This window comes from Watersipora subatra, unplaced genomic scaffold (genome assembly GCF_963576615.1).
Source record: "Watersipora subatra unplaced genomic scaffold, tzWatSuba1.1 SCAFFOLD_49_1, whole genome shotgun sequence".
NCBI classification, from domain to species: domain Eukaryota; kingdom Metazoa; phylum Bryozoa; class Gymnolaemata; order Cheilostomatida; family Watersiporidae; genus Watersipora; species Watersipora subatra.
In genome coordinates, this window is record NW_027045308.1 from 204,161 (window position 1) to 276,249 (window position 72,089).

Here is a 72,089-nt window from a genome sequence, read left to right on the forward strand (position 1 = left end):
GGTTGTACATAGCCAACTGAATTAATATAAATAGTAAATAAATCAATAAAATTAAAGAAAACTTTTTACTCATAAATTAGATTAATGAGTAGTTAATTAATAGTTACTGTTAACGGAAGGTTCTGTGAACGTTTGTTTTTTCAGCCACCCAGACAACCATTTTGCTTTGAAAATTACCTACTAAATGGCCACTTCCAAAAGATAAGTACTTATCATTCAGTGTTGTATTGTCTATAAAATGCCACTTCTCAACTACTTACAAACGTTGCATCTGCCACTGTTGGTGACCGTAAACATGTTTATTTTCTTCCGCGGCTGAGTTACTTTTATTTTTTTAGCTACGAGTACTACAGCTACTACAGAACTTCCATGATTACTCCGAGCATTGCAATGGGTGACGTTGAGAAGAAAGAGAGCAGCTGGTATCGACTTACTGTCACCCTGCTTTAGCTATGGCCAGCTGTGTGTTGCCTGCTCAAAAGTAGGCATAAGCAGAAAACTGTGTGTTCATACACCCGGCAGAAAAACAAAAACTGTTGTCTACCCACAAATGTTGCATTGGATTAACAATGTGCTATTTTAATGTCATGCTTGCATTGAAATAACATTATGTCATTGCTATGTCATGCCATGTTCTTCATGTTCTGCTATACATAAATATTGTCTACATGCAGCACTTCTAACATACTTTTCAACATATATTTATACTTTCATGCATTTGTTTTTTATGGCATCTCATTAAAAGGCTATCGTGTTGACCTTGGTTTATTATTTTAAGGTGCTAATGCTGTATATGCCTTGATGTCATACTGTCTGTGCTGTTATACATGTGAATTTTATCAACACAACCACATTACTGTGCACTGTTTGAATATACCATGTCAAATCACAGGCTATAGACAGAGAACTGGTGAGCCATGATTAGGGTTTCAAGCCTGAAGAAGTCTCTATTCAATAAATGCTGGTGACAGAAAAATATTTTGTAGAATTTCTTGATAAATTCAAAATTTTCCATACTGCCAGTTTGACAACTTCAGTTTGCCTAGCAATGTCAATTTCATTATCAGTTCTCTGTACAAAGATAAGGCCACTCCAATTTGAATGGTTTGAGACTGATGCAATGTAAACTAGCTGTAGAACACATTGCAGATTTCCATTGTTCTCCCCAAATGTATTGACATGTATGACTGCATATGTGTATGCATACTCTGATCAAGGCAACAATCTCAGTAGAATGCATATTTGGAGTTATTTTACAGCATGAAAGACAACTTTCAATAAACATCTTGTAGCGTAGACGAGTAATGCAGCTAGTTAATAATAAAAAATAGACAATTAGCATGCTCAATCACCAAAAAATACATTAGGTATTTGGTAAAAGAGATGGAAATACTAAAAAAAAATTAGTCTTGCGCTTGTGTTTCTGCTCACACACTACTGGTTGCAGTTCTTATGAGTTCAAAACCAATGTGTGGTGCATTTTGCATTCTTAAACATTTTTGGTTAAAGCTTGACAGGCGACAGACAAAAAACGAACAATGACAACCGAAGGACGACCGGTGATTGACTGAAAACCGACAGACGACTGATGTATGACCGACAAATTACCTACAAACGATGGATGGATGACGGACAGCCGACTGATGACATATGACGAGTGACAGATGACTGGCACAAAAAATGAATGGTGGGCAGACGATGAACAATCAACTGAAGTACGGCAGATGATCGACAGTCCGCTGACTAATGACCAACAGATGACTGACAGGCAATTGACGGATGAGCGATCGACGAAGAATTGACGAACTACCAACAAATGGTGGATGGAAGATGAACAAACGACTGATGGATCAGCAATAAATGACTGACAGACGCCCAATTGAAGACAGACTGACGACCTAATGATGACAGATGAATGACAAATAAGGGACAAACAATGGTCTACCAACGGTTGGTTGGTAGACGACGAACAACTGACAGACGACTGACGGATGACCGATGAATGACAGATGAATGTCTAATGGGCGATCGACAACCAAGCGATGGTCAACCAAAGATGGCCAAAAGATTGATCTTGAAACTTATATGTCAAGGTCATCGGCCGGTCATCTTTGGTTGTACATCGCTTGTTCGTCGATTGCCCATTAGTCGTTCATCGGTCATTCGTCAGTTGTTCGTGGCCGTTTATTGTCTACTGTTAGTAAACTATAGTAAACTATCGAGCATATACTCTCAATTTTATATAAGTGTTCAACTAATAGCGTAAAGCTCTACCTCTTTAATCGAGTAATGCTCATGGTTTCTATAAAATTACGTTTGCGATTGTCAACTATCTGAGTGCACAAATCTAGCAAAGACTTGAATCAAACTTTTCCCTGATCCAGCACACCAGTGAGCAAGCATTGAAATCTACGCAGATTTTGTTTGTAGTGAATACTCATTGAAAACAAAACAAAGTTTTTATTAAAACTGGCAAGCTTTGCAAAACGCTTGTTTAAATTGATACAAAAAGTTCTCTTCATATTGACAAACTACAAACAGAGTAACTAGTGAATACCTGCACTAAACTATGGAGAAAGTGGAAAAAAGTTTGAAGAAAAATAAATGAAAGAGAATGATCATAACTCCAGCTAAAAAGGTAAATCAAGTGAAGGCATTTTTGGTTTCTGTAGAAACCCAACTAACAAAAATGACGCTAGCAACATATTATCCACATATATGAAATACAAACAATGATTGTTAAACACACAAAAACAGTCAGACTGATGATCTTAGTTACCATGAATTTCTATTTCATAAAGGTTTACAGACTTGTGAATCATGAACCGGATCTGTACAAATTGACCTCTAACCCTTGTCACACAACTAATAAGGGTGTAATATCTCTGTGAGTCTAGGTAAGGGGACATAACAATTGAAAACATGTTTTTCCATTGTAATATTCTGTTTTCAGGTCATCTTTTTTGTAGTATGGGAACAGATTAATTTGTATTTAGTTATTCTATAAAAAATACTGCTTTGAGATACAAGCACATTGACATGCGAGTTTGTACATCAAATTGTCACTGTACTTGAAAGCATTTTCATGCTTGTATTAGCTAGCATTGCTTTCAAATTTTCTCTGGTTCAATGCATCCAAATGCTTACGGCATAGTTTTAATTGCATACACAGGTGTAAGGAATTGTATGTCAGCACTGTGACTTGAGACTAATAAGGCCAACGAGAGAGCAGACGACTTACAAAAAGATGTGACTGATTTGAGGCAGAAGTTATATGAAACCGAGAAGGAAAGAGACAGCTATCACAGGTTTGTGACTTATACAATTATTTATTAATAGTAATATCATATATTTATTATTCAGTTATTGGTACTATGCAAGGCTACTAACACACAACAGGACATATTAAATGTTTCTAGCTTTCTGTATTGGATTAAAAATAAACTTGAAAACTTTTTTTATAAGTTTTATCAGACAGTATGGGTATTTTTCTGTTGTTTGCAATTTTTTGAGGTGATCTGACTATCACGATATTTCAAGATTAATATCGATAAAATTTGGTTGCAGTTGAAATGCTGAGCAAAAAATACGTTCAAAACGACGTGAATAGTCGCTATCGTTAATATAGGTGATATCTGTGTTCAAGTTGCAGCATTGCGAGTTTCTATTATAACGGTCTCATGGCAACTATAGACTTCATGATTGCACTTTGGTTTTATATAAGCGTTTTAACCACGATCTATCTTTGTTAATCTTAAAACATCTGGCCACTCAAATCACCTTAAACATTAAAAACAATAGCAAATGATAGAAAAATACTGATACTTACTGAAAGTATCTACTAAAATTTTGTGTAAGTTCTCCTGCAAGGCTGGTTCACACAATATTGCCATATGTTGGCATAATTGTCACCAAAGATGATCACCAAAGTATTTTGGTATAATCCCACAATACTTTGGTGATAATCTAAGATAACATTGTTCACTCTATCCCAAAGCCATCCCCGTTTACATCTGTCAATAGTTAGTGGCATACCATTCTCATTATAAAATGCGCTCGTAGAAATGACAAAATACCACATCCTTAAATAAAAATATAGATCAAACAATCTCTGACAGCCAAACACCATCACTGAAGTGGTACACCTTGGACAGGCTTTCGTGTATGTTCTGTGAACCATTGGGAATGTTTGACAACTGCAATATTCTTCAAAGTATCTGCGTTGCTTTGATGATGCCATCAGTTTACGATGCACATAATCGACAAATAATTGTAGCGAGGAAAATGCTGACATTCGACGATGTAGTGTGAACCTTTAGTTACAGAAAGGCCATAAGGGGAGGTAAACGAAATTACTATTAAGTCCTGACTTGCAGTTTTCAATTGAGCTACACATACATTCGGTACTTCCATCACAGATATTTGTTCTAGCTTTTATGACTGTTTTCAGCATTTAATTCAAACCATCTTAACGATTTTTAAGATCGAGTTCAAAAAGTTGGAGTTATCTTCCACTTTTTGGCTGCAGTAATAAATGACTAAAGCAAGATATGTAGACAATTGAACTGAAAGCATTGTAGCAATAACTAAACACACCTGTTTTTGCTGAGTGATCATCTATGGTTTTTAAAAATTTACAAAGAACTAAAGCTAGGTTGTTCAATGATCTGGTGAGTGGCATACTTATATGTATTAAGGGCTCTGAGGCTCAGTGTCACATACCATTATACTGTACTTCACCAATTTAACTGCAATTCTACTTCAAGTTTGAGAGGTGTTTGATTATAATCCAAATTCTATTAATGTATCTCATTGGATGATGCCATAAATGTGAGGGATAAAAACAAACCGTAGTTAAACTTTTAAAAAATGGTGCTATGTTATACTGAAAACTGTTTTATTAATAAATGCTGAGAAAGTTTTGAATTTTTTAACAGAACATTGAAATAGTGTTCTTTTGTCAAAATTGATATGATATTCAGCAAAGATTTTTTATAGCAATTGTTGCATCTAACAGTTTTGTTTTAAAATTTTATTGAACATGAACAGAATTAGGTCATGCTTAATTAAAGGAATCTACTGAATCTTATGAGAGAATTGCTATTTGGCAAGCTAGAGAAAGACCTTAAAATATACAGGTAAATGTTTGATAGTGTAGACAACTCCTTATTAAAATTTTCACTAAAACCATTAACCATTATGAATACTTGCAGTAAGTCCAGCGTTGCAGAGGATTTAATTTATTTTCAGTCAGAAAGCCAACAAAATTTGTGCAAATTTTCAACGTAAATTGCTACACTGCTTTCATGACAACAGCCCATGAACGTGTTCGTTGATGGTAATTGTCATTAATGCACGCAAAAACACCTTCTTGAGTTCTTAGCAGATGGGTGTTTAAAGATTTGGTTCTAAAATTAAGACAGAGCTTAAAAATAAATATTTTATTAACCTGAAGCATACATATGTGAAGTTCAAATGAAATTTGTCAAAAAATATTGAATTATGGACTAACAGACAGACACACCACATTACAAATTTATTAATGATTTATTAATGAGAATTAAAAACCTGCCAACTAAATTATCCAAAATATTGTGTGTGAGTAGAAACTGAGTAGAAATCATAAAATTTACAGACAAAAGGATGAATTGGAGGATAAAGCGTTTGATCTTGACAAACAACTAAGGGAGTTGGCTGAGAGACTCACCGATTCTGACAGGAGTCAAACCAACCTCTCTAATGATGTATGCTTTAGGACTATTAATTCTATAGTTGTAACCCCGATGGTTCTAGTTTTTGTGACATTAAAAACTAGATTTTGAGTAGGGCTAGCTTGTTTAATATTTTAGAAATGAGACAGAAAAGGATAAAACAGGGAAACGATGGAGTTGTGTGACCATGTGTGCAAACATTGAAAAGTTTTACTATGATAAGAGCCATGTCCATCTGTCCAAAGCCACTGTTAAAAAAAGATTGCGTCGGGATTTGAACCTGTTTACTATAAAAGTACTGAATTTGCTAGAATGTTTGTTATGGAGCGAAAAGCTACAATTTACAACTTCATATAAAGTGGTGCTGTTGAAAGAGTATCACTTCTAACTTTTGAAATTTAATATTTGGATAATACCGATGGTTAAGATAATGCTTGTTTATTTTGTTTCTATTGTAGTCCACAAACCTGTAACACTTCTTTTAGAATGATAATGAAGGAACCAGTATCTTTCAATGTGTACCATACAAAAAACTATCTTGATAAAATGTTTTTAAATTATGAAATAGCGTACTTTGAAAAAAGCCTAAAAAACAGAAAATGAAATGGATGAGTAAATAGATACAATACCCTTTCAAAATTTTTTAATGGTTTGAAAAAGTATATCTTTTGGTTCATATATCATTTTAAAAATCCATCTTCTTGAACAGACCAAATATTTGTTAGTCTTAGAGCTAAGGTGATCAGTAATAATATGATTTCTAATGCAGAAACATTTTGTGAACTTTTCACTCAATAACTGCTCAAACGTTTACTTGCAACAAAATTCACATTACAGTTATTTGGTATCAAAAGGTTCACCATGTCGTACTCTGATGTGTTGTAGGTGCAAAATATGTGGAAACATAATTACAAGCTCTTAGAAACTCAAAAACAAACAATCAATCGCAGCCATCACAAAAACGCCATAGGTTAGAATCCTTCTCAAAATGGCTCAAATGTGACATAGTTAAACACGGCGTACTTCTGTTTACAATTTCATGCAACCACAATCGTCGAAATATTTTTCCAAATATACACTACTTTAAGCATTCAATAAAACCATGTCTATTGTCCTTACGTGTCTATTTCATGATCATTGTAGAGCTGTCCCTTTGAGCACTGACATCTCAAAACATAGCCTCAAAATCAGTTTACATTTTTAACCTTATCTTGAAGGGGTGCATATCATCTTTTGATAAACATGAGGAGCCTGTTGGTCGCTTGTGATGGTAAAAAATTACTGCAGAAATTGTTAGCGCTATTTAGTGGAAACATGGGTCACATGATCAGATTACGACTAGATGATTAGACCAAGCTGAAACAAAACTGTAAAGTAGCGAGCATCTATATTTTATATAGACTTTCCGGTAGAACCCGAAGTGTTTGTTATAAACTATGCACCTCAAAGTACGCGATCAAAATAAAAGGATTTCAACTTTTGGCCGTTGTTTAATTGGTTGTGTTTGAGCTTTCAAGAGCTTGTAATCACATTTCCACATACTTTGCAGTTACAACACAGCAGAGTAAGACATGGTAAACCTTTTGATACCAAACAACTGTGATGTGAATATTGTTGCGAGTCAACCTTTAAACATTTCAAATGTGTTGAAACATTGAGACATGTTGAGCTCTCATTTAGTTACAAAAAACTGTGTGTATAAATTTGCTGACTTGATGTCATTGTTATAGCGCAAAAGCTATCATAGCTTGAGTACTTTAAAGAAACACAGAATAGAAATGTTTAAAAAATTTGTAAATATTTAAAAAATATGGTTCACGACAAGATTTCAACAGTTATTTAAGGGTTATCTTTTTTGACAGAATTTCGTTCTTCAATACAGGACCTATGCTAAAATATCAGATAAGGACAACTTATTTTAATAAACACAACAATTTTTTCGATGTAAGGAGGATAAAAAATCTTTTTAAATGTTGTAGTCTTTTACACTTCATATTTTCGAGAATTATCGCTAGTTCTGTAACATAAAGTCGTTGTGTCTGATGCCGTTATATCTCTGATTGATCAGCCACAATTGTCCTATGTGTGGTGCAGGTGAAAGCTATGAGTGAGAGGATGACTTTTATGGAGACCTCTGAAGAAAGATACAAACAGGAAGTGCATGAGGCTAAAGACTTAGCTGCTAAGGTACGCAATGATATTTCAAACAATTTTGATATCTTTTGCTAAATGTGACCCAGGCAGTCAGAATGTACAATCGTGCTAAAACCACATTTTTGAGTTATTTAAAGATTTAAAATCAGCAAATTCTGAGGATTTTAATGCATTTTAAATTTTTTAAATTGGGTTATTTATGCCCAGGTTATGCAAGATTTAGTAGAGAAGGTCTCGTGATGAACTAAAACTGTTGTTTTGAGTTTAAGCAGGATAAAGTTGCTGATTCATGAACTGTAAATCATGGTATTTGTTTACAAATCAAAATGCCATAGCAACCAACTACTTAATCTCAACCTATATTAATGAAACCTGGCATTCTCTACAATAAAACCCTGAAAAACATGATTGTTGCATTTTTATTCCAATTCGATTGACGGTTGACCTCCCAAAGGTCATAGAAAAGGTTAACAATATATGTGGCTAAAAACTCACCGTCCTGGATATATTAATTAAAAGGGTATGCTTCAAACTGGGCACTTCTCATCAAGCTATATTGCTGTGACTGCATATAATGACAGTCCAACAACTTAACAAAGAGTTGAAAGTGTATTCAGAATTGTCCACCTTTACAGAAGGTCGTGGTAAGGTCAACGAAAAGTGACAACAGAAGGCATCAGGATGCGGAAATATCAACCCAACTCATCAAGTGACCATTCAATCTAGAGCTCTTTTTATGTAGTTTAACACTCACGCAGTGTAGCACGAGTATGCTGCAGAGATTTATTGTAGCGCATTAGAGGGGTTTCTTTGTTATGCTAGTGGCAATTTGTCCCAACACAACCGTATCCAACGTTTCCTTCGGTAATCCTTGATACACAGTTCTAATGAGGCCTAATTGTTTAGATGATATAAAACTAGCGCATAATTCTTTACATTTGCACCCACTTACCAGTTTGATGTCAACAGCTAGAATGGGAATGCTATCAGCAGTGATAGGCTGATCGTTATTCTCTGTAATTTGATTTAATTCATTCGCATTATCGTTAGCAGCCACATATTGCGTAAGCAGCTGCATTTCTAAGGTTGCCCTATTATCACAATCCTCATCATCGCTTTCACTATGATCTGAGGCAGCTGACTCAGATTCTAAGTAAAAATACTCATCTAACATCAACTAGCCGTAATTTTTGCGATGGTTTTATTTTGTTCTAGCCTGAAGCATTAAAACCGGAAATAGCCAAATACACGCGCGGACCCGCAGTTAAAGCCTATATTTATGATCTTGGGTTACGAAAAATTCCATAGCAACCACCGATATGGGTATAGTTAAATGGCAATTCTGGCTTTATGATTGGTCAGACACAAAAATAAACAAGACCACGTGAAAGAGCAGGGTTGAATGCACTATAAACCACTGTTTACTAAAATGGTGACGGTGAGTCATATAATAGCGTAAAGCATGCTTAGCGCGCTATTGTGAACAATGCAATTACCGCACGATTGTACATTCTGACGGCCGGGGTCACAAATGTCTATCGTAAGCTGATACTTTTAGAGGTTAAAGTTGTTGCCAGAAATATTATATAAAAAAATTCCTTGAAGAAAATTTGTTTTGAGTTTTTTGTTCCAGAAATACAAATCCTTCACTGGTTTTTCTAATTAATAAGATTCATACCGAGTATTAATTTTCTTAAATGTAGCGTCTAAATAATAACACTACAAACCTTTATTGATGAAATGGCATTTTCTTTTACAAAATAGTAGATTTTATAATCATTTCAATATTATTTGTTGGTATATTATTGGTAAAAAGTAAAACATGTCCAAAAAAGTTTTGGCTTTGAACAAACTTTGCCAACAAAAATAATTCGTTTGAGAAATCAACAAAAATGGGACCTAAATTTATTCCTTTTCCTTTTATAAAATTAACCAAATGAGATTGAAACTTAAAATGTGTCCTTGTTTCCAGCTATGCCAATCACTTTAAAGTTAGTAATTATGGTTGTAGATAGACCAAAACTAAGAAAAAATAGCCTTAGTTCCTGAGCAACCTAGGCAATTAGTGACATAGCAGCATAACTAATTAAAAAAAAAATTCTGTAGTTTGATCAGATGGCACAAGACTACAAGCGATCTCTTGCCAAGCTACAACTGGACAACGACAAGTTGGATCAAGAACTCAACAGTTTTTCTGAAAAAGAAAGACAACTCTTGCATCAGCTCAAGGAAACAGAGGACAGGGTAAGTACATGAGGCAGCTAAAAATCTGTTGAAACCATATGCTGCTATTGAAAGTATACATGTTGTGTACAGCACTAATGCTTACTCAAAATTGTACACTGTGGCAGAAAGTTTAGTACCAAATTGGCTATCATACGATTAAAGGTTGGTTGTACGCAGAATTTGTTCTAAAAGCTTGCTGCTTTTTCTGCGGTTTATGAAACAACTAATTGAGACTTCTGACTTGAGGCAGGTTTTTTACACAATTCTTAATGATAAACATACATAAAACTTCAGTAAACTTTATCAGATATTACTGATAGATTTTTTATTATCTGCGGTTGGTTTATTTTTGAGATGATCTGGTTGCCAGAATGTTTTAAGACTTAAGTTGACAAAACTTGATCACGATTAAAATGCTCATAAGAAAAATAAGTGCGAAATGACATCACTAGTTGTTATCGGTTATCGGTTATTGTTAGTTGATATCAGCTATTGCGTTCAAGTTGCAGCGTTACTTGTCTCTATTCCATTGGTCTATTTGCAACTATATATGTTATAATCACCTTTTCGCTTGAACATTTCTTGCACAATCAAGTTTTATCTATTTTAATTTTGAAACATCCTGGCATTCAGATTACATCAAAAATTATAGTAAATCGCAAATGATAGAAAAAAAAACTGGTACATTCCAGTAGAATGGACTGAAATTTTATTCAACTTCATCTTCAGCTATTAAATTAAACTTCAGCTATTAAATTACAAACACAATAAAGTGTTCTGCAGTCGTAAACATCACTTTATCTGAAGCTGCTGCATTTTCAAAGTTGTTAGCAGTATCTGTATTTTCCTAAGTAACAAAACAATTCAGTGTACATATTATTGAAACAGTTTTAAAAAATGGTAAAATGCCTGTTTGTATAAACCGCAATTAACAAAATAAAATGTTTTTCTAAATATTTGGCTTTAGTTTAAGATGCTGCAAAACTAATTTGAAAATTTTTTTTTTAAAGTTATTGTTGATAAAATTTCAACTGTGAATAAAAAAAATTAATTACATTTATTTTGAAACAAGTTATAAAAAATTTTTTGGCCAATTAGTGAGCATAGCGGTAAGGCATTTTATTTTGATTGGTCAGATCTACATTTGTCTCTTGCACCGCTAAAAGAAACGCTAACATAAAAATAACTAAAAAAAGCAAAAACTAAAAATTGTTTCAGATCTGGTAACATATTTGTAAATTAAGAATTCTTTTTATAAAGTTTTAATTTTTTGAACAATTTTTATTCTAAATTGAATAGACTCACATTTGATAACAGAAACACTTGTCAACAAAGAGGTAAATATTTTGAGTAGTTTGAACAGGTGAGTAGATAACATTGACCTATGACAATAAACACCTACAAGTACCAAGAAATATAATAGCTATTTGGAGTTGTGCTCTATTGCATACATACATCAAACTTATTCAAATAATTGGAGTTTTGTCAATGCTTTACTTATTTTTACACTGGTAAAATGCTTCGCTGTTTATTTTAAAACTCTGTATCTGTTCGCATACACTGATCCCTATTGTACTAGTCAATGTATATGCATATGATGTCTATGTATACAAGTATTCGCAAAATTTCCCTCTCTTTGGTTTATTTGTGAATGATGGTTGACTAAAACACAAGTCGGAAGAATTTGAATCAAACTTCTACTAACTAAAAATGGCCAGAACAATAAATAGTTTATATACAAAAAAACTTCTTTAACAAACTTATTATTATTTGATTACCTGTGAATCTGTATACAGATATATGGTAATAGGAGAGATGGAAATACCAAGTGCACAAAAAGGTATAGAATAATATTAAAGTAATATGTGGAATTTAACATAACTTGCTTTCCTACTTTTTTCTTAACAAAAAACCTGTAAAGCCAAAAAGTGTTGCAGATATCACAATTTTTGCCGCAAAATGTTTCGTTGTCAAAATTATCTAACACTTTTAAAAGCTCTTTTGCATCTCCAGATGTCAGAGATATTAGTCATTTGGGACCACTTAGTAGGACCTTTTCTCTATTTTCCAATCAACTTTGTTGTTATTTGCAAGTACCTGCTAACACTTGCTATGCTCTGACAAGGTGGTTGAGCTGAAAAGCACCATCGCTAGAATGCAGACAGAGAACACCCAGCTAGAACGTCAAGTTAGCGACTCAAAGAGGATGAAAGACAAGTTGGGGATGGTGGAGAAAAAGGCTGCGGACTACCACCGCCACTCCAACCTCATGCAACAGGAGGCTCAAATAGTCAGCCAAGAACTAAAGGCTGTCAGTGAAAAAGAGAGGTAGTTAGAATGCTGTCTTACGTTTCTACAAGACAGGAAATAATGGTTGATATTGCATGATTGGTGTAGCTGATTGATGTGGAAGCTGTGTTTTATTTAAAAGGAACTCATTGTCTTTCGATTATTCTCTATCTGTTGGCTTTTTTCAATGTTATTTTTTGACGTAAATGGTTAGTGTAACTGCAAAAGAATGGTAAAAGCTTTAAATCTCATTCAATAGCTAGTCTTCTCTTTAAAGTAATTATTCTAACTTTAAAATCAGTTTTTGTTAATTTTCAATAAACAATAAACGCTTGTACTCCAAGAGGGCATCAATAATACAACTGACATATTTTTAGTGACGCTTTATAAAAATTAATTAGAAATTACATAAGAATTAAATAGAAGACAAGAACAAAAACTACTGAAACTGTTTTAACAAACTATTTGACTTGAGCAAAGAAACAGCAGTTACATAAAACTTTGTATATTCTACAGATATTTGAATGAGAAGCTTGTGGAGGTTGAATCAAAGACCCAGCAATTGGCAAGGCAGGAAGAGCGAATTGATGAACTGGAAAAAGAAGTGACAGTGTACTCAGCCAATCACAGCAGCCTTAGTGAACAGCTTCGAGTGTCGGAGATGAACAAACGAGAACTTGAACAGCGCGTAAGTGCAAAAATTATGACTGGTACTTAGTAAAATGACTTACCTGGTACATATGAATGAACCACAATAACCATGCAAGTTTCCTGAAAGAATCTTTTTGCTTATTCACATGAAGCTGATACTCATATCAATCTTCAAGCTTGTTGTTTACTACATACATTATGCTTTCAGTTCTAATATTATTATATGTAAGTTAGAGCACTCATTAGTCTTTTTTTATTTTGGACTCTGCTGTTTAGTTTACTTGTTGTGGTACTTTTTGGAGGCATATTGTAAAATATGACTATTGATTACCGCAATAAAGATTACCCATAATAATACTAATAACCATGATAGTTTTTTATAGTAATACTAATAACCAATAATAATAATAATACTAATAATCATGATAATAATAGTAATACTAATAATCATGATAATAATAGTAATACTAATAATCATGATAATAATAGTAATACTAATAATCATGATAATAATAGTAATACTAATAACCATGATAATAATAGTAATATTAATAATCATGATAATAATAGTAATACAAATAATCATGATAATAATAGTAATACTAATAATCATGATATTAATAGTAATACTAATAATCATGATAGTAATAGTAATACTAATAATCATGATAATAATAGTAATAGTAATAATCATTATAATAATAGTAATAGTAATAATAATAGTAATAGTAATAATAATACTAATAATCATGATAATAATAGTAATACTAATAATCATGATAATAATAGTAATACTAATAATCATGATAACAATAGTAATACTAATAGTCATGATAATAATAGAAATACTAATAATAATAATAATAATACTAATAATCATGATAATAATAGTAATACTAATAATCATGGTAATAATAGTAATAGTAATAATCATGATAATAATAGTAATAATAATAATCATGATAATAATAGTAATACTAATAATTATGATAATAATGGTGATAATAATCATGATAATAATAATACTAATAATCATGATAAAAATAATAAGCTGAATATTTATCTGTCCGGTCAAAAACTTTCGGAAAAATCATACTAGTTGAATCACCATAACAATCATGAGAACCATGTGAGAATTATGTTGGAGTATTGTAGTAGTCAGCTTAACTTCATATATGCTTGCACTCAGTTTTTCCTTTACAATAACAGAAAATTTAAAATATTGTCTATAAATAGTAGCTATTTTTAAGCCCCATCTTTTAAAAACTCACCTATTCCTAATCTGGGTTTCAGAAAAACGATTTCGATGATTGAGTTCAAATCCGAGTAACTTTAATATTAATATACAGCATACTAGCTATTTCCTTACCATGCTCTGCATTCCAAAAAATATTTGTGTTCATTTTTCGCTATTTTAAATGTTGATAAAATCAAATATTTGGTCGATGTTAAAAAAATATTAAGACATAATAATTATTGGTAATGCCATGTTCTAAAGATAGTCTACTGATTTCATAAGCCTTCAGTTAAACATTAAATGTTCTACTGTCTGGTCACAAATCATTTTTCAGAATCTGACTGATAATCGCCTTAAATCAAAGTATAAAAAAAACTATTACACTGACCATTGGTTAATTGTAATTTATACTAACAGAATTTCAGGCATTGCACCGGTACTAAAATCAACTTTTAAACAATGAGAGGTAATGTATTTGCCTGCCATTTTTCATTACCAATTGCCATTACATTGCCAATGACTAATTTGAGTAAGCTTACTAATAAGAGCTTTACGTCATGCTATAACGAAGAGCAGTGGCATAATTGCACCCATATAAAAAATATATTGCCCAAAGAATCCATCAAGATTGTTTGGTTTAATTGGTAAAAACTGGTGAACAGGAGGGTCTGTGATCAAATCTTTTGCGCTACAGGTTTTTTATTCTGAGATTTTAGTAGCCATAGCTGGACATACCAAAGGATAGATCGACAATTTTGAGATTTATATATAGAGAATGAAGTATTCAATAATATAATTATATGAATGAATTTAGTAATATATAATGGCTTGATTGTCATCTAATGATCGGCGGGTGTTTTCTTGCAGGTGAAGAATTTGAGTTCAGAAAATGAGCAGCTGTTTGAAGGCAGCGAAAGAGCCAGGAAGTTGCATGAGGAGCTGACAGAGTTTGAGACACGGTGCTCAGACTATGAAGCGCAGGTAAGCTAAACTGTCTCATACTATAAGGTTATAGACTGTCCTAAATAACCTGCAAAACTGGCATTCTCTGACACATGATGACTAAAATAAGCAAAACAGACTAGAAAAAGTGCCCTCTAAACTTCTTGGCACACAGTTTGAAAATTTATGATTTAACACTTTAAAGCCTAAACCTTTGTATACAAGCAAATCTCCGGATCCTAGACCGTATTAAAAATTATCCATCATCTGTAGAAGTCCTTAAAATAGCTCAATTTCTCTTCAGCTGAACATCATATCAAAGCTTCATACTTGCACAACTCAAGGAAAAACAGAAATCAAAAAGAGTAATTTTTTAACACTTTTTTAAAGATGTAATATTTTAGATGTAATTGAAGAAACATAATGATTGATTTACACAAAGGCCATAAAGTGTGTACAATTGTTTAGAACAAAAAGACAACTACTTTTGGTGTAGTGCTCTTGTTGCTGAGGAGAAGCTTTCAGCATTGTCTATTTTTGGTCCTCTGTTACTGAACTTCAATCAGTGTGTCATTAGAGACTGATGTTCTGTCAGCTGCCATTTTTTATTTTTTGGTCAGTTAGAAGCTCCCTCAGTATTTTGGCGATACCCCAAGAACTAATAATCAAATTAAAATCAAACTGCAGAATAGTACTGCAGACGTATTCTGAACAAGGCCACAATTTCATTTTCTTGTGTAAATTAAAAGGGCAGAAAAAACCAAGTAAAACTAATGCTGAGGTGATTCAAGCATAAGTTCTAAAAAAGCATAGGTCAGAAAAGGTTTTCCCGAACTATCCTTGGCTCAGGGTTTGAAGTGATAAAGCAGTTTTAAGTTCACTAAAAATATGCCATTTCACAATTCTTCACTGTAATAAACACATAGTTTTTCTGCTCATCCGTCTGTCTGTCTGTCCAAGCTAGAATTAGAGGTTAGAATAAAAGATAAAGTAAAAAATGGAAAAAATAAAATCGTGTTATTGTATACTTTTGTGCCTATGAGAAAACATTACAAATAAAGTATATTCAACTTGCACTTAGTATTTCTGGGAGGTAAAGGCAATTTTTGGTCAGGTCACAGACAGAGCTTTGTAACTGCCTGGCATAAATTACACCTTCCAGCATCAGCTTTTACCCATGGAAAGCTGTACGGGGGTCTTAAGAGAGTTGGATATCGACAACAGTTAAAGTTTTACGCTGGCCAAAAAAACAAAGGCAAAAGTGGATCCAAAATAAAATGCTCACAAAATGTTTTGTCTATCCAGGAATGTAGTAGGTGTTAGTTTTCACTTCTTTTCCATACAGTAGGAACATGGAATTGGAATTTATTGTTTAGTAATTTAGATAGAAGGTTGAATCGGATATTAGTAGGTCAATTTTTGGATTAAATAATGTATTATTTGCTTTTTGCTAAATATAAATCCTTTTATTACTACATTTGTGGGTCTTAGTAGATAAAAATGTTGCAGAGATCAAATGTTGTTTTAGCTTGTTTTTTTCCAAATATACTGACCTTATTGCTACTATATGGAAACCTAAGCTATAAATATTGGACATAATTAAGTTAGGAATTGATATGCAAACAAACCTAATAAGCTATTATGAAAACCTAGTTAAATGTGTTAAAAAATAATTACAAAATTATTTAATGGAGTTGTCTTTTTTCTAGGTATCACACTTGAAGGAGCAAGTGGAGCTACTGGAGCGACAACTCCAAGAGCAGAAGGAAGCCTATGGAGAGCTGTATAGCCAGATGTCTGTTGCCTTAAAAGACCTCCAACACAGCGCTTACTAATTCGGAATTGTACTTATGGTTTTGACAAGTCTGGACTTGCCCGAGACACTGATAGTTTGAAACATCATATTCAGCTGATCGACTATTTACAAAATCAATTGATTAATTCTTTTGGATAAATCTACCACTTCTTAATATATGTTCTACTGTAGTTTATAATAAATTACATTTTGAAATTTTTTTATGTCATTATACGTTCGTCGCTAAAAAGGTGGTGAGCTCAGACATTTTAACTTCCACCAGTAAATAGAAAAGTGTTGCAGCTTTTTCGCTAACTGACATTACGTATTTACTAGCCTACAATAACTTGCTGAGCAGCAAGATTTTTCTTTGTTTGAGCGTCCGTTAATAAATATATAATCATTACTTATATTAGAATTAATATATGAATATTTTTGGTTGAGTTTTGGTTTTGGTGTTTTTTGGCTGATCAGATTACAAGTAGCAGCCGTGGCTCAGTAGTTATGATGCTGACTTATGATCAATAGGTCAAGGGTTCAAATCACATGAGGACCATTAGTGATCTTAGGAAGAGCACCAAATCACAATCGCTTCCGTGCTAAGGCAGCTCGTCAGTGAATAAGCTGACTCGTCTATCCACACTCCAGAGTAGATGAGCAAGGTAACTAGTGACCTTGCAAGACTGAAAACAATACTTGGTAGGGGTGGGGAGCTCCTCCTGTTAACCAACTTGCCAAAAAATGTAAAACCTTCCCAGAACAGCCATGGCTATGGGAAGTTGGGGTAAACCATGATCGCCTACGTCTTCACAGGACACAGGACTTAGAAGAAGATAACAAACAGCTGGATATATAAACATTTTTTTCTATCCAAACAGATGCGTTGTTTTGACCTAATTAAGTCACCTTGCAGAGTTGTTCTACCATTATCTGGTGCCTGGTGATTCTATGATCTAATCTGCTTCTAAAACTGGCACATGTTATGCCACAGTAGGTTGGTGTTAAAACCACAATACATTGGTGATAGTCTGTAATAACATTGCTCACACAACTACGAATCCATATAAGTTTACATCAACTAATAATATGTAGCATTGTAATCACTAGGTAATGTTGTCGCTGAAATGATGACATAGTAATTTGCAGAAACTATTATAAATGGAAATATAAATCTAGCAATTCATGTTAGCCAATCATCATCTGTGTTGTATATTACACAGACTGCAGTAGAGCCAATCATCATCTGTGTTGTAGATTACACAGACTGCAGTAGAGCCAATCATCATCTGTGTTGTAGATTACACAGACTGCAATAGAGCCAATCATCATCTGTGTTGTATATTACACAGACTGCAATAGAGCCAATCATCATCTGTGTTGTAGATTACACAGACTGCAATAGAGCCAATCATCATCTGTGTTGTATATTACACAGACTGCAATAGAGCCAATCATCATCTGTATTGTAGATTACACAGACTGCAGTAGGTGCAGAGTGGCATATTGAGAAAGTCTAACAGCTGTAATGTTCCCTGAAAAATTTGCGATGCCCTTGTGATGTCATCAGTCTTCACTGCACATAGTCCACAAACAATCATAGTGAGGACAACCCTTAAACTGCAATATAGTATGTGCTTGATTTTCGAAGCGCTAAGGAGTTTTTGGAATAGCATAAACTTGCTTTATTGTGCCTTCTCAATGGTTTTGTTTTGCTTTCATTTGTTAGTGTTTCCTTGCCCTAGTCATTTTTTTGCTTGCTGGGAAATTTGTAATGCCTAGTCAAACATTGATCAAGGATTATGCTTTTTAATTATTATCTTTCTTGCCGTTTCCTCGCCAACCTTATAGGAAGAAATAAACTTTTATTAGTTGTACAACATTTATGTGTTCTAGTTAGACTTCCTTATAGATGAGCATATGCAACGAGATTACAGTAGTTATAGACGGGTACATGTAGAGAACTTACAGTAATTATAGAAGGGCACATGTAAAATATTTACAGTAATATCAGATAAGTACATGGAGGGAACTTACAGTAATTTTAAATGGAGAGATATAGAGAACTTACAGTAAGAACACTACATAAAGCTTGCACAATGACCGATTTCACTTTTGTGACTATTGCTCTCTGTTCTATATAAAACTTGGCTTATAAACTATAAAACTATTACATGAAGTCTATTATAAATGTATCAGTCTTTCAGTTTAAAGTGTAAGTACCTTGCGACCAAAATTTTAACTTAAATAAAAGCAATTTTCTATCACCATATTTTAGTGTTGGAAATAAAAAGGTGCCCATTTAAGAACACTTGTCACATACCAACACTTAGACCTAAAAGCACACATAGACATATAATTTGGTAATTTCTGCAGACAATAAACACCATTTTTACAAAATGCCGATCCAATGCTGACTAGATGATTTCTGGCCAAACCACTAACTAGTAGATTTCCTCTTTACTATTGTTTTTGCCAAAATAATGCTTCAATAAGTTTTATAACAGTAAATTAAAATCCATTCTGGCAGCTTGCCACACCAGGAAAAGAGCGAAAGTTTTAACTAAAACAAAAAAATAATTATTTTCTTCCATAAAGATATAAATTTGCATTTGGTTCTGAATTAAGAGCAGCATGCTGCAGGAACTCTAATCAAACTACAGCAAACAAAGTTTTGAAATATTGGAAATTAGGCTATCAAATTTTAAAATATTGGAAACTAGGCTATGTCAAGTTTTAAAGTGTTGAAAGTTAGGCTATGTTAAGTTTTGAAGTATTGGAAGTTAGGCTATGTTAAGTTTTGAAGTACTAGAAATTAGGCTATATCAACAGCAGAATTAAAACTGCTGAGCATTATTTAGCTCTAGTTTTAACCTTCTTTACTATAATACGAGCCGTGTTTGTTTGTCAGTCTAAAGCCCCTGTTAGAGGTTTAGGAAAAAGTACTACATGTTATTTGATTTGATCACTCAACCTTCAGCTTGACTATCTGGCAATCTACGGCCTGCACCAATCTTTATCTGGGTTTTAGCAGGTTTTTAAGAATAATTGATAATTATTAATTAATTTATTATTATTAATTGCGTAAGTGCATAATTTTTCTCTGTGCTCTATTGGCAAAACATACAGTCTTTCACGGTGACAGTCACATCTGTCAGGGAGCTAGTACTTGTAAAATCAAAGGTTCCTGTTCTTAAATCTTCTATGCCCACATAGAGTTGCAGGCTGAATAAATGTGAATGAGGTATCACAAGTTTGTTCCATCCACGAGATGGAAACAGTGAAACTGTGCAAGTTCAGCGAGTTTTGTTTGTTGCAAATTTGCAAGAAATGAAAACAGCACTTGTGAGTGATATGCACAGGAAAATGCAGCACAAGCTCTTCCACTCTAAACATTCCCACACTACAGTCATACCTATTTTAAGAGTACGCTGCTAAGCGAAACATTAGTCTTCTGGTGTATAATTACTTATCTTTTTTAACAAAGTTCCATCTTAAACCGCACATGAGAACGTCCATCAAACCACTAATTGCACGGTAACTCAGGGAGCACATGAACCCAAATGTACATCATCAGTACAATAGAACACAGTGACTATATTGCGATTTTGTTATTTTGCATTGGCGTGGAAATCAGCTATAAGCTATTCTGCTTGAAAAAAACTACAGATAAAATTAATCAATCAATGTACTGTAAAATATTAGTTTAGCAGTTTTATTTGACGTGTTGTATATACTTATAAAGGTTATGATACAAAAATAACTCGTGTCATTCTGTTCGTCGATACAGATACTCGCCAAACTCCATAATCTGAGTGCTGACCTTGAAGCAGTAGTGAGCCAACAACGACGAATAGGCAAGAATGAGAGCGTTTTCGACAGCTTGTCTGCCTGGAATAATTTCCACAAGAACCGTTGTCTCTTCAGGCTCTATTTTAGCAATTTCAATCTTTGTAGCACTATCATATACGTGAAAGGTTTTGGTATTCTTGTTTCCTAATTGAAATGGGGCAGATCCTTGTGTCATTATAGGGCATTCTTGATCGGCAAGCCAAAACTGCACGCAAGTTTCACCCTTAGCAAAACTTCCAATTTCGGCACCAGTTCCACTCAACAAAACAACCTTATTCTCACACATAGTATGGCTAGCAAATAATAAATTATCAAATACATCGTTGCACATAAGTATCGAATCCGTTAGACCCAAGTTGATGACTAGCATCGTAATTCCACTCTTAGAATTCAGGGCATCTAAAAAGACGTCTCCGTCAGAGTTTCGCATATTCGGGCGAAGTCTGAGATTTCTCAGGTCTGGTTTAAGCAGAAGATCGAGTGAAGGTTGAGGACAGATGGTTAGATGAAACTGCCAGAGATGACCTACAGGCATCGGAAGTTTGTTCATATTATAGGCGCTGTAATAGAGCTTAAGCATACTCATCAAAAGTATCATCTTCTGAATGCTGGTTAAGGATATACCAGCATCATTAAGAAACTCAAGACAAACTAAACTTCTATCAGTGGATATCTTGCAGATTGCTAAGAACATTTTACTTGATATATGCTTTCCGATGTAAACTTGACTCCCTCGACCCTTTTTCAAGTTTCTAACAGATTCTGGGTCCCATTTCAGCCCTCTCTGATTTTTATGCTTGAAATTTTTCAAAACTTCTCCATCTATTTCTGCAAAGGTTTCATAGTTCTCTCGTGTTTGAGCGTGTTTAGTTATCACCATTTTATTTTTGAAATCTTTTAAACCTCCTCTTGCTTTAAGAACTTTTCTTTCGTTTAAATCATGCACTGTAGCCCTGTCTACGACTAGTTTTCCTTCAATTATAAATACTGGTTTGATTTTATCACCCATTTTGGTGAACGCGTATATGATTTCAGACCATTTAAAGTTAATACCCTTGGCTCTGAGAAACATTTGACTGCACCCATCAAGTACTGCTAAGGGGTCTGTATCTGTTTCGGTTTGCATATCAGATGATTCATTCAGAATATAATCTTTTTGAATAAAGCTGTCATACTCTGCATTTGGAGAAGAGGCAGCAAGCGGGCCACGTTCGATATCCTCTAGTGTCAATCCAAAATCGAAGTCGTCAAGCTCAGAAACGGCTAAATCTAATGCTTTAGAATGATCAGAACACCGATTCTGTTTACCAGTTGGAGAAGTTGAAGCTGGACTGTCTGGACTACTTTCCATAGGGGGAAGAGGAAAATTATCTGTAGTTCTGTGTCTTTTCATAGCTGAAGCTGGACTGCCTAGATCTATAGGGGAGAGAGAAAGGTTATCTGTAGTTCTATGTTTCTATGGAACTGAATTTGAACTGTCTGGATTACTCTCCATGGGGGAATGAGGAAAGTTTTCTGTAGTTCTCTGTTTCTGTGGAACTGAATTTGAACTGTCTGGACTACTCTCCATGGGGGAATGAGGAAAGTTTTCTGTAGTTCTCTGTTTCTGTGAAGCTGAAGTCGGACTGCATGGACTACTCTCCATTGGGGAATGAGGAAAAGTTTTCTGTAGTTCTCTGTTTCTGTGAAGCTAAAGTCGGACTGCATGGACTACTCTCCATTGGGGAATGAGGAAAAGTTTTCTGTAGTTCTCTGTTTCTGTGAAGCTAAAGTCGGACTGCATGGACTACTCTCCATTGGGGAATGAGGAAAGTTATCTGTAGTTCTATATTTCTGTGGAACTGAATTTGAACTGTCTGGATTACTCTCCATTGGGGAATGAGGAAAGTTTTCTGTAGTTCTCTGTTTCTGTGAAGCTGAAGTCGGACTGTCTGGATTACTCTCCATGGGGGAATGAGGAAAGTTTTCTGTAGTTCTCTGTTTCTGTGAAACTGAAGTCGGACTGCATAGACTACTCTCCATGGGGGAATGAGGAAAGTTTTCTGTAGTTCTCTGTTTCTGTGAAGCTGAAGTCAGCCTACATGGACTACTCTCCATTGGGGAATGAGGAAAAGTTTTTCTAGCTCTGTGTTTTTTCGATAAACTGTCAGAAGAGTCAGAAATATGTCTCTTCTTTGAACTTTCTGACCCGCCTGCTTCCTTTTCTGTTTTCTTATCTTTGAAAAAAGCTGCTCTCTAAGAGTATTGAAGGTTGTGATTACAAGGTAGTATTCTGCAATCAATCCAAAAGTTAAATTGGTCAGTAAAATATTAAATAATTTCATAGAAACAATCTAACAATAGATATGATTTTGAAGTTGTACATCCAAAAATAATTATTATGTTATATCACTGATGGCTCTGTCTTGTAAAATAAGGTACCTTAGTACTGTTGATACAATTTTCATAAAACTTCATGAAAGTACATGTAAATTACCTGCAAATGAATATTTACATAGCTTTACGCTGTATACTGTGCACTGTAACTGCATACTGGTTAACTGCAACTAAATAGTATAACTGTAACTGTAAATATAGTGTATATAATATGCTGTATACTGTATAGAATAATAGTATACAGTAAACTGTAACTGTATATTGTATATTTTATATTGTTATATACAGTTAAATACAGTATACTGCGTACAGTAACTGTATACAAAACATGAAATACTGTATACTTCATACAATATACAGTATAATTTATAGTGTAACTACCTACTGTATGAAGCATACTGTATACCACATACTGCATAAATTATACTGTATACTGTATGTAATATACTGTATGCTGTATATAATATAAAGTACACTGCAAACTGTATATTATATATTGTATATAGTATACAGTATACAGCTCCTGAAGACAGTATAATGTATTTTGCAAACATTATAGTGTACACAGTGTACAAAACACTTTATAATGTATAGCATATACAGTAAAATTTATAGTGTAACTGCTTACTGTATGAAGCAAACTGTATACGGTATACTACATAAATTATACTGTACGCATTATACTGCATGATGTACACAATATACAGAATACTGCACACTGTATGCTACATATTGCACAATATAAACAGTGTATATTGTGTACAGGTGTACACAATATACACGGTGTACAATATACTGTATACAACAACTGCATACTGCAGCTGTATACTATATATATTATACAGTATATTGTATATTAAACTGTATACTGTATAATATTCAAATGCATGCTATATATATTATACAGTATACTGTATACAATAAGTAATGTATACAGTATGCAGTATACTGTATGCTGTACACTGTACACTGTACACTATATAGAGTATGCATTATACCGCATAATTCATGCTGAATAGTGTATATAATCTACTGCATGCCATATACGGTATACAACTACAGCACACATAGTACTGCATACAATATAATATATACTGTACAGAGTATGCAGTATACTGTATACCTAAGGACCAGTGAAAAGGTACAAACAACCAACATGTTCAGATTGTCTAAAACTAGCAGAATTTTGGCCACAACATGATCTAAAAAAGGCCTTAACTGTCCTTTCAGATTCCTTGTGAGTAAGGGTGGCCATAGAATGTTGCTGTAAGAGTTGTGCCCTGATGTTGCATGTAGGAGTGCACAACTCCTTATATTTGCAGCAAAATTAAAGTAGACTTGCATTGATTGATTGACAGGACGCTGGATGATAACCGAGTCAAGTAGAATTCATCTAAAATTAGTATGTAAATTGCTTGCTGATCTCTCTTAGCTGTCCTCCTATAACAGTAAGACAGTTTTTACTGTTTAGGTCAGCAGTGGAATATTGGATCCTTTAATGTCAACTATAATAATGTCCATGCCAGTCGCCTGTCAGTTGAAAGAAGGATTGTATCTCCAAACTTGCTTCAATTGCTATCAACCGATTTCCCTTCACTGCAGCGGAATAGTTATAGTAACATTATAATTATAAGCATAATAATATATTATTGTATTACTGTGTATAAATTGCTTGCAATTCTTAGCTGTTCCTGTATCACAATAAAACAACTTTTTACTACTGTGGTGAGCAGCAAGATGTTTGATCTTCAAATTTTAGCTATAATAAAAGCTGTGATGTTCGTCTATGTGTAACCATGACTGCAAGTTAGAAAAAAGATTGCAATGCATGGAACTTGAACCCACAAGGACTTTTTTTTGCCACAGTAGCATAAATGTGCGTATAGTTATTACATTTAATTAGTTGTTAGTGCACATTGGATTACCGGGGTTATAGCTATGACAAGAATTAAACTTGTGTTTGACAAAAAAAGAGAACTCGCATAGATAAAACCTTCATTTTTGATGAACAAAGTCACATAAGATCAAACTGGTTAGAAAGCTTTTTTCATATACATTTTAGTAATATTTGCATTATATTTGCGTTTGCTTTGCAAACAACAACAAAGGTTCTCTTGTCTACCAAAAATTTCATATGATATTCATTTGCTTAATTTTAACTAAATATTTAGAAAATGTTGTTATGAATGGACGAAAGGAACGTAAAACTCACCCATCCTCCAGACGAGTAAATCCGATAATCCACAGTGTTTCCATCTACATCTATAGCAGTATTTTCCAAGAACTTTTCTAAGTCAGACACTGTGATTAGGTTATGGACATCACTTATTACCATAGCAGCAACTAGTTCCATTACCTGCAAAAAACATGAGTAATGCTCAATTTCTAATCATTTTGTTTTTTAAATAATTTACATTTTTTAGCACAAAATACTTAAAAATCAGGATTTTCACATGGTTTTTCAAGATTCTTCGACATCTTTTGGTCAATACTTGTGCTGGCATCATATTACACAATGCAACAACACAATGAAAACTAATTTTAAAAATAAACTTAGACAAAATTTTAATGAATTCGATTTTAAATTATCAGTGTTTTTCTATCATTTGCAAATGTTTTTGATGTTTGAAGTGATCTGAAGCTCAAGTAAAACAAAGGTATAATATGATGTCTATAGTTGCACAGAGACAGCCAGAAGAGACGTGCATCGCCGCCTTTGAAAATAGTAGCAGCCGATATCAATAACAAGACAACCAGGCAGCTGAACAATTAGTGATGTCATTTTGGCACATTTCTTTAGCGTTTTAACCACGATCAAGTTTTATAGATTTTAATTTTGAAACATCCTGGCATCTTTTCAAGCATAAAAAAATTAAAAACAATAATAAAATACGGATACTTACTGAATAATTCTAATAAAAACATGTGTAAGTTAATCTGTAAAGACACCCTACTGCTAGCACAATAATTACTGTAAGAGCTCTTCTGAAACAAGTTAGCTTATAGTAAGGTAGTAGTAAAAAATAATTTTGAAACTAGACCAACACCCATTACAGACACCATCACCGTGTGTTACCTTGCAGATGAGTCAGTTTTAACTCACTCACCATGATGGAAGGTTAGCTTGTTAGAGTACAGTTTTACATTGAGCTTACTTACTATTATAATATATTGTTTGCTCAATGCACAAAAAGCATGTAAACTATGTTTTATCTTATCTGTACTAACATAAACTGTGAAGCTGACACAGATTTTAGTTTATGCAAAACTAAATTTTTTTAATAATTATTTTTACTAATTTATCAAAATAAAACATGCATGGAACATTTAATCAAAAATTTATTTGTTATTAAAAATAACTATAACACAATGAGGTTGTTAATTAAATCTTTTTTTAGATAAAAATTAAATAACAATTAATAAAGTTTTACTCACAGCTGCAATCTTAAGCCAAGTTACAGTTTCTTCTACAAAGACATCGTGGAGTAGCGTGCTGAGGGCTATCTTTTTATTCCTTCTAGTTTTATTTCTAGCATAGCTAGCAAATTTTGCTATAAACTCTATATCATGAGGACCGAGTCTGTTCTGCACTAAACATAGAAACCATTAAGGTGTCTTACAACGCAGTACAAAGTAATTGGGACACATAACCAGTAATGCATGGATTTGTTAAATTTTGCACATGGATAACTTTTAAGTTGTAACAGATAGGTTTCCAAAGCTATATATATTCAACATGTAAAAGTCACACATTCACTTCTCAAGCATTTAATATCTCATGAAGAAAACCACAGTTTGCTAATAGTATGATATAATGAACTCATGACTAACAGAACAATACAATTTTTACTAGAGCTGTATCAGAGACTGTGAGCATCCTATGATGTTATTTTAGGAGGCTCTTCCTATATCTATCTATCTATTTATCTATCTATCTATCTGTTTATCTATCTATCTATATATCTATCTATCTATATATCTATCTATCTATTTATCTATCTATCTATTTATCTATCTATCTATCTATCTATCTATCGGTATATCGATCCATCGATCTATCGATCTATCTATCTATATATCTATCTATCTATATATCTATCTATATATCTATATATCTATCTATCTATTTACCTGTCTGTATATCTGTCTGTCTATCTACCTATTTATCTATCTATCTATATATGTATCTATCTATGTGTCTATGTATTTATATATATATCTATCTATTTATCTATCTATCCATCTATCTATTTATCTATCCATCTATCTATCTTTCTATCTGCCTGTCTGGATGTCTGTCTATCTATCTATCTGTCTGTCTGTATGTCTATCTATCTATATATCTATATCTCTATCTGTCTATCTATCTTTCTGTCTAACTATGTATTTATTTATTTGTTTATCTACCTATCTATCCTCCTCAGACTTTATCTCCTCCTATGTATGCTAAGAAGTATGTTTATCACAGCAGCCTTCTGTCTAATACAGTTTGTGAACCTAAATCTTATATTTTGCTATGAAAATCAGCCATAAACTGATATTCAAATACATGAATATTTCATACAACCATAATAGGCACAGTTTTCATTAAAAACTGGCTGAGAATGTGAGTTAGCACTTATTATGCTTTAGAGGGTACTAAACAAAGTAAGAGAAAATAACTATGTGGAAATTTTGGTACTTATGCGAAGCTATCTTTTTTTGGGCGCTTAGTCTTTCAACTATGAAAAATGGTTTGAACAGCATTAACAATAGAGGTATTTTGATACATAAAACTACATGAAATCAACACACATATGGTTACAATAGTTGGGCACTATTCAGAAAGCATATGAGAATAAACAGCTTTTAGAAAAAGCTACAAGGTTTTTGGCATGATATAGGACATGATTATTTAGTATTACAGTTTTATCTATTATTAGATTATGATAGCAAAACTACTACAAGCTTATGAGACAGTCTTATTAACTAAAGCGTATCGAATTTGCTTGTAACAAAATCAGATTTTTGGTAGACAATAAACAAAAAATGATGGATATATATTATTACGATTATTATTATTTATTACTATGGTGTTGAACTGAAAAAATACAAGGGTGATTCATTGAGTAAATACACTATTCACTTTATATATTAAAATGTCATCAAGACTAGACAATAGTGCTTTGAGTACCATTCTACTATAGGTGTTGGCTATCTTTGCAAAAAAGGCAACTCCTAATAATAACCCTTCTTTCTATATTGGTAAATGGGTGACTCTCAGCCATTTAGCTTGCAGTCCTGACTTAGCTTTGAGTGACTATCATATGTTGGGTTCCATTAATGATGCTTAGCATGGACACCAATTTTCAGCTGTAATGGGCACTGAAGGGCGCATACAAAACCGGCTGCACACCGCTATAGAAACAACTTATTCTAGTGACATCAAAATGCTAGTAAAACCTTGAAAGAAGGGTATTGAGATGCAAGGAAACTATTTTGAGAATGAGATACCGTACAATGCAATATGATTAAAATAAAAACTTCTAGATTGAAACATAAATAATTTAAGAATTAACACCCATAATTTAAAAGTAGATAAAACTAGTAAGTTACCAAGGTCCTGAATTCCATGACAGTAAATGGTAGTCTCCTCCTCTGTCAAAGAGTGGTTTCTTTCTAAGAAATCACTTAGAGTCGAAAAATTTTCATAGTAAGTATTTTGCTTAGTGCCAAGAGCTGTTTTTAGCCTGACAAGAAAAAGAAATATTTAGTGAGAACAGCAGTTGACTTGAAGTGCAAAAGTATAGAATTAAACAAGTGAATTTAGATGTAATGCTAGTTTGGATCAAACAAGCATAAATATATTGAAGGTAAATAATATACCGAGTACTGTAATTCCTTAAATTAAAACAAGCATAAACCAACTTTGATATGATTACTTTTGCTGTCCATAAGTTTCTGAGGCCATCCAAACATTTTAGAAAATATAAACTTTTTAAAGCCCCACTCTACTAAACTAGTTTAAACTACTAAACTAGCATATCAATTGTGAATAAAGCATTTTGTAACCAACCGAGTGAAAGAGTTATCTCAGTACTGCAATGAATGCAAACAATCAAGATAGAGAGAGAAAAAACCTTCAATTTTTAATAAAATAGAAAACAAAATTGTAGAATTTTTCTACTCAATTTGCATTTACTTTTTCTGCATGAAATTCAAGTATGCTTTTTGAAATGAAATTGTAATGATGTTTAAGCCTTATGTATTTCATAAATTAGATATAATAAATAATAATAATAATAAATATCACAGCTTCTTGATATTGTTAGCTGTGACATTTTGAAATGTTAACAAAATTGTGCATTGGTTTTTTATTATTACTGCATTACTATATTAATAATATTGGTTATTCTAATAATATCAGTACATTTTACTTCTAATATTGCATTTCTCCTAATGCAGGGGGAAGATATAAACATATAATATTTGCCTTTCATTATTGCTGTTTGTTGTACATAATAACACCCTGTACATTACAGCTACCATTGCAGTTATCCTATTGCACTGCACTGCCATTTGACTGCTAATATTGCATTTCTCAACTATCAGTACCCTTTCTTTTTTTCCAATATCACTTTGTTTGTGGGCTGTATGACCGGAGAATTTCTAGTGTATTTCATACTTTGGATTAAGTCTGGCGTTTATGCACCATACATAAAACTGAAAAACTCACCAAAAGATTTAAACACTAGAAAATTAAAACTGTTTTTATCAATAAAAAGCCAACACGGCTTAGTGAAAGCCATAATAGCGTTTTATTCTGCGAAAAAATATGCTGAAAAAATCGACCTCTACAGATTATATTGTTGCTTAGCATAACCCTTTGAGACCCAAGAGATTTTGAGTAAATATTTTAAACTTGCAATTATGTTTCTATGACAAAATTAGACAAAATAACACATAAAACCAAGTTTTCTTTCTAAATGTATATTATCGGCAGCACTACTGACTGTCCCCTGTAGAGGACACCGGAACTCGGTGACTATAAAAGTGGTCTAAAACACTTGCTATAGATGCAACATTAAAACTAAGCATAAAGGCATGAAACAGAAATCAACAATTTAAAATTGTAAGCAAAACTAGCAGGTACTTTTATGAAATAACATGAAGCAATTTCTGCTTGCATTGATACACAAAAAAACATTGCATTTTGTGCAGCGTATGCTAGTTTTGTTCGAGCAACCTTCTCGTCTACAACGAGCACTATTATTCAGTTTCACTGCTTCTGGCAAATGTTTTGCTCCCTTTTCCCGATTGTACGCCATTGGAAGTGGAACTATTTTTCTGGTAGTTTGTAGCTCGTCATCCGTCAAGTAATCACTATCAGCTTCCTTTGCTGCTGACGCTATTATTTGTTCGCCCATAATGAAACGATAGTCAAATAACTGCATGATTTTGTTTGAAGAGTTGGATTGTCTCTGAGTAAGCCAGCAGTTGTTAACTGCTAAGTCTAGAAGATGATTTATCACACGAATGGGCCATCGTTTTGACCTTGCTGTTACTCTGTGGTAAGAAATGGCTTGGTCACAAAGATCAACACCACCCATCGATAAGTTGTATTTTTGAACAACCGCTGGTCTGGGTACAGTAATGAATTGCTTTTTTTGCTTACACCATCTTTTACAATCTTCAACAGGATGCAATCCATGCAAAGAAGACGCCATTAAAATGCTTTTTGTGTCGAACCATTTTACGATGCTAATTGGTTCATTCCCTCTACTCACTGTAACAAATTGCTCCATTGTGCCCCTTCCTTTTGATTTCATGACCTTGTCAGAAGAGAACTGCACTGGCACATATTTAGCACTTATCGTTCCAGTAAGAGAGATACTTTGCTTGGCTAAATGCTCAATCAGTGGAATTGTTGTAAAAAACCTGTCACAGAACACATGCTTGCCTGGCCCTAAATATTTTGTTAAACGAAGCACCGCTCCTACTCCTTGCCCTCCTGATCCATCTTTTAACTTGAATTTAGCAAATGTTCCTTCTCCTCTATAAATTTCAAAATCATAAACTAGTCCACTTGAACCCGCCAAAACAAAGTTTTTTAAACCTGTGGGGTTTGGTTTCCTTGGAACATACTGCCGTGCTGGACACCTGCCTGTGAATGAAATCATCTGCTCGTCAATGCTTAAGAAATTTTCTCGCGGTAATTCAGTGCAGATATTTCTGATATGCTCCACTAATGGTGTAACTTTCCACAACCTGTCCTCTTTTTTAGCTTCTTCACTTATGAGCGCATTATCTACAACTTTCAAGTTGTTCCGTATCTTAAAAAAACGATTTCTAGTCATCGCATTTGCAACAATAGGCACTTTGGTTTTCTTTTCCCAATACATCCTGAGGCGCTTCATGCCGATGCATCCGATTACCAAGCTGATCCCAAAAAACGTTTTGATCTCAGCAGGCGTAACCTTCAGAGATTTACCTGAATGCTGAGTATGATAGCGATTGGTTAAATCCGCCATTGACTCAAATATTTTATTAGAAAAATACTTGCTAATGGCTTCTACTGGGCTTTCACAATCATCCATCTCAGCAGTTTGATGTAATACTTTGAACTTGCTGGCAAAGCTATCACTTTTGCGGAATGAACATGTTTTTTTTGAAGATTTTTTGCTCCTTTTTGATGGTGGTGGCTCAACATCATCATCTGATTCCTCAGAATGATTCAATAGGGATGCACTGCTAGGGTCATAATCTACATCTGCATCACTGTCATCTGAACATAAGTCTAGGTCAGAGTCGTCAAGCCGTTCTAATACATCAATGGCATCAATGTCAGTTAAATTTCCTGATGGTCTTTTCCTTGGTAGTCCTAAAATGAATAAAAACAAAAATGCTTCAGGTTTAACATTAATCCTAATAGTAAAGATAATCGAAATTTATTTTATTTCAGTATTTTTAATTATAGCTATTCAGCAAAATATTTAGTGGGAATGTGAAAGACTTTTTTAGCTAACATGAAATAAAAACCATTAAATAAGATGAAAAAGCTGTTAGAAAGAAACATTCACCATAACTTTAAATTTATAGTTGATCTAATTCATAGGCATCAAAACCCAATGTCCCTTGTGGGGGACATTGAAAAATTATTTTCAATAAAAACAGTAGCAAAAACGTTTTTGCAAAGCTTTTTTGAGCTTGTGATAGAGGAATATGTTCACAGCAACAATAACTAATCAAAACTTTTTAAACACTAGAAAAACTTAGTTAATTGAAGAATTTACCTGAAGAAGTTGAGGCACATGGATCAGAACAGGAAGCAGCCATTTTGTTTTTGTTGTAATTCTCTACTGAAGGAGGTAGCAAATATAAAATTGTGAGAGAACAACTCACAATTTGTCCCTTAAATAGGAAATATGGTTCTTAGTTTCTATAATTCATTTTTGTTGATGATACTGTATAGTTTATGACTGTCCTCTGAGGGGGACATAAGGACTCAAAGGGATATATTTAAAAAAAATTCAATAATGCCTAGTTAATAAAACTGTAAGTTATCTTTCAAAATAAAAAAGTTTTTAGACTAAATTTATTTCTTACATACATGTACATATATTTAGAAGAAACTCAAAAATATTTAGCAAGCAATAACAGCACAACTAACAACCATGATCAGTTGAAAGTTATAACGTTGTTGTAACACCATATATAGTCACTGGTGGTAGCTTCCACGCCTTCTCTTTTTTAAGTTTGCCTAAATTGACTATATGGCCAGTGTTGGGTATTTGCCGGGGTAGGCTTTGACTTCAAGTACATTGCAGGCAGTCCACACAGCAGTGCCACTTTGCTAAATAGCAATTTTAATGCTGGCTGTTTAGCTAATAGCTTTCAGCTATAAGCTAATTTTAGCTGTTTAGCTAATTAGCTAACATTTTGCTAATTTTCCTACAATTTTTATTTGGAAGAATTTTGGTTCCACAACTATAAAATACACGTAGTATCTCACTCATATCTTTCATACCGTTTGAGAGCGCTTTTTTAATTTACTTTATCGCTCCCTTCTATATTTAATCTCTGTTTTTAAAACTGTCTAAGATATCTGATGGTGACTGTGTAGATGATTTGGTTTCGATATTGTTGATGTATTATCAATTTCTGTCGATTAAATGTCAAAACCTCCTGACTCGCTGAGGGTTACCTCTTCGGTCATTTTTTAGTTTGTACAAAGTGTCCTTTTTGTAATCTGCTCCATCTCTAAGGAGCGCTGAGGATGTATATGAGTGCAACTTCTGCCTATTGTCTATGTAGGTTAGATAAAGGCTGATGGGTCTCTCTGATACCCTTTTAGTTAGATTAGGACATCCGCTTGCATATCAGTATGTAGTTAGATAACTTTGTAGTCATCTTATGGAGCTGCACAGGGGGTTGAAGTGTTGACTTTACATGCTATAGATAATCTAAATACTTGATGCGCGGAGATGAGCTGATGGAAATAGTGCTTGCCTGTTTGCCTTTTAGACATTAACTCTTTTTTTCAGGTTCCTGTTTTGTTATACCCTTTAGTTTCATTTGTCAATATAGTTGGAGTTTTAATTACATGCAGCTTTTATGTTGAATCAGTTTTTGCCACTCATGAACAACACCATGTACTTGGTAGAGTAGTATATTTTAGTAGCTTTACGACATATTTAGTCATGATATAACCGCTTTTTGTCTGTTTTTAAAAATTAATCGAACAACACCCAGCTGTATACCTTGGAAAAGTCATTCTGTTTGTGCTGGGGAATGGGAGTAGTAATGGACATACCACTCTTTTAGAGTCATATAGTCTCTGTGATCCTGATTCTCATTCCAAGTCAGTCTTTCTTGGGTCTATTTAGTGCTACCCACCAGGGTTGCTAGCGCTAAATAAAATTTAGATCGCTCCTCGGTGTCTGTTCCACAGACCTCAGACTTGTTGCCTTCTGTTATTGAGCCAAGTTCTGCAGATGTCTTTCCTGCTTGACTCTCTCCATAGATTTGACCCTAGTAGATTCATGAGTGAAGAGATGGTTCGGAAAGTGGTCTTTTCCTTTTTGTTCTGTTTTTTTGTGTGAGACATTTTCACTGAGAAAAGTTGTACCACTGTCACTGACTCAAGTTGTTCACACTATTATCAACTCTCCCTTTTAGGTGTTCTTCCTGGAAGTTAAACTGTGAGACAAATTCTAGACATATTGCAAGCTTATGTAAGTATTATTAAATGACAATAGAGATCTCTGCCACTGCTGAAGTTTTTCATAGATATATGACAAATACACTGGGTGATGAGAAAGGCGTCATCGGTATAATTGATACAGTTCAAGTGGCAAAACATAGAAAAGAGGAACATAATGAGTGACTTGAACGTGTGTTAAAGAAGTTATCCATCGCAAGTATGACATTAAATAGAGACAAGTGTGAAGAATTTGGAGTTTGAAAAAAGAAGTGTAAAGCTTTTTGGTCTTGTCTTGAGTGTGAAAAGACGTGATAAAAATGTGCGCTAAAGTGCTAGAATAGAATCCGAAACAGAAAGAACAATAAAAGGGCTGCCGCTACCAAACACAATGAACGATTTAAAAAGATTTTCTCCTATGACTAATTATTTGAGCAAGTATAGCTCTCTGTTTATGAAACTGGAGGTTCTCCCGAGAAAGTTACATATATACGGAGGAAGATTGGTAATGGACAGAATCAAACTTATGATACAAAATGATAAACTGTACATAAACATGCATCAAGCATATAAATATGATAAACCATTCATGAAGTATACACTATATATATGAATCTGAAAATATACAGTAAGTATACATCAGGTATATACATATGAAAAACTATATTGTAAAGACATCACAATGTTTTACACAAACCACTAAACATGTGTTTTAACTGTAAATTTACTATGTTTTGTTATACAGCTTTTCAACATGCTTTTATGGAACTAATATTTTTTGTTATTAAAGCCAAATTGCTATCAAGCCTCTGCATATATATGTGGGATATCTTTTTATCATTTCATTGTGCACTCAGTTCAGCATACTAATAAATACAACTATCTGAAAGAATACAACACATACAGTAAGTAAACATTAGGTATACATATATAACATACTGTACAGTAAGAATACAGGAGTTATATTAATATGATGAACTATACAGTATATATACATGAGATATGTAAACATCATGAACTATACAGTAAATAAACATCAGGTATGTAAATATAATAGACTATACAGTAAGCTTACCTAAGGTGTCCTAATATGATAATCTACGCAGTATATATCAGGCATATGAATACTATAAACTAGAAACTAGATATACCACAGGTATATAAATATGATAAACTATACCAGAAGTATTCTTCATGTATTTAAATATAAGGAGGTATACAACAAGTATACATGAGGTATAGTAATATGATAAATTTTACGGTAAATATTTATTAGGTATATAGGATTTGTATATTGTAGGTACATATAATAAGTATACAGATACGTATGAACAAAAATGGTAATAAATATACATAGTATATCAATATGATCATGAAATATGTGAAACTATACAATAACTACTATGAACCAAGGAGATAATTATGATTTATTTCCAACGTAGTACTTACATGTACATTTATTTTACGACAGTTTTTAATCTAAACATTTATGAGTGAACCTATATTATATTAATTGTATTTTAACACATCTGCTGTTGCTGTCAGACATACCTGTATAAGACGTAGGCTCTTAAAATAATGGCAGTCGGTCTCTCACCATATCTTGCAGCCTGCTGCATTGTGGTGCTCTATGAAGTTTAATAAATTCTTGACCACTTAATGTTATGATTGTTAAACGTAACAAACTTATTACTAGTTTGTATTCCATTTACCCTACTAGTCAATTTGATTGAATGTGTGTTTTATAGAGAAACAAGGTGAATGCCCTGCATATCACGAGTAATAGCAACACAGCTTATGAGAATTACATTACCTGTTCTACAACCTTGCCCAGGTCCAAACACACTGAGCGAATTTATTGCGTGCTTCAGGAGGAGCGCAGAGATCTTTTTGGTGTGTGTCTAAACACACTTGAGAGGATTCACTCGCAAACTATAACAAGGGCACGCTCGCAAGCTGCCAATAAAATCCAGATCATTAGTTTCTTCAGAGTTGTTGATGAACTTTAGTAAGTCAGTACGGAGTCGTCTATGCAACGATGTGAACAACTTCTGTTTTTTATATTAGGCCTATCTCACTTTCATGAATTTTAAACTACAAGAATACATAAAAAAAAATGATAATTGTATTTTTAACAGTGATATTTTACGATTTTTGTATATATTTTACTTTATAGTAGTTTTTTATGTTTAATATATTAAATATCTTCCATTCTCAAGATGGTCAACGCAGGTGAACAAAGTGAACAACCCACTGACACAGATTTGCAAATTATTGCAGCACAGAAACAAAGGTTTCAAATTAAGCAACTCCAATTACCGACCTAACACAATATAATTGATCATAGATGCGAACCGTTCAAAAGTGTCGTAGAGCTCATCCATCACATCATCAGTTGATGAAAGCAGCTACGCTAATATGTATACACCGAGTAGCATTATCATAATACATTTGTTGTGTACAGAACATCATGCAATGAGTACAGCGTCAATATACTACAGCACCAATGGGAAGTTTCACAGATAATTCTAGTAAATCAAATAATTTTAATTAGAATAATATATTGTAGCACATTGGCAGATTATAACAAGAGAGTAACTACAATGAATAAGTGCTACACAATGATACAAAATAGCCAGCGACAAAAGGCTGGATGAAAATTTGGTTAAAATGTTGGGTGTTGATTCGATTGATATTGCTAGTATATCTTTTTAGTTACTAAGTATTTTACTAGCTAAAGTGTTAGAATGCTATGTTTATGCATTTGTGCATAAGTGCATGGGCTCAAATTTCGAATGATGTGATTTTCTTTCCCAACCACCAACCAGGTTTTAGATAGACAGAGAAGTGTGGTTCTTATTATAGTGAAGAACAATAAACCATACAATAGCAACTACAGGAACCATGAAAATATAAACCAATAAACCAATGGTATGTTGGTAGAACAACTGTAAAGCTTTTAGCATTTAACAAAGATGTTTGGTTGCTAAAACGGACCTGACCAGTTCTCTCTGTATACTAGCTTAGAATATAACTTTCTTGCTAAGCATAAACTACAATATAAATGCTTGGTTAGTTTAGCATACATACATGTTTTACCAAAAAGTGGTTCCAAGTCTTTTTATATCTAGAAAACAACTACATTTGTAAAACACCAAGTCAAGTAGTCTAACTTATCTGATCCTGGTTAACTATAATTATGACTTTAAACAAACCGAGTGGTCGAGTGAACAAGAACCAACTCATCTGATCTTAATTATTCTGTGATCATGTTCTTATCACATAGTCTGTGGGTGTTATCAGAGTGCAATGTTTGTTCAAGATTATCTTCTTCATTGCAATGATTGTGTTCTCAGTCTGATCTGTTATCTATTTTGCATCACTGAAATTATTCAACTTGGTATGTTTATGGAATAAACCAACTTTTTGTCATGCTCAGGAAATCTAGCAATTCTGATTTCAGCATTTAATGCATTTAGGTACTGAGCTCATAAGCCAATTAACTCGTGTCTCAGTACACTCTTTTCTATTCCAAACAACTACATACAAATTAATCAGTTATTATACTGTCAAAAAGACGCATAAAACAAGATATTCTTGTAAAAAAGCTGTTTTTAATTGGTGTATTTGAGAATAAATTAAAAAAAAGTTACAAACATCCATTTAGCTGGTAAATTCTGCAATAAAATGCAATTTATTTTAACTGCACAAGACATTTTTTATATGGTAAGAAGTTAAACAGTGAGAATGGTACCTGTGGTCATATTTTATATAAAAAGAAATTATTTGTGCAAAATTTTTTTTATTTCCAAAGTAATGTGGTATATTCAGCTAGTTGTTTAACAAACTGACTTTAATTTTATAGTCTATATTTGTCATTGTCTTTTTCCGGGTTTCACTTTTTACCTTGTGTCTACTATAACGCCTGATCAACCATTTAAAAATTTTTTGTAATTGATTCAACGAGAACGATCGATTGATACAGTTTCAAGTGGCTCATGATCCCTCTTTCTATCTGTCTGGAGGCATGGCTGAGTGTTAAGAGAATTATTTTTTAGCATGCATAAGCTAAACTTCAAACTGCTAGCTTGGTAGACCAACAATCTAAAATCTGCACCAATCAACTGTCATCTAGCCTTTCAAATCATTTGCTGACATCACAAAATAATGCTTTTTTATAAACAACATAATTTTCACTAACCTGTAGTTGACTTATTTGTTGTTACATGATGACAGCTTGTTTTGTTTAAATAATAGATATTTTGCTAGTCAAAATGATTTATGTAGTCCCAACATAAATTAGTTTTAACAAAGAATATGAATACATACTAATCAGAGCGAAAGTTTTTCATTGCAGTTTATCTGCTCATCTGACGACCTCTGACAACACACTAAACGTTTTGTTTAATTAAAGCATAACTCTGACAAGCATGCAGTTGACCTGATTGATGTTACACTGTAACAGCTCTTCCTACTTGAGCACTAGGTATTTACTAGCTAAAATGATTAGATGGTATATTGATGTAACAACATAGAACACTATTGTCGCGCTGAAAACACAATCTACAATATAAATATTGCATTATTTTCTCAACTACATTTGCCGAAGTCTTTTGTAAGTATGTTTTCAATGTCAAAATAACACTTACCCTACAGTCTAACAACTAGCATTTGGTAGCCCACCAGTTTCCGGTCAACCAAAGCATTCAGAGCATTCTGCGTGATAGGATGAACAGAGGAAAAACCAAACTGATCATATACCTTAGTTCCTAAGGGCTTAGAGGCGGAAACTGAACATTTTACCTTTTCTGTATTTCAAAGAACACAGTTCAATGCTAGTCAATACTACAAGACAGTACACTGTTTGCATAAGTACGATTACCTCTTATCTTTTGGTGACTGTACTTATTAATGGTTGGTCATTGTGACATCACAGAATCAATAATAGTAAGAAGTTGGTCTGTTCCAGGAATTCCTTATCACTGCTAAACTCTTGTTTGTAAGTGTGTGTTACTAGTAGCACAAGAGCTATTGGCACATTAGTTCACAAGGAAGCAGTTTTTATGTATTCAGCATGTATTCAGGACAAGCTGGTAATTTCAACCTAAAAAGCTCACCAGCATCTGCAGAATGAATTTCAAAGAGACTGCATGAAATCAGTGCATACTTATTTAAAATCAACAAAATGGAAACACTTGAGATTGCTGAGCAAGAAATGGTGCTTTTTATGGTTTGTTCACTTGTTTTATACAAACCTTTTAAAGAGCAAAATCTATGGTTTTCATCTGTGCAGATAGTTAGTTTCCTGGCACTAAGATTACCAGTAACTTCAAAACCGCTCTGTATGTTAGACAGAATGATGGTTGATGCCACAAGACCATCCAGACAGTATTACAGTTCAAGTATTTACAAATAAACAAAAGTTTATGTCTTTGAAAACTTTCTTAAGTATAACACATTAAATCTGGTTAAGAAAATCTTTTCATGAAGTGCTTTCATTTTTCAAACATGATTTTAATCATTTTAACTGAAGTCAACAGCCAGTTCTGCTTTTTTTGGAACAAATTGTTATTTTCAAAAGATGTTAATTTATGAACAAATACCTTTATACTATTCAGTGCTTTTGACTTACTTTATTTGGTTGCTTAATGAGTAAGCTAATGTGAGCGTTTACAGCTTAACGAAAAGTTTTACCTTCCTGAAAACCTGAAAAACTGAAAAATATAATGAAATAGATTAAGTTGTAAATTCATTTTTAAGCATTTTCAAAAACACTGTTTTGTGATATTATTGATGTGAGTAACGCCACACTGTTTATAGTTGATATGCCTCTTATAACAAATATGTCATATGAAGTGGAAAAAACCAAAAGTTTATTATGACTCACTACACTGCTTAGGAATAAATTCTTGTTTCTAGCTGAAAAGAGCTACCAACCATCATGGTCCTAAAAGTGATAGTTTGCAACCCAAAATGTCTAAAACTGTAACAAATCATAATATCTATTTGGATAATCTAAGCATCTCTTTAAAGTTTTTGATAATTGGTTGAATGAGTAATGTAAGTTAATTGCAACCTAATTTCACGCCCAAACTTCAAAAATCTAAAATTATTTAGATCGAAGTAATCAGTAATGTAACATCAAGCATAGTTATCTTTGACAATGTAATACAATCAAGCTGGTCAGATAAATACACTTGGTGATATATAATCTGCATAATCATAAGGAGCAAGTTAGAGTTTGAGTTTAAAAGTATGAACAATGTTCATCAATCTCTGTTGACTCTCATCACAGATTCCGTAAAATGGAGAAATTTGCTTCTCCAGACAATCTCGCCCCCTCCATTGGCACTATCATAGAACCCATTCAGATAAGAATCATGGCATCTTTCAAACCCCCAGCCACCTGCAAATAAAAAAAGACTTGCTCTTGTGATATAACTAAATTGTTAGTTAAAGTGTGTATATACGCTCATTGTCTTGTTAATAAAATGAGGAATTATATTGCAAATGCAAAAGTAAGACGATTTTGCCGAATTATCAGCATAGTACAAAATATTTTGGTTTGTCATCAAACTTTATTGATAAATCGTTAAGAATTAACATACTTTTTAAATACTGAGCAAAGTATCTACTGATTACATACAAAATAAACTACACAACTATCTTTCGAGATTATCAGATTTATCCTTGAATTATAAGAAATACTATATCTGAGAAACGATTTCGACATATGAAATGGCATACGGAATGATCATACAAACCATTTGAACTGCCACTGCTATGACTGCATATTTAACCAAGAGAATTGTTGCGTGCAAAATAAAAATGTAAGAAGATACATGCCTGTCCAAACTACAGTACAGTTGCCAGAGTCAACATCATTATCCCGATCAGCTGTGCTAAATTCCATTCCATTGTGGTTAGAGAAGGCGGAGCTATCCATAGTTCCATGGTAGCTGACATCGCTTACCTGTCGATATGACACAGGAATCCCTTACTCTATCACTGATCAAGTCAGACACTATTTGACAGTTAAATTCATATAACGGTGTGTAAACCGCAAACTAAAATTTAATGTTTTATTTTAAAGTGCATATGGTATTATATTCAAAACTAGCTAAATTATATTTTCTAATTTGTAATTAAGTACATGTATTATTATACATAAAATATTAACACACTATGATGCAGTTCTTTTGGCTGCATCAGATTGAATATAAGTTTTATGAGATTATTCATGTCATCCATAATATATATAGCAATTTTTTTTGCGGCTTCAAAATAACTCAGTTCAAAGAATTTCAAGGAAACAGCAATTCAACTCACAATCTTTTGCATCATAGATCATGTAAATATTGATTTTTGTTGTGTATTCAGATGTGAAACACAGCTATTTAATCCTTAATTATTTGACTATTTTAACTTCGATAAACCAGTTCAATTCAGCTCACACAAATAAACAAAATCAAATTTTATCAAACTTTATCAAAAATCAAAAAAATTACTGAAAGTGAAACATTTAAGTGAAAATTAGAACTGTTGATCCCGCACCAACTGATATTAGTTTGTTTCAAGATTGGCTTGGCAGGGAAATAATTTCATATAGATGAGTTTGAAAACCCATAGTAACTTTATAACACAAACTCTGCTAACCAAAACCATCTAAGTTTTATATATGTTCTGTATATAATAAATAGTAGTAACAAAATAGTATATTAACCTTAATAACTATAGCTATCTACAGCAACTTTTGAGTATTCAGTGTTTATCATCTGCAAGAAAATGTATGGTTACTGTGCACGGTGTGTATCATATGGAGATCTTACCCTTGATACAATTGGATTAAATAAACTTTGCATTTGACTTTAATAAACTTAATTCAATAAACACGTACTAAGTAGCTAAGTTTTATTGTGTATTTTATTAGAAAAAAACTTTGATATTGTCAATGTCTCTATAGTTATTACCTGTTTATGGTTTCATTTTCACTACAACTTATACTGAGTAATGCTGAATTAAAGGAAAGAGCATAATATTTGCAATACAATAGAAAAATGAGTTATGAGTGTTGATCTATTGTAAGCTAAGTTCAGATCACCACAATGATTTCATCAAACTAAATGCTATAAATATGCAAACTTATAAGTTTTATAATACCATAAAATAAAAGATTTTAAAAAATAAATTTCAAGGAAAGTGACATAAACAAACTATAATAATTATAACACCTGAAAACACCAAAGTTTGCACTTTAAAACAAGTAACATTATTTTTGAAAATAAAAACATATTCATTGTTTGCACTGTCAGTTATGCTTTGATTGTTGTATTCGTTTGATACCATTTTCATACTAGTTTGGCCGTTCAACACCTTCTACGATGTATTGTGTCTTCAAATTCTCATATGCGCAGCTGAGTTTTTCAATATTAGTACCAAAGCATTTTCCAACTGAGAAATTTTTTTTACGTGATGCTTTTTTTGAGTAAAAACTTCAAGCACGAATACAGATAAACCTCACGTATTCAAGATAGCCTAAAAGGTTTACTTCTAAATATGTAGTAACACACCTGTCTCTGTAAATGCAAGAACATTTTCCAACATACAATGAGCTATATAGGTTGCGCTTAACAAGGAACTACTTTTAGCCTGATAAATTTGCTAATCATTGTTATGGTGTTGCAATAAAAGTTTCTAACAAAAATACTTTGAGTTGGAAAATGAACTTCAATACAAACAAAAACAACAAACAAATTTGTGGTCATTGATGCAATCGAGTCGTTATTAGAATGATTTTGTGGACAATTCTCTACTGAGCACATGCTATTACGGGTTCGTGAAAACTAAAAGTGTCCGATTCTAGTGGCCAAATAAAAGTAGCATTCAAATAGAAGTGACATTCGAATGCAAGTGACGTTCAATTAAAGGATAGGACTCTATTCTTCACCCTTCTCTTATAGTGGCGTTCAGATAGTGGTGGTCCAAAACAGGTGGCGCCCAAATACAGATTTTTATCGCATATATATAAATTTTTATATATAATAAATGTGCATGTACCAAAGGTTTGCTTTTTATTTTATTCTACATAAATAGTTCATTGAATTCATTAGTTTCACACTGCTATCAATCTGACCTGACATCTTCTGATTGCTGCAACAGCGTGTATTCCTAGTTTAAGCCTTATTGTTAGAAGAGTTTAAGATTTAAGGGCTATATTGTTATTAATCCTTATAAGTTATCCTTTAACTTGTACAAGTTTTAAGGTTGTAGTTTCCATATTTTATCACACATATAATATATTTTGTCATAAAATTATAATTTTGAGCCAATAAAGTTAACATGTCGTTCTACGAGTCATAAAAGGTTTAAAGTATGATACATTGACTAAACTCAATTGTCATCAGAATACAGCAACAATATAGGTGGTGTTTATTCAATGACGTATACATACAAATTATGCAGCCTGCACAATGTGTTCAGTTTGAAACAACAATACATTATAAGTAGTTTATCAGTATGTAAGAGGTGTGTCTATATATAGATAAATGTTGAACATGTGTGTTTGAGTAAATATCAATTAGCTTATCATTCATAAGTGTTTATTAGCTATTTGATATTTACATAAGAATTATAAGGCTTTGAAACGTGACCTGCCACATCTTCTACCTGCCAATGGCTCATCACTCATATAAGCATAAACTTTATGGCTAAACCTTTTGGTAGCCATCCTGTTTGCTATGATCAGGATCAAGGTATTTAAAAGAATTTATGTCCCAACTTCAAATTAAACCTAAAAAACTTCAAGCAATACTATAGTGATTAATACTATTCTGAAGGGACAAATATTTTCCATAATAACATGGAAGTTTCATGCTTAAAATAGTGCTAAGATATTAATCCTCAATAATATGATTACCTTTGAACAATGTAAACACTTGTTTTGATTAAACTTCAGCAGGAAACCTTTCCATGAGATATCTAGCAGTAATTGGGGCACCACGGACATAACTTTTCTGTGTCACACTTACTTTGCAAAGATAGTTTGTTACATTTAATTTGCTGATTTCCACTTTATGAACAGGACTTGATTTTGTTAGCTGCTGGTAAACCATTTTATAATAAAAAAAAACATTATAAGACCTTTCCAAGCAACTTGTCATCCTTTCAATTACTTCATACGCATGAACTCCATAGTAAAGAATCATTTGTGGCGGCTAATTGCTTTTTATAATTATGATTTTTTGTTTAAGTGAATTGTATCACAAATTTAATCAAATATCATATATTGCTATAGTTTTTAATAATATGAGTTACCAAATTTTTCAAAAAGTAAACTTTCTTTAAATGAAAATATTATTATATTTTATTTGAAAAATTTCTATGTGCTTGTTTTAAAGTTGTTCTCAGATATTGTTCCTCAATAATATGTTTTTCCTAAAAAATAATCACATTTTTTGTGCTTAAACACATGAAAAACCGTTTTTATCCGTATACTAACAACTGAAGCATCATAGACAAGGGTTTTGTGACCCGACCAGTTTGTAAAAATAGTTTGTATCATTTAAATTGCTCACTTCTATTTTATGAATATGATATCATAATATGGATATAATGTTTTGTAAATACTGTAACCCTTCTGCTATTCTAGTGAAGAGATTTTTTTGAAAATCAAAAGTAATTAGTATTTTATCAAAGTTTCCATTGAAAAAATTTAATAGACTTTTTCCTTTAGTAAACAATAACTCGGGTTTCCATGAACTGTTGTTTGGTGTAAAAAAATCTTTTTTGTAACCTCCGACACACCTTAACAAAAGTTCTCGTAATTAAAAAATTAGAAACCATCAACCATGTGCTTTGGTGTACTGTGGACAATGATCCAAGATGCCAAAGAATGGAAAAATCTTTTCAAAAACTCTATATAGCAAATCCTTCAGGATACTAAGAGATTGCAGGTTGCAGACTAAGCGTTGCAATACTTTTATAGCGGCTAAAATGCACTAATTTTTGCATCTTTCGTAAAAATCAGTCTGTTCCAAATCTAATCAAATGTTTAACTGTATCAGAAGATTCAAAGCAGTCTAAATCAGGTAGCTGATCGCTATCTAAATTTTGTTAGTTAAGTAGGTTGAAGCGTAGTGAAGTGTTAATAAAGTGAGTTAGAACTGTTGCTGAATGCTGATCAAAATGTATACCCTAAAAATTTCATTTGAACAATATAGTGCTCTATTTTAAACCCTTGGTTTATAATGGTACTTAATTAAGGGTGTTGTGCAATTAGAAAGTGGCATTGCAATTTCCATTTAGCTCGTCGGAATATTGACAGAATAAATGTAAGTCTTTTAAGAGCAAAACAATGTAACTCATTTGCCCTTTCCGTTTACTAATTATATCACGGGTGTTGTTTCTAGCATTTAAAAAAAAATCGTAAAACTATGTAAGTGGAGAACAGACTTTAATTATTGGTTTGCATAATCGCATTAGTGATTACTCAATCCAATAATACTATATCATGTATACTATTTAAAGCTAAAGCTTGTGCTTTACATAGATTGTGCAAGCTGTAGACACGCAAAAAACCTTTTTTGAATAATGTGAGAAGCGTATACGAACTAATATTAGCTAGGTCAACGGGGCAGAAAATATAATTGGTCAGGAGACACTGGTAAGTGTAGTAGCGAACGATCTGATGAAAACTAAGTAGGTTCCAACAAATGCAACAATCACCTGTAAGATGCAACCTGATGAGCAAACATTGCAAATAGTTTGGTCTTGAAATGTTTTTTCTGGCATGAATTGTAAGCATTGTTTGTTTATTTTATTTTTTTTGAATACATATTAGTATGATTTGATGTACATGTATTATAATCCAAATCTTCAACTTGAAAGTTTATAACATATTATTTAATAACATCAATGCTGCTATGTAAAATCGACTTCTGACAAGATCGTTGCTCGTAACTAATATTCGATTACACATAAAAAGGAAGTCATGCTCGCAAACTGTAGCAAACAGATCAATAAGTGTAATCAGCCTCTATGCAGAGTTTGTAAATTTTGTTTGAAAACAAAAACATGCCTTAAATTGCCTACATTTGATCATTGCTACGACATTTGAGTAAAATACAAACATATCAACATCGGCTGCTATTACATAGTATGAATTTGAACCTCAACAACTTCAAATCAAAGTCTAGATCTGCTGATTGTGATGATCGATCTTCTCAAGTAAACCGTAACTAAACTTGACAGGAAAAACAAAAAAGCTAATATTTATTGATGTAACCAGATTATTATTACCACCATTTTGTGGACACATTTCTACAATTTACTTCCTAATTTGAGATTATTAGAACTAAAGATTATCACATTGGTGATAAAATAGAGGTGGTATTCAATGATAGAGTTGAACCCCCTTTTTCTATTCGTCTTTTATAGCAGTGGTTAAATAAAGGTGGTATTCAAATAGAGGTTTTACAGCAATTAGTTTTTGATTTTTTCTCAACAAATGCTTAGAAACTTTTTATTTCTCAAACCTGAAGAAAAATTTAGGTCATTTTTGACGCTTTTTCTACAGTAACTTATATTCCTTTTTTTTTACACGTTACTTTGACGTTACTGATTTGTGAAACAAAATATAAAAAAGAGCTACTTATCAACATCACAGATAAGAATAAAAACACCAGTTAATCTCTTAAATAAGAATTGCAGAGCATCTGCCTTCGGTACTCCTTCAGCTACTTTCGTTTCATCTACTCTAAAATATTTATTACTGTGTTAAGATGAAGTACAAAAATCACTTTGTTAGTTTGCTATAAAAAGATAAGCTAGCGTATGAACTAACTAGAGCTTGTTATATAGAAATCTTTTTCATCACTTATTTCACTATAATAAATTAAAAAGTTAACTCAAAATGTTATATTGCTAAGATTTAACCTGTACTCACGATTCAGGTTAAAAGAGGTGTATTTATTGCATCATCTTGTCTCCGCAATTATCAGTGATGAAATACTGCAGTTATACATGTATTTTACTAAACCTTTCACAATATTGAGCTTGACATCGCAAAAATGTTAAATCTGTTTTCTGGACATTACCTTATTGGTAGACATCTAGGCCTTTTACTTGATATAGAAGCAAAGTTGCTCTTAGCTGAAAATAGTCTGACCGCTAGCAAAGCTTGCAACCAGCTTTTCTATATCATGTAGATGAGTAATAATAACACCCTGGAACTGCAAAAACATATTTGTAGCGTTGCTATAGAAATGTTTCACTACAGCATCAAACCACAGGCGAACCAGCTAAAATATGGGCTACAACCACAACTTGTATTGCATATTAAATCATCAGGGTTCTTTCTCAAGCGTTTGAGTGTAATATGTGAATCAGGCTACAGTGACAATAGTATAATTATTTGACTTCTTTGTTTCTGTAGTTGTATAGACAATTTGCTGGGTTTAATTAGAGTTTCACACAGAAACAGGAATGCGATAATAATGAAAGCCAAGTCTATATACTAATACTACTTGCTACAGACTCATTTTATCTAATAAAGGTATATTTGAGTGGTAACTTTATTAGAAGTTTTACATTTTTTGTTTTCATCTCTTATATTACATATAATTATTATACATTGTCATATATTTACTATATTATGTCAGTATTATTAGTATGGCGTTCTACACATCAAAGAACAAAGATAACTAAACAGGTTTTAGCACGATACATTGACTAAACTCAATTGTCATCATAAAAAAGCCAAACTATATGTCATGTCTACTCAATGAGACATACAATATATTCACTTTATGAATAAAAGTTGTGCAATATGTTCAGCTAAGGTCAACATTAAGAGTAGTTTATCATTCTCTAAGAGGTGTGTCTATATATAGATAAGTGTTGAACATGTAAGTTAGAGTAAATATCCATTAGCTTATCATTCATAAGTGTTTATCAGCCTTTTGATATTTACATAAGAATTATAAGACTTTGAAATGGGACCTGCCACATGTTCCACCTACCATTGTTTCACCTGCTGTATAACCATAAACTTCATTGTGAAATATTTTCCGTATCAAGGCTGGTTATTATGATCAGGATTTAGGTGTTTAAAATAATGTATCTACCAACTTCAAATTAAACTAAAAAACCAAACACAATCATATTAAGATTAATATTATATCGAAAAATGGCAACTATATTGTATAATGACTTTGAAGATTCATGCTTATAATAATGCACAGATATTTATTCCTAATAATATGGTTACCTTCGATAAATGCAAACAATTGTTTTGATTAAATTTCATCAGAAAAAGATTTTGATGAAATCTTTACTAGTAATTGGGGCACCATGGACATAACCCTTCTATGTCACATTTACTTTGCAAAGATAGTTTGTTAAATAGATTTGCTGATTTCCTTTTAAGGACAGGATTTGATTTTGCTAACTGCTGATCAGCTGTTTTATATTTACAAAAAATGATAAGACCTCATCATGTGACCAGCCGTATTTTTATTATACTGTACAATTTATGCCAATATTTTACTATAGAATATATTTATTAAAAAATGTTGTCTACAGTGATAAAGAAACATTTTGTAATGATCTAATGCAAACACCACATAGTAAAAATTATCAAAATGTAAAATAGCTATTTTACATATTAAAACCTAGTAATAATATAGTAGGTTAACCATAGAAGCTATAGTTGCCCACAGTATGTTCAGCTTATTTATTGTATTTATTGGTTATGATTTGCAATAAAATGCAATGTTACAATTTACTTCGGTGTACGCGCTGTATGGAGTTTTTACTTTTGATGCAGCTGTGTACTGCAAATATTGAATTTAAACTTTTATAAATGTTGCTTACTAAACACACACCTAAAGCTAAGCTGCATCATGAACTTTATTAAACTTTAACTTTGTCATAATTTAAAACTTTTTTTACTTGTTTTCGCTTTTTTTCACTCCATTTAATAACGAATAATGCTGAAATGAAAAGGTTTTATGTGACAGAAGTTTTAAATTTGTTGTATTCATATCTTATAACACATGTATTATATATAGTCATGTAATTATTGTATTAGGTCTATAATATTAATATTGCATTTTATGAATCAAGGAACTTGGACATCTAAAATTGGTATAGAATGTAACATTGACTAAAATCAAATGTCATCATAAAAAGCGAAACTATTTGTCATGTTTATTCAATGAGAAATACAACCAATTATAGTAAATAACAGAATTTGGCAGTGTGTACAATATGTTGAGCTGAAGTCAACATTAAAAGTAGTTTAACAGCCTCTAAGAGGTGTGTCTATATTGAGACAAAGATTGAACATGTATGTTCGAGTAAGTTTCAATTAGCTTATCATTTTAGAGTGTTTATCAGCCATTTTATATTTACACAAAAATTATAAAACTTTGAGGCGTGACCTGCCACATGTTCCACCTGCAAATGGTTTATTACCCATGTAAGCATAAACTTCATTGTGAAATATTTTTTGTATCAGGGCAGGTTATTATGATTAGGACTAAAGTATTTTAAAGAGTTTATGTACCAACTTCAAGTTAACAAAATAAACTTCATACACTTTTGTAAGGATTAATATTTTTTGTGAAAGGTGGCAAGTTTTTTCCGTAACAACTTAGAAGATTCAGGCTTAAAATAATGCACAGATATTTGTTCTCAATAATATGATTATCCTTGATAAATGCAAACAATTGTTTTGATTAAACTTCATCAGAAAACATTTTCATAAACTATTTAGTATTATTTAGGGCACCATGGATATAACCTTTCTGTGTCACACTTACTTTGCAAAGATATTTAATTAATTAATTAAATTAGCTTATTTCAACTTTCTGAACAAGATATGATCTTGCTAGCTGCTCATCAGCCATTTTACATTTACAAAAAGGATAAGACATCATCGAGTGACACACTAAAGAAGTGACAAGACTTTTTCACTTGACCTTTAATATTTTCAATCACTTCATATGCATAAATTTAATAGTAAAGCCTTGTTTTTGCTCTTTAAAAATTGAAGAGATTTAGAGAATTGTGTAGATTGAAATCAGTTCATTTCTCTGACATAGTCATTAAATTTGGTTGTTTTGTCACGAAATGTTCTCACATAAATTGAAAAGCCAATAAAAAGCTCAGTATAAAGCTTCTCGTAGCACAAGTGTATGACAAACACTTCGGGTTTTTTTGAAGAGCCTGTATCAAATATAGCGCTCGCTAGTGTACAGTTTTGTTTCAGTTTGGTCTAATCGTCTAGTCGTAATCTGATTATGTGCCACATACTTCCTGCCAAACAGCGTGAGTAATTTCTGCAACATTTTTTGAATATCACAGCAGACCAACAGGCTCGTTCTGTTTATCAAAATGTGATATGAACTCTTTCGAGCTAAAGTTGAAAAATTAAACAGTTTTTTATGGAAGGTTTTGAGATATCCGTGCTCAGAGTGAAGCTTTACAATAACGATGAAATAGACGCGTAAGAAAAATAGACATGGTCACAATAGACCTGGTCTTACAATGAGGACGATTACTTGTTTGTTTTTGAGCTTTTAAAAGCTTGTAATCACATTTCTATATATTTTGCACCTACAACACAACAGAGTAAGACATGGTAAATCTTTTGATACCAAATAACTGTAATGTGAATTATGTTGCAAGTCAACCTTTAACAATGGCATAATTTTGAGTCAGTCTATGGCTAGCAACTATGTATATTAAATAATGCAAGCAATTTTACACAATGATTTTGTGTTTATTAAGAAGGTTTAGAAACGTGGGTTTTTTCTATGAATTACAGTAGTCTTGCTTATCTCACTTAAACATAGCCTTGGTTTATAAATAAATACTGAACTTTGGAAGCAAAGATAATAAAGATAAGTTGGTACTTAGTCTTACAAAAAGTGGGCATGGCCTAACTAGTAGAAAATATAAAAACAGTGATCAGTACTGAGTCTTTCATTCTACCCCAAGCGTCACACAATGACTTTCATATTGAGATTGGTCTTACTCCTGTTTTCTTTAATTTTAATTTCAGACCAACATGTCATCGGGCAGAATGCTAAAAGTCAAGAACTGCTTCATTTACAACAAAAAATCAATGCGGCTCGTCAGCTATTGCAAAATGTTACCAACCAACTTTCGTTTAAGCAAACTCAGGCAGCAGAGGAAGCAACTTCAATACCATCAGCAAGTCAACATCCTTTGACCGAACAGCTTACAACTGAACAATCTGTGACTAGTGAGGTGTCAACACCAAAAGGTAAATCATGATATTGTATAATTTCAGGTCAAACAAAATACAATCAAACCTGAGTAGACATTGTCTCTCAATTGGAAGACAATTAATGCATTGTACAAATTTGTACAACTAACTGTGCCACCCGGCGTTGCCCATGTAATAGAAGAGTCTTTGGACAGAAAATTGATTTGAATTTAACATATAACCACAATTGCAGTTCTAACTTTCAAACTACATACCATGAAAAAAGGGTTTTTTATTATAAACAAAAAAAGTAGTGAGAGTTGTTTGCTATTAGCCAGTTTAATAATGTGAGCGAACAGCTTCTCATGACGTTATGCTATGACCCGCGTCATAGGCAAAGCAGTTAGGCATTTGCTCTCATATAGTGACTTTTATTGGCAAGGTAGAGATTTGATTTCTGTAGTCTAGTGGGAAAGGCGTCAAACTGGCAAACGCAAGGTCCGAGATCGAATCTACTTTGGTACGCAATATTTATTCAAAGAATTTAAGATCTATAGCCGGAAAACCAACATTCTTTGAGAAATATATATATAAGACTAGCTGCATCACCCGTCAACGGAATCAGATTTTTGTACAGCAAAAGGTTTATTGAGAGTTGTCTTTCATACGGTAAAACAACTCCAACTATGCAGTCTACTGAAATTGTTGGGCCGATCAGACAGCATACGCAGTCATACATGTCAATCATTTTGGGGAGAACAATGGAAATCTGCAATGTGTTTTACAGCTAGTCTACAATGCATCAGTCTCAAACCACTAAAATGGGAGTTGTCCTATTTTTGTACAGAGAACTGATAATTAAATTGACATTGCTAGGCAAACTGAAATTGTTCAAACTGGCAGTATTGAAAAATTGTGCGTGTTATAAGAAATTCTACAAAATATTTCGCTATTGCACTGCTGAGCTATCGCCAGCATTTATTGAATGGAGACATCTACATGCACTATACATGACTTCTACAGTTCTACATCAAATGGAGACTTCTAACACTAATCATGGCTCACCAGTACTTCGTCTATTATAGCCTGTGTTTTGACAAGGTATATAAAAACAGTGCTGCAGTAATGTGGTTGTGTTAATAAAATTTATCAGTAAAATTTACATGTATAACAGGACAGACAGTACGATGTCAAGGCAGATACAGCATTAGCACCTTACAATAATAAAACATAATGCCAACATGATAGCCTTTTTATGAGACACAATAAGGAAAACAAATGCATGAAAATATATATATATATATACTGAAAAACATGCTAGAAAATGCTGCATGTGGATAATAAGTAGGTATAGCAGTACATGAAGAACATAGCATGACACAATAATAATATAATGTTAATTTAATGCAAGCATGACATAACAATAAGACAATGTTAATCAACACAACACTTGTGGATAGACAACATTTTTGGTTTTTCTGTCGGGTGTATGAATATCCAGTTTTCGGCTTGTGCCTACTCTTGAGCAGGCAACGTACAGCTGGCCATGGCTAAAGCAGGGGGACAGTAAGTCGATACCAGCTACTTTGAGGGACTGACCTTGCGACTTGTTGATGGTCATAGCGAAGCAGACTCTGATGGGGAACTGAATCCTTTTAAATTCAAATGGTAGATCGGTTGGAATAATTGGGATCCTTGGAATAAAAACGTATTCTCCTCTACCAGATGCTGAAATGATTTTGGCCTGAATTACGTGCGAAAACATTTGCGCAACAATTAGCCGAGTGCCATTAGATAACTTTGGAGGATTGAGGTTGCGAAGAAGCATGATCGGTGTTCCTATCTTTAGCTGCAATTTATGAGCAGGAAGTCCGGGCAAGTCCAGTGCGTTTAAGAATTCCACAGGATATTCTACAGCAGCGTCATCAGTCAACGACGTATCAACAGAAGTGAAGGTTTTTGAATTGCCAGGTAGTTGGGCTAAAAGCTGTGAGTTTATGGCAGCAGCTGCATCATTCCGGGGGCAAAGAATAGCTCGCTCAGATAACCAATCAACATTTTGGAACCTCTGTCGCAGATTAGGGTAAACGTTCTCCTGAAGTTCTTTGGTTGAATCCACAAAAGTGCCGTAGCCATCAAGTGACACCAAACCATCCTCAGCACTGACTGGCAAACGCCCTTCACCAATACGCAGCAGTCCAGCAGCGAAACGTGCACTTGTTTCGTCGCCAAGAATAGCGGCACGCATGTTTCTTGGCAAATGAAGCTGCACAACAGACGGCCACAAAAATGATGCTTTGATACATGCATTTATCTCATCAGCGGGTGTGCCTCTTTGTATGACAGGCAACGTTTGGCGAAAATCTCCAGAAAGTAAAAGAGTTACCCCACCGAAAAGTCTATTATTTTCACGCAAGTCATTTAGTGTAAGATTTAGAGCTTCAAATGCGAGCTTGTGCAACATTGTGCACTCATCCCATACAATAAGAACGCATCGTTGCAGAAGTTGGGCAGTTCCGTTGTTCTTTTTGATATTGCACACAGGATTCTCAGTTCTGGCCAATTTAAGAGGCAGTTTTAGTGCTGAATGCGCAGTGCGGCCACCAGGGAGTAAGGTAGCTGCAATACCAGATGAAGCTACAGCCAAAGCAATTTTTCCAGACTCTCGTACTTTCGCCAATATAAGATTAGTGGCGAAGGTTTTGCCGGTCCCACCTGGTGCGTGAAGAAACACCACACCGCCACTGTTTTGTTCAATTTTCTCAAAAACTGTGTTATATGCAGCTCTTTGCTCTCCCAGCAGCAGCGGTTCATTGGTTTCAACATGGCGACGAAGCTCTTCACGGTCATACGCTGTTTCGCGTAATATTTCTCTGCAAACAACAGGTTGCTCCACTCTAACAGGCCTGGGAAGTTCATAAACTGAGAGGTTGTTGTTTGTGACCTCGAGCACTTGGTCCTCAATAAATATAAGAGCAATATTGAACATTCTATCTGTAAACTGCAGTTGTTGATCCTGAAGCAGTTGTCGCTCATGAAACAGGATGTCTTCAGCCAAATGTTCCTTAAACTCTTGCCACAGCTGAAGAGGGTGAGAAAGCTGGCAGGTGCTTAACATAATAGCAAACAACTTGCGCAGTTGGGCAGGTGACTGTACAGTTGCAGCTTCTTCCAAGGCCTCCCTCCACTGTGCATCATCTTCCAATAGCCCCAAACGCCTGCATGCTTCATGGAAAGAAGCACAGACATGACCTTCAACAGTTCTTAAATGCTGAAAGGACATTGGGCCAACCAAGTGATGTAGCATGATTCGAAGAAAGAATTATTCACGATTGTTGGGGTGAACAGTGTATACTCGTGCTAGGGCATCAGTTTGATATATGCCAGGATGATCAGGCACTGCAGCTCCATAAACTCGTCTCTTCCAGCATTTTGTGGATGCGTCAAAGGTGTAATAGGCTGGCAATTGGCAGTACAGAAGCGTCCTGGCAAAATCATCAAGTGTACAAAGCTTGAAAAAGGCTGTAAGAGTAGTGTCACGTGGTTCTTGAAGTTGTTGCTGAAGATTTGCTTCAGTGAAATACACTCTCTGGCCATTCTCAAGATGGACACTCAGATGCTGAACAGTCGGGTGTCGTGCATGAATGGGGAGACTGAAGATGCGCCACATTGCTTCATTTGCACTGATGTACCTTCCACTCTCATAGCGAGCTACTTCATCAACCTGTGCTCCATCTCTTTCCAAGCCGAACACTGCTTGATCACTACCCTTGTTGACATATTTGCAAATGTATTTGATGGACTTCACTGAGTTGCAAAATTCGACATTGATGTGCACATTGAATACTTTGGACAGCAAAGGGCAGTAAGGCACTATCCATCTATTGTCCAAATTGATGTCGTAGGCCTCTCCAACAGCTCACAATGTGTGTTGTTTGGTGAAACCTCCATCATCAGCGGAACGACGACGATACAATGGATACCCATCTATGCCAGTAACTGTGTCTTTAATGAGAGCCTTAGGGTACTTCTTGGTACATGTGCCGTCTTTCATGCAGGGTGAACCGGGGTTTAACTGGCCACATGGACCATGTACCATGTGCTTGGTGACAATTTCGAATAGCTCGGGGTCTTCCACTCGATTTGGTATTTCTGCAGAAATGACACAATCAACCTGTTCTGGCCTGATGCGATCGCATAACCAAATTAGAATGTGTGCATGAGGGAGTCCACATTTTTGCCATTCAATGGTGTACATATGGCATCGCACAGCGCCAAATATTGCACCGGTGGTAATGTAATCCATTAGTTGCTTTAGTTTTAGGTGAAACACTCTTGCAACCACATCGTGTCGGTCATAGCTTTGCTGACCAGGCAGCAATTCATTGGAAATCTCATCCCATTTGCTGTTGCAGGTAAATGTGATGAAGAGGTCTGGTCTGCCGTAATGTCGCACATATGTCATGGCATCCTGCGTACGCTCATGCATGTAGCGCGGGCCGCCAGTAAAAGACGAAGGTAAAATCACCACGTTACCTCGTTGGTTTGCATTGGCCACTGCATCACGCAGGTGGATGTAGTCATCAGCTCTTAGCCGTGTCTGATGGTGGCGGATAAAGCTAAGTCTTTCAGTTTCAATTTTAGCGTACATATCAACTGCAAACTGCAAAAACAGCATTCGGCACCTGTGAATGTAATTGAAACTACCATCACGAACCATCAGCCTGCTAGCATAAAAATCCATAGCAGAAACCTTTCGTGTACCTGGCTTTCCTGTGCGAATGTCAGTCTGTCGCAGCTGAAAGTTGTAGCAATCGTCACCTCGCCAGAAAATGAGTGGATACTGCAGGGCGTCATATGCTCTGTGCGTCTCAGATATCCTCTGCAGTTCATTGCTGCGTAACTGCAGAACAATATCCCGCCTTTCAAACTGCTGTCCAACTATTTGAATGGCAACTTCATCTATGACAGGAGCATTGAATCTTCTTTCATGCTCTCCAACAGGGTGTTTGTCAGCATGAATGACAATTCGCAAGTCATCCGTGTTTTCAGGCAGCCTCTCCCTAGCAGTTTTGAAATCACGCACATATTTATTTTGCTCGTGTAGATCATCCTGCAGCTCACGGATTACGTTTAATCGCACTCCTTCAACAATACCACGCCGATGTTCTGCCTGTGCCTGCTGGTCACCCATGAAATAGATTTGCAGGAACTGTGGTTGCTCACCCGGTATCGGAAGCAAGGATCCAATCAAATGGTAGACTTGACCCTGAACCTTGAAATTTGGGTTAAAACCAGGCTCATCAATGGTTTTATCTCCAAATGATGTCATTTGAAAACAGCTGTTATATTTTCGTATATTCCCCAAAAAATGTTCAGAATCAGGATTTGCGCCTTGGAATAGGTGAGTCAATACAGGTGGAATATCCTCAGAGAGTGGTCGTAGGTGAACTTTCCCATTGTTGCAACAAATGCCTGGCCTCTCGTCTTTCCAACGCAAGGCATTACATCTGGAACATTTTTTAGACATTCGTCCCATAAAAAATTTCTGATGGGCCCTATACTGTGTTACAGGATTGTAGTCAAGTGCGAAGTTTTCTGCCCATGCACGGCGCCTGGTAGGCTGTGGCGGCCAAGCAGCTGCTGTAGTTAGTGTATCTTGCCGTGGGAGTCGCTGCTGCGTCGGCTCAGCAGTCTCTGCACTTCTAGCAGCTGCAGCATCTATTCCGGCCTGCTCTCGATGTACCTGTGTTTGTTCAGTGGTTTCTGCTGTTCTAGCAGCTGCTATTCTGTTTCGTTGTAGGCATAGCTGTGTTTGCTCTGCAGTTTCCGCACTTCTAGCAGCTGCAATAGCAGTTCTGTTTCCTTGTAGGCGTAACTGTGTTTGCTCTGCAGTTTCCGCACTTTTAGCAGATGCAGTAGCTATTCTGTCTCATTGTGGGCGTAGCTGTGTTTGCTCTGCAGTTTCTGCACTTCTAGCAGCTGCAATAGCAGTTCTGTTTCGTTGTAGGCGCAGCTGTGTTTGTTCTGCAGTTTCTGCCCTTCTAGCAGCTGCAATAGCAGTTCTGTTTCGTTGTAGGCGCAGCTGTGTTTGCTTTGCAATTTCTGCTCCTCTAGCTGCTGCTTTGCGAATTCGGTCTCTTTCTCTATGGGAATCAATCTGTTCTTGCGTTTGGGCAGTAGGCTTTTTGGGAGGCTTTGTACTGCTTCAAGCGTTTCTAAAAGTGAATAAGATGGTGTGCTTTTTTGTAATATACGCTGCTCGCTTTTTTCTCACCGACGCCTATCGCAATACTCGGAGTGCCCGTGCAAGTTCTGTAGTAGCTGTAGTTCTGTAGTACTCGTAGCGGGAAAAAAAAGTAAAAGTAAGTCAGCTGCGGAAGGTAATGAACATGTTTACTACCACGAACAGTGGCAAATCCAATGTTTTCAAGTAGTGGATGTGTGGCAATTCATAGACAATACAACATTGAATGAGAAGTGTTTACCTTTTTGAAGTAGAAATTTAGTAGGTAAAATGCAGTAGCAGTACCCATGCAAGTTCTGTAGTTCTCGTAGCTGGAAAAAAAAGTAAAAGTAACTCAGATGCGGAAGGAAATGAACATGTTTACTATCCCAAACAGTGGCAAATCCAACGTTTTTAGGTAGTGGATGTGTGGCAATTCATAGACAATACAACATTGAATGAGAAGTGTTTACCTTTTTGAAGTAGAAATTTAGTAGGTAAAACGCAGTAGCAGTACCTGTGCAAGTTCTGTAGTAGCTGTAGTTCTGCAGTACTCGTAGCTGGAAAATAAGTAAAAATAACTCAGCTGCGGAAGGAAATGAACATGTTTACTATCACAAACAGTGGCAAATCCAACGTTTTTAACCCTTTCAGTGAAGTAGACTCATTTATGCGTGTTCTAAGGTCGACCGCCGTAGACGCATATTTGCGACTTTCCCAGCAATTTTATTATTCGTTGATAACATAACCAACGATCTTTAGGACTTTTATGGTAGCGACAGTGTTGTCCTAAGATGTCTCTATAAAATTAGCCTAAACTTTAATGTTAAATCTTTGTTTGAGAATTTCCAACTTAAAAACGAACCTTTTTTGTGCGAGTTCATTAATTGCGTCCGAGTTAAAAAACAAATAACTATTAATGTTGATAGTCGATGATATGATAGCCGATTCTGATTTTTGTGATTACACAGATAATTAAAATGCACAATGTATAGATACAACAAATTTTTTGCATAGCAGTGCTTGTTAAAATGTTGGCAAAATCTACGATATTGTTATAGCTCCTTTTACTGGTTTTATAACTAAGGCAATGCTATAACAACAGTATACCAAACTTAGCGAAGCTATCTCAATCAATCACGATTATTGATAAATGCAATAATTTAAAGTACCTTGAGTTCAAATTTCCTATAATTCAAATAGCGTTATTGAGTTGATCTCGATCCCAGTGCGTCCACCGTGTTGGAAGTCCGAACTCCAAAAGAATACCTTTTTGTCCTCCGAATCTCCCACCTCAGGTTAGTTAGAGACGCCCTGCCAGCGTGTAACAATCTTATTGGATCTTTCCTTAAACCTGGAAGTTCTAGCCTGAGACGCAATAGTAGAAAAGATGTTGAGTTAGACTGACGATGTCGTTTGGTAGAATATCAAGATTCTAGACTACCTCCGCTTTCTAGTTTTAGCTATATTACGCAGTTCATGACCTTCCCAGTACACGTTGGCAGTAAATGTTAATTAGCTGTAATTTACTACTCATTAATTTATTTATGGTGTAGTAAATTTTATTTAATTTACTGCTAATATTTACTACTAATTTAATTTTACTACTTACTCATATTAGTTAAGTTTGCTTCGTACGACCGAATCGAAAAAGGAAAGACCGCTCTATAATCTATCGCATCACCAATATTCGGAAGTTATTGGTAACTCAACATATCGAGAAAACAACTCCTAAAGATACAATATTAGCATATCAGTATTTATCGTTCATCCCTATGATGAATAGGTTATGTATAGTAGAGGCGTGTACTAACTGGAGAACCCCGTTAACGCGCCCTAGATACCTAGTAGCGGCTAATAGTCGGTACTCTATAGGGCGGACAATCAATCACACAGATACACAGACAACGATTGCCGTTTATATAGTAGAAGTAAATCAAAATAATCTAAAAATCATTTACTGAAATTAATTCTTCAACTTTTGCCATGAAAAAAATTAAAACAAATATGTCTTATTTTATTACTGTATATGTTTGCGATAAAAATATAATACAATTGAGTAATCGATTACAAAATTTATCAAGTTAAGGGTTTTATTTGCATCTGAACATTAAATAAAAGAGTCACAATGTTGGGTCATGTAGACTTGGTAAACTTTTGACTCTATGATAGACTTTTAATTTCTCTTTATAGTTTTGGTATTCCCATCAAAATAATTGTTAATTAAATAAGCCTAAAAATATATGATATCATCAAAGAAATGCTAAAAAAAATTTGAAAAGCCCACCCAAAGTTTTTATCTAGTGTTTACGGTAACATTAGATCTCAAAGTTTTTTGTGAAAATAGTTATATGGCTTGATTGTAATTAAGCCGAAAAAACCAGCCTATTAGTTTTGTTTTGCAATTCAGATTGCCAAGAGCTGTATGACCAAGGAAACAGGCTTTCTGGAGTTTATCAAATCAACCCTAATATGGCTGGTGAACACTTTCCTGTCTGGTGCGAATTTATTGATGGCCATGGCTGGACCGTATTGCAGAAAAGATTCAATGGATATGTTGACTTTTTGAAAAATTGGACAGATTACCAAACAGGATTTGGTGATATAGATGGAGAATATTGGTTAGGTAAGTTGAAAGAGCAATCTAGATCAAAGCTTACAATGCCTTTCAATTTACACCAAAAGCTCTGTAAGGCAGGGTAACTATGGTTACATATTTTATAATCCTAGATAACAGCATTTAATCATTGTTGTATTGGTTTACATATTTTTAATTGTGAATTATTTTTAATTTTATGTTATAGCGATTCTGTGGGAACTTTTGTGATGAATATCAGACAAAATTGGTTTATCGATTCTCATTTTGCGAGAAAAAAATGTGTGAACTGGTGTACGAAAATGCTCATAAACTTGTTTAAATCAGCAGGCACGATACAGCACCTGTGTCTAAACTATATATAAATTGTCAAAAATATAAACAAAGTGTATATTAAAGATTTATTGCGTCGCAAATATATGAAAGCTACAGCTTTTCGGTAATTTTCTATTGCCTAATTGTTACCTTATTTACTTGCTAAGTCAGTCACAACCAGTTGAAGATGTTGCAGCATTGCTTTATAACTTAGATATCTATTATATTACCAGCTACCTAAAATTCCTTGTAGACAACAATGTATCAGTGATGCTGTTATTAAATCACCAAGTTGTCAAAATTCCAAATGAGCTTATAATTGATAAAAGAGGTGTTCGATTATAGCAAAAAAACTTTACCTCTTGTTTTGTAATATATTTTTAAATTATTTGTGAATAATTTTTTTGCAGGTTTAGAAAAAATTCATGCCTTGACCAGTACAAACACAAAACTTTCCATTATTCTCAAAGCTGCTAACGGAGCTACAGAGTCAGGAATCTGGCAGAGGTTTTATATAAATGACTCATCAGATGGTTACAGGCTAAAAGTAAGTATGTCACTGTTCTAGGTAATATAATTTGTGTAGAGTTTCAGCAGCGACTTTAAACAAGATGAATGTTACAGAAGAACATGGAACTGGCCGATGCATATCTTAATAATCAGACATCTTCAAACTCATTGCCTCATTATTTCTTATACGAGTGCATTATTTCATTCTGCTGGAAGCTGCACTAACATATTGGCTTCAAAAGTTATTGATGAAAGTAGTTATTGCATTAAAGTCTTCTCTTGTAGGTTTCATATTACACTCGTTTATTGCTACCACTGAACAAATGTTTTTGGAAAGGTATTCACAAGTATGACTACTGCTATAAAAATGTTGATAGGTTTGTAAGTAAGGAACCTCTGTAAGGCTAAACGTTAAATGTTTGGCCAATTGTGATTTGTGCAAAATTTCCAGGCAATTTGGAGTTAATAATGCATAATATCAAAAACACTTCTATTATAAACTCAAAAACTTTAGCTGATTTTATAATTTTTATAATAAGTTTAGACACAAAATATAAAAAGTAGATTAAAGCATTTGGTAACTTGTTATCTGCTAGACATACAAAAATTATAAAGCATTTAAAATCATTTTAATAATCTAAATACTACACATATTGTATATCTTGAATGTGTTGGTCAACTAAAACCGGTTTGATTTTATCTTTAAAGCTTGAAGGAGACATACCTGTATTCCCTGGGGCGGCTGGGCAGCTGAGCCGCCCCAACTTTTTAGTGATTTTTGGCGCCGATTACTCTAAGAGCTGCAGTCTAAGATTCACTTGAAATTTATAGCTATTAATTACTAGCGCTCTAGCGCTACTAGTAATGAAGTGAAGAGGCTGACTAATCTAGTGTTGGTTTTGCCTGCCACTACTGCAGTGAGTGAGAGATCCTTTTCTGCATTGAAGCGAATCAAAACATTGATGAAAAACCCTATGGAGCAGGCTCGTCTAAATAATCTTTTAATATTACAAATGTACAAAGATGTTGAAATAGATACAAAATCAGTTGTAAAAGATTTCTGCCATAGATACATTGACAGAACAAGAGCTATTGTGATAAATAAGTAATAGCTTTTATTCTGTCAACGTCCCTTACAGAAATCTGTAGTGGCATAACTCGTATATTGTTCGTTGAACGAAGAAAAAGTTTTGCCTACCATGAGCACTATACAATATATTTATGTACATTTTGATGCTTACAATCGATCATACTTTGAGGGTTGTTGATGCTTAAAAGGTCCAGAGATTTGAGGCAGTGCCCCGAACCCCGTTGGTGGCTTACACCGCGTTCCAAACTTCTAACGGCTCCAAGTGTTTATAACTAGTTGCCAAGAATTTGCACCGCCAACTTACAACCAGGGAATACAGGCCTGGAAGTAGAAGCAAAAACTTTCAATGTGTCATTTAATTTATTTCCGGAACAAACTTGCATTTTTCTTTATAAACAGGTAAATAATAATGTTAACCTAAAAGAGTTCGTTGGGTTGTCTCTATAACTTAATAAAAGAAACAGAGAGTTGTAATACATTAATTGTAATGTTTATTATACAACCTATGCATCTCTTCACTAACAGATTAGTAATGATGGCTATCATGGAAGTTTAGGTGCCTTTTGTCTGGACTACCATAATGGGATGAAGTTCAGCACCCCTGATCGTGATCAAGACAATAATGTAGACAACTGCGCTCAAGAATATAAAGGCCTGTTAGTTTTAGCTAGTCTTGCCACTTCTTCGTAGACATTTTTGTACTGTCAAGTAGAATTTGGTAATTGCTCCAAAGAAATATATTTCCATAGTTCGCCAACAACATTTTTGCTTATGTTTAGAAAAAACTTAATAAAAAGTTTGTACTTAAACTCCACGGAAATGCATTGAAAAAACAGTTAGCCGATGCTCAACTCTATTCTATTGAAGGCTGTACATGGATAAATCTGTTCTACTAAACTATTCTTCTGTGCTCAAGATTAGTTTATCATCTCAAAAATCAAATATTGGTCAATCAGCTAAAACCCAGAAGCTGACTAACAAAGTTTTTGCTGTATAAAAACTGCTAAACAAAGCTTTGAGCCAGAATAATCTTTGCAGCATTAATTGTTCAGCACAGATCTACTCCTGACAGCATTTGTGGTCTCTTCAGCAAGCTTTCTTTGACGTAACTATAAAACATCGCATGCACTAATGAACAAAATCCTGTCATAAGTTATGGCCAAAGAGGTAAATTATACCAATTTATCTAGCTGGCCACAAAACTTTATGACTGTTAACAATATATTTAATAAATTGATGATATTTAAATTTGTATACTGGTGTGTTTATAATTGTTATTTTTCTAGTAGTGTTTGCAGAAATTACAATATTGCTCTACTAGAATGCCATCATTATACACAGCAAAAACCTTCAGTAACTTATTTTACAATCATATCACTACTAGCTGGACTCACAAATATTTGACATTTGTGTATTCTTTGTTTAGCCATGAATCTTTATCGTGTGCAAACTTTTGCAAATTTCTGCAACTTTTCAACAAAGTCAATAGAAACCGATGTTGACTTTTCTCCTTTTTAATTTTAGGTGTACAATTCTCTATGTGTATTTAGAGTATGAACTTAGACAGTAAAAATACAATAATAATTTTTTGAGTATCATGGATAATACTGAAATGTCGGCATAGACCATAAGTTTAATTCTGTAAAAAGGAACTTGGAGGTAAACATATCGAATATTTATCTTACTCCAATAATAAACTTCATTTTGAACCATTTTAAGCTATACATGTATCATATTTCAGAGTATTTCATTGTGACTGAATTGTAGGTGGCTGGTGGTACAATTCCTGCCTTTTTGTAATACTGAATAGAGTCTATGATGATAATGGCTTTGGAGGGATAATGTGGAGTTGCAACCCAAACCAGTTCACTGAATCTGTGATGAGAGTTACTAGAGATTAGATGGCGTTCTGACATTCTGTATAGTACAGCAGAAACCCTTCCTTTGAATAACCAATACTTTAAGTAATGAAATTGTAGCCGCTGCCGAGAGCAGCTTTTGTCAAGAGACAAAAGGACTTTGCTAAATATATTTCAAAAAGCGTGAGAGACAGTTCTAAATGTCAAATAAATGCATGTAGAAGATGGTAATACTACAGTATTTGTTGCTGAAGAAATGATAATTACGATTTCAATGATTACTGCAGGAGACTGAGACAAAACTGCCTTGGTTTCCTATGTAGTCACTTCTTTGGTCATTGATTACTCGATTGATTGTGCAATTAGCTATTATAAAAAATAATTCCTTTAAAAGCAAATGATCAACTTTTGTGGCTATGTGATCAATTACTACGACTGATGCCATTTCTTATTTTGTTGTTCATATTAAAATTATATCTGTATGCATGTTTCTTTACTAGCTATAACATTTTTAGTATCTGTAGAGTTTTTTCATTAACTTTAATGAAACATTTTAAAATAAAAATTTAAAAAGTTAAATGTGATATTTTGCCATAAGTAATAATAAGTGATCAATAAATTGTTGACAGTAGGAATGAGACAGAGACTGTTTTTATTCTCATAAATTTAGCTAAAATGTTCACAACTGCTACATATTGAGTTTAACAAACATCAAAAAACATGCATATTTATAAAATCAGACTGAATGACACAAGTATACTTAAAAGTTTAATTAGTAAGCGCACAAAGTCATACAAATGCCGTATTATACTAAAATTAAAATATAATAATTCTGGATCGTCACAAAACATTTGCAGATCGTTTATAATTTCAACTATCCAATTTTTGCAATGGTTAGGTCAGACGGCAATGACCTCATTTTTCAATTGATTTATTATTACATTACATAATTTTTAGAGATGCCCCGATTCTAATTTCACCAGCCGATTCATATGCCGATTTGATATACTGATTCTTATTAAAAAATAATCCGATTCAGATACCGATCCAGATATTTTGTGTTGCATAGATAATAGTTAATTTTCTTATGCAAATAAAAATATAATGCAAAGAAAATATAAATATTGATGTATTTATTGGTACTTATGGAAAAAGATATACATGTATATAGATTCACATACCGATATACTGTAATTGGAAAATACCGCAATTTGTTATTACGTTCTGACTAAAGCCAAAAGATTCCTCAGCTGTGTGGATGTTTATTAGGCTATAGGCGTAAAATACAAGATTGTGTGACAGGCCCGGAATTCATTAGCTAAAAGTAAGGAACTTGCAGCTGATGATTTTTTATTGGTGTAGCAGGCTAAAATACGATTTTCTGCAGAATAGTTGATCTATCCGATTCAGATACTTAACACCCATATTGGCACCGATACCGATTCCGATACTGAAATCGGGGCAACGCTAATAATTTTGCTCAAGTTAAGTCATCGTGATAGGAAACACTATTTGATTGATGCTTTTGTTATCTACTCCAAGCGTACTAATACTAATTAGTGTATCATGTCCTGACATATTGATGGTTGGACCCTATAGTTAGAGCAGTGCAAGATATTGCTCATAAGTGAGCTTTTACTCAAAGTACAGAGTTTATCTCTAAGTGGGATATTTTAATAACCTTTCACAAAACAAGCTTAATCATTTTTGACAGCATTACTATATGTTGTAACAGAGAAACAACAAATATTTGTGTAGATATAGCAAGCTTGAAGATTGAGCAAAATATTTTGAGTGAGTGACACCAGTGACACTCACGTATCTGTTGAGATTGGTATATATGAGCGAAATGATAAATATTGGCAATTTATAATTTTGCAGCATTTACCCTAACTAGTTTTCCAAGAAATGTTCCTGAAAGTTAGCAAATCAGTATTTTCCATAGCCTCAGGCCTATCAGAATGCAAGATCAATAAATTTATACAACTCCGGACCAAGGCTAATAATTTAGGATTCTTTTTGCTCATATGGTAGAACTATCTACGATACAAAGGTGTGAAATAGAACAAACCAAATATAATTACTAGTAACACAGAAAGGTCAGTCTGTGCATTTAATTTTTAATGATAAACAGGTACTGATAAATTTAAGGACATAGTTTGTAAGCTTCTGTCAATCAAAATATTAAAAATTGGTAACCTTTTGTATTTTACTGACAACTTGTAACTAGTTGTTAAATTAGTCAAGTAAAACCCTTTTGAATAATATGAAAATATATTTATCAAAAACATTTGAAAGTTATATAGTCTTTTGCACCTTTTTAATCCCATGATCTACTTGAAGAAGAAATATTGACTTTCTTCAGACATAGTCAATCATACATTCTTCTTTTTACACATATTTTCTACACACCATTTCTATATATGCATGCATGAACATACTTGACATACAAGAGAAACATTAAATAATTGACAGATTGGAAAAACTTGGTTTCTTTGTCTTAAAATTACCCTTCATTTAGCAGCGCTTCTAAATGGTTTGCGAGAAGTTACCCTCAGTTTAAAAGTATGCATGGCCTTTATAGTTGCTCATTGGTTGCTAAAACACAGCAAAACATACTTCTTTGTGAATTTTTAAGAAAGCAATGAATGCAAATTGTTCATATATAATTTTTATTCTCGTCAAACAAAAAGCTTTAAATTCCATAGAACGAATATCAATATTACAAAGTCTGCTTAATGAAATTCTTAAGATATGAAAGACCACACACTTTGGTGTCATCGGTGCTTAAACAATTAATAGAGTGCTTACACAGCTAATATCAAACATTATACATTTATAAACATATATTGTACATGTATATACATATATATATATATATATATATATATATATATATATGTATATATATATAAATATAACATATTATGTATATATATATATGTATATATATATACATAATATGTATATATATACATATTATGTATATATATGTAAATATATATACATAATATGTATATATAATATATTATATTTATGTATATATATATACATAAATATATATACATATATACACAAACATATATATACATACATACACGCATATATAAAATACATGTACATACTAGTTGTACTACCCGGCTTTGCCCGGTAATAAAAAGGTCTTTTGACAGAAAATTTATTTGTATCTGACACATAAAAACATTTTACATTCTAACTTTCAACCTACATACCATGAGGAAAGTGTCGTGTGTAGTTTAAATAAATTAGGAAAAAAACAAAAACAACTGTAAAGGTTTTCCAAATTTATTAAACAACTGTAACTTCCAAACTTCATAACTTGAAAGAAGTGTTTCGTTTAAATAAATTAGCTGGGAAAATAAAAATGTAAAGGTGTTTAAATTTAAATGTAAGATAATTAGCAATCGCAAAATATAGTCTGTTTTGCTATGATTAGAATAAAAAATTATTTGGTTTGTAATTATATAATTTTAGTTTGTTTCAGTTTTGGCCTGCAAAAACTGATATTCCAATTGTTGCATGCCGGTTTTGGCATGCGAAAATTTCACAGGCTATTATGGATGTAATTAGCATGGTATAGAAACTCATTGTAACTATCTAATGCAAACACCTCCTTTGGAAAAATCCTCAAAGTCATCATCATTGAAAAATAGTAACAAAACAATATGCTTACCTTAGTAACTTTATAGGTACCTACATTGACTTAAGAGCATTTTGAGGTAATGAGTGTTTGAGAGTTTTACCATTGAGACGGACGTGTAACATAAATGCTCAAACTAACTCAAATGAATTTAACTCACTAAACACGTACTTGAAGGAAGTTTTGGTATTTATTTTAGTAAACTTTAACTTTTAACTAAAATTTTTCATTTATTTGTTTGCAAATCTGTTTGACTACAACGGATAACACTGAACTCGCGATGGTGAGAAACGTATATTATTTAATACCATATGTCATCTGGACACAAATCGATGAAATTATTGTCGATATCGCAAGGCAGAAAGATTTTGCTCGAAATTAATGAAAAAGCATTGTGTTTACTAGAGAAATGCAAAAAATGTTTTACAAAAAGGGCATCGTAATGTGTGGGCACGATGCTAAATTAATACATCATTTAGCGTGTGATTACGCTGTACAGTGTATGATACCGAAATTGATCAATACGCATTGTATAGCTCCGTGGTAAAGTGCCTGGAGTTCAAGAGACAAATCAAATTATTAAACCTTGACAACATAACCGACAATATTTTGGATCTTTATAGTATTTAAAGTGTTGTGCGGAATTTCTGTATAAAATAAGCCTGAATTCACAAAGCAAATTACAAGTTTTGTTTGAGAATTTCCAACTTTAAAAAAAACTATTTTTTATTTTAGGCATTCGAACTATTAAGTGTTATTATGGCTTTTGAAAGTACCTCCTTGAACAGGAAGTTACTTATGTTGATGACATCATAGCCATTTCAGTTTTAGATTTTATTGATCACACAGATAATTAAGGTAGCAGCATTGACTCTGATTGTGGTGAAAGTGATAGTTTTGTAAGAATAAAGAACATTGTAGATTACCGTTGTAGCTTTGTAGCGATTGTAGCTTCACATTGCAGAGTGTAAATACACAAAACTTTTAATAGAACTGTTTATTAACCTGTTGGCCAAATAAAATATGTGACAAAAAAGTTCTAGATAGAGTTTGAGGTTGAAAAAAACTGTATAAATGTACATATCATGAAGCAAAATAGACAATTTTTGGTAAAATAGGTGGCAGTGGGCCGAAAGCTAAATATTTACATGGATGGCATTGAAAAGGTTAAATTATTACCTGATGAATGCAGAACTATGTATGTTGTGTGTGACACTATTTGCAGTACTCGTAACCTTTTGTTATTTGAGCAGTTTTGGTGGCACATTAACTTTTGTTAAAGTCTTTGAAAACAGCTTAGCAGTTTCATGGCAAGAGGGCAAATTACACTGGTAATGGGGTTTCCCCGACTAACTATGAGCTACACTGATGGGGCTTCAATAGCTGAAAGACTACTGGCTGTAGCATTGACAGTGTGAATTGACTTCTCACCATATAACCACTAAGTTGTCTCATATAATTTAAAAAACGTCAAAGTGTGACACAAGACAGCTTAAATAGCAAAAAGTTATTCACATTGCACTGAGGCCAATAGTGTCACATTCCACACAAAGCAATCAATATTTTACAGTAAACTTCTAGCTTTTTTATTATTTGTTAAAAAATGGAGTATTTAAAAGAAAATAGGTTGCTGAAGCTACACTCATCACAGCAAACCGCTTTGTGCATTGGCTGACACGCACTCTAAGAGGCAGTCTGAATATAAGTCTGAATATTATCAAGTGACTATACTAATCTAGTGTGAAAGCATTAATTTTTCCACAAAAGTTTTGCGGGAACTCTTAAAAGGAATCCATAACAAAGGGTCTAATCTGCAACATTTGAAATAGGTTCATTTATTTTAATTCTATTGTTAGTATAAAATTTGTGATTGGCGTCAAATGCGCCATTTTTGTGTTGTATAATCCATTGCACATTGAATTGGATTTTTATACGGATAAGTTGAAAATTTGAGTCCATTCGTATTCTAATAAACATGTAATGGACATTTTTCTGTAATTTTTAACCCACAATTTCACCAACAAAGTCAAGACATCTACTTAAACCTTTTAGTTCTATTTCCAAAACTTAATTGTCAGGTTTCCATGCAATTAGAGAGTAAGTATTACATAGAGATTTGTTGATGCTTACTCATGTTTGCTTTAAAAATTGAATGCAAACTAATCATATGCCTTAATACGACTGTCATAGTCGATGATTTTGTCGTTGATGATCATCTTGGACAAAGACGTTTTATCTACATTTAATAATTTGTGTTATGTTAAAGAATAGAGAAAGCATAATATTTTTATGCTTCATTATTCATCTTGAGGTGTTGACTGATGTTTTAAAAAAAGAATCAAGGAGATTGACCAACCAGAAGCTGAGATATAGCCAGCCAAACACAGGTCTACCAAAAAACAAAAGTGTTTTGGTAATCATCAATATATGACGTATAAAATCGACTTGTGTGCCATTGGTCAATTAAGCCAACTAATGCGCTCTCCTATAACAATCACGGCGTTTTAATTGGTTTAATCCCTGGGAGTATAGAACAATCAAATTGGGCATAACAATCATCGCTCCTAGAATTCCAAACCAGTCCCTCTGACGTGTAGATTAGTTTTAGCATAAAATAATTACACGCATCTATTATTTCGCAACATTTCGCTATCTTGCTAGTTCAGCTCAGTTTTGTTGTTCTCCTACTTAGCTTCCCTATTCAGACTCATCTTTAGCGTTGTTCAGATTTTTTTTAATTATAGCTAATAAATGGAATCAATTAAATCAATCATCAATCTCGGTTATCATTTGGAATTTTCTACAAATTATATTAGTTACATCATTTGTTCTATACGCAGTTATATTATTATTTTGTATAATATGCATTATGAATATTATATAAATCATAAAAAATAATCATAGATAAGATAATAGATCAATAGAAAAATCAAAGCAAAAGTTATCGTTTTCTTTTCTTATAGCAAGAGCAGCACGGTCAAGTTAGTCTTTTTAAGATTATGGCTGTAGTGAACTTCCAGTCTGTTAATAGTGACGATAATCATGAAAATCAACTGAATGCTGCAGTAGATACACAGTAGAAGAATGCTCCAGTAGATACACAGTAGAAAAATGATGAAGGAACAAAAAGTCCCATTCCTATTTCTTATTCTAACAAACTGCGACTCGCGGATATCGCATATAGACTATACACGCGCCGTTCGTTGAACAGATGATCTTCGGAGCAAATCCGTGGAGATCGAGTTAAAGTTTGAAGCACAATAGTCAAAATCTGCTCTTCTGCTTTGAAAAATCATGGCGAGGGGTTGTGGGCAAATGCCTTTACCACACAATGTTTGGTTGATTTTTCTGAGAACCTAGAGCTAGTATGTAAATTATTTACTATCGCGAGAAGCGTTTCACATCTCGTAGCCGAAACAATCATTATGCATAACGGCGGTAAGGGTGCGCAACTCCGGCACATGACCATTAAGTCGATTTTATACGTCACAGTTTTCGGGATTTTCGAAGGGTTTTCCTCTGATTCTTTATTAGGTAGACCTGTGTTTGGCTGGCTATATCTCAGCTTCTAGTGGGTCAATCTCCTTGATTCTTTTTTTAGAACATCAGTCAACACCTCAAGATAACTAATAAAGCATAATAATATTATGCTTTCTCTATTCTTTAAACGTGTTTGCAATATTATAGTTTCTTCTTCTCCAATATTCAAATAACCCCGAAATTATGGTCACATCTGGCATATTTGTTTAACTATGCTACTACAGCTATAAAATAGTTTAGACAATTTGATAGTTTGAACATCGGGTATGTTTTTCAGCACTTTATCTCGAGCCTAAAATTATTGACTAAATTTTAGCTACTAGCAAACATGTTTCTGCATTGAGTTACTAGCCTGAGTATCACCCCAACATCAACTCTGATTTACATACAAACCAATATGTTCTAAAAGTAATGTATACTTTAAAGCAACTAAATTGTTGGTTTTATGCGAATCAACTAACTCTTTCACTGCCATCCATGTATAAATTTAGCTATTGGCCTACTGCAAGCCATTTTACCGAAAAATTGCCGATTTTGCTTAATGATATGTATACAATAATTGTATACATGAAAGAAATTATTTCTTTCATCGTCAAACTCTATCGAGAAAATTTTGGTTGTGCATTTTAGTTTGCTAACCTGTTAAAAAA

At 33.6% G+C, this 72,089-nt stretch overlaps 3 protein-coding genes across 3 annotated transcripts; 1 reads left to right on the plus strand and 2 right to left on the minus strand.

Annotated features, from left to right (window-relative positions):
- The first annotated feature begins 3,176 nt into the window (after nt 1–3,176).
- Nucleotides 3,177–17,151, plus strand: LOC137410136 (golgin subfamily A member 6-like protein 7). The gene is made up of 8 exons (XM_068095719.1): nt 3,177–3,308; nt 5,636–5,744; nt 7,806–7,898; nt 9,972–10,109; nt 12,217–12,419; nt 12,897–13,068; nt 15,136–15,249; nt 16,920–17,151. Exons 3-8 carry the CDS (start codon nt 7,815–7,817, stop codon nt 17,043–17,045), a joined length of 837 nt encoding a protein of 278 aa, XP_067951820.1. The 5' UTR covers nt 3,177–3,308; nt 5,636–5,744; nt 7,806–7,814; the 3' UTR covers nt 17,046–17,151.
- A 23,527-nt stretch (nt 17,152–40,678) lies between these two features.
- LOC137410133 (ATP-dependent DNA helicase pif1-like) lies at nt 40,679–54,925 on the minus strand. The gene is made up of 3 exons (XM_068095715.1): nt 53,162–54,925; nt 41,274–41,382; nt 40,679–40,815 (listed from the first exon to the last, which is right to left on the minus strand). Exons 1-3 carry the CDS (start codon nt 54,923–54,925, stop codon nt 40,679–40,681), a joined length of 2,010 nt encoding a protein of 669 aa, XP_067951816.1.
- A 636-nt stretch (nt 54,926–55,561) lies between these two features.
- LOC137410134 (uncharacterized) lies at nt 55,562–59,484 on the minus strand. The gene is made up of 2 exons (XM_068095716.1): nt 59,481–59,484; nt 55,562–57,486 (listed from the first exon to the last, which is right to left on the minus strand). Exons 1-2 carry the CDS (start codon nt 59,482–59,484, stop codon nt 55,562–55,564), a joined length of 1,929 nt encoding a protein of 642 aa, XP_067951817.1.
- Between the last annotated feature and the right edge of the window lie 12,605 nt (nt 59,485–72,089).

Bases quoted from the DNA above. Each gene is read 5' to 3' on its own strand.
- LOC137410136 (XM_068095719.1), top strand. From the start codon at position 7,815: ATGAGTGAGAGGATGACTTTTATGGAGACCTCTGAAGAAAGATACAAA. The intron at 12,420-12,896 runs GTAGTTAGAATG...TATATTCTACAG, and splicing joins GCTGTCAGTGAAAAAGAGAG to ATATTTGAATGAGAAGCTTG. The intron at 15,250-16,919 runs GTAAGCTAAACT...TCTTTTTTCTAG, and splicing joins GCTCAGACTATGAAGCGCAG to GTATCACACTTGAAGGAGCA.
- LOC137410133 (XM_068095715.1), bottom strand. From the start codon at position 54,925: ATGTCCTTTCAGCATTTAAGAACTGTTGAAGGTCATGTCTGTGCTTCT. The intron at 41,383-53,161 runs GTAGGCACAAGC...TCATATCGACAG, and splicing joins TGTACGTTGCCTGCTCAAGA to GTAAGCGATGTCAGCTACCA. The intron at 40,816-41,273 runs GTACTGTAGTTT...TTTTATTTGCAG, and splicing joins TGATGTTGACTCTGGCAACT to GTGGCTGGGGGTTTGAAAGA.